At 46.2% G+C, this 72,089-nt stretch overlaps 2 protein-coding genes, 1 long non-coding RNA gene and 1 pseudogene across 4 annotated transcripts; 2 read left to right on the top strand and 2 right to left on the bottom strand.

Annotated features, from left to right (window-relative positions):
• Positions 1 to 5,772: 5,772 nt before the first annotated feature.
• Positions 5,773 to 7,994, bottom strand: LOC120706980. Of its 2 annotated transcripts, none has more exons than XM_039991734.1 (2): positions 7,475 to 7,994; positions 5,773 to 6,449 (listed from the first exon to the last, which is right to left on the bottom strand). In XM_039991734.1, exon 2 carries the CDS (start codon positions 6,421 to 6,423, stop codon positions 5,995 to 5,997), a length of 429 nt encoding a protein of 142 aa, XP_039847668.1. In that variant the 5' UTR covers positions 6,424 to 6,449; positions 7,475 to 7,994; the 3' UTR covers positions 5,773 to 5,994. The 2 variants fall into 2 exon arrangements, with proteins under 2 accessions (XP_039847668.1, XP_039847667.1); XM_039991733.1 differs by having other exon boundaries at positions 7,453 to 7,976.
• Positions 7,995 to 29,765: 21,771 nt separating this feature from the next.
• Positions 29,766 to 45,834, top strand: LOC120706979 (light-mediated development protein DET1-like). The gene is made up of 10 exons (XM_039991732.1): positions 29,766 to 30,211; positions 30,327 to 30,555; positions 41,332 to 41,427; positions 41,746 to 41,811; positions 42,085 to 42,141; positions 42,233 to 42,313; positions 42,396 to 42,560; positions 44,191 to 44,286; positions 44,688 to 44,787; positions 45,120 to 45,834. Exons 1-10 carry the CDS (start codon positions 30,090 to 30,092, stop codon positions 45,254 to 45,256), a joined length of 1,149 nt encoding a protein of 382 aa, XP_039847666.1. The 5' UTR covers positions 29,766 to 30,089; the 3' UTR covers positions 45,257 to 45,834.
• Positions 45,835 to 46,956: 1,122 nt separating this feature from the next.
• LOC120706978 lies at positions 46,957 to 48,874 on the bottom strand. The gene is made up of 2 exons (XR_005688616.1): positions 48,108 to 48,874; positions 46,957 to 47,915 (listed from the first exon to the last, which is right to left on the bottom strand). It is a non-coding gene; the product is annotated as an uncharacterized LOC120706978 (long non-coding RNA).
• Positions 48,875 to 65,002: 16,128 nt separating this feature from the next.
• Positions 65,003 to 68,612, top strand: LOC120706977 (annotated as a pseudogene).
• The last annotated feature ends 3,477 nt before the right edge of the window (positions 68,613 to 72,089 follow it).

Genomic DNA, 72,089 nt, shown 5'->3' with positions numbered 1-72,089 from the left:
TGAAAGCACCCGAACGTGGTGGACTACAAGGGACAGACAGGGCTGTCACCACATGCCGCCTACCACAATGGTACCGTGGGGTGGAACACACTTTCTAGCTAACACTAAGCGCAGACACCACGTCTGCACTCGGTGTTAGGATTTCTCTCGAGGCCCTCAACCTAGAGCACTAACTTGAGATACTCTAGTCCGGGCGAGAAAACCCATAAGATGAATTCCCGAATATCAGAGAGATAACTTAGCCTAAGCTAAAGGATACAACTTCCGCACTTGAGCTGAACACTCTGTCTCGAGAAAATAAAAGAAAATGGAAAGTAAAGCTGACTCAGAAAAGTAGATAAGATAACTTATATTAATAACTTCGAAAGAAGGATACAAGAGCTATACCAGACTTCCGAGGACTCCGGAATCCCGAGCAAGCTCGACTTGACTCTAACTCCCAAACTACTAATCCTACTCTTGAAAGTGAAGAGAGAATGAGCTCCAATTGTGTGTGTTACAAGTGATGGATGGGGGTCTATTTATAGCCTTCCAAGGTCAGTTCTGAGCAGGTGAAGTACATGGCGTCAGTTGTAAGCGGTTGAAGTCGGTGTGCTTGTCTTCCACGCGAAGCCAGAGCCTGAGTGGCTGCCAAGTGGGGTCGGCCGGCCTCCCCTAAGCTGGCTGGCTTGGGGATCCTGCCACGTGGCCACCGACCTTTGGACAGTGGCTCTGATTTTCTTCTGAAGTCGGTTGACATTTGCTTGAGTTGTACGCGGGCACGTGCAAGGCCGGTCGGCCTAGGGGAGGCTGACCGGCTTCCCTCTAGCTCCTCTCGGCCCTCCATTGCACCGACGTTACACTTGTATGCTTGTGATCTTCCCTGGTTGGTGGATTGATGACTTGGACATGACTATGCACTGAATTGTGGGTGCTTTGATCCTTGTGCAAGCCTTTCGGTTCATTCGATCAAACCGACATCCAATCCTCGGCTCAGAGACATTTGAGTGCATGATATTGCCCCTGGATTGAAGACGTGGCAGCATTTATAGAGGTGCCAGGCCGGCCGACCTAGGAGAGGGCGGTCAGCCTGGGTTTTTGCCCAATTTTGTCCCCTTTTGGCATGTGTTCTCCTGAAATCAAAACTCATTCAAAACTGATGGAACTTATTAGAATTAAATAAAATATGAATGAAACATACTATAAAGCTCAATTTATTCCTGAGAAGTTGACGGTCAGAATGTGAAATAATGGCCGTCAACACCATCCAAGGTTGAACCTGCACCTACATGCAAAGAAACGCAAAGAGAATCAATGCTAACCATTGGATGAAGCTTAAGACAAGTGGAGGGCTGGATGAGCTTATCACAAAGATTGAATGGCCCACATTCCATATGGATAATATCCAACCGACTTGAAACCGCCTTGGAAGAGCAACACCATATCGTCCATCACACAATGCCGGCCGGCCTCACTTTTCGGTCGTTTGGACCCAACCAGATTTATGGTTACTCCAACCAACGTTGCATGAAGTAATATTGGGCGTACGATCAAAAGTTGGTGCACCGAAAGGCCGGCCGAACTAAGAGAGGCCGGCCGGCCCCACATTTCGGCCTCTCATCTCCATCCTTCGCGTGGAAGTTAAGCAACTGATGTACCAGCGTACAAGCCACACATTGGCTCAAGCACCGCCTTGAAGCACTATAAAAGGCAGCCCCTACCTCCATTCCAAAGCATGATGAATTGGAGCTAGTCCAAGGCGAAGCGTAACGCTCCATATATCTTAGAAAATTGGGAGAGAGATGTGAGGTGAGAGTCCGGAGAGGAGTCGGAGTGTCAGCCCCTCCCCAACTTTGTACCTCCGAGGAATGAAGCTTCAGTTCGAGTAATTTCCTCCTCTTTCGTCGGTAACATTGCTTTCTCTCCTTTACTTTATTAGTACTTGAATACTTGGTCTCTTTAGTTGTGGGATCCATTGTCTGCGTGGGTAGCAAGTTCTATCCATTTGGGGTTTCTTCTAGCCTTAGCGTGAGGCGGAAGTCAGTAACTTAATAGCGTAGGCGCGGTGCCTAAGCTAGATAGTTACCTTGGGTTGTGTTCCACCCCACACCACCACAGTGGTAGGCGGCAGGTGGTGATAGCTCTATTCGTCCTTTGTAGTCCACCATATTCGGGTGTTTTTGTAGCAGTAGTTGCCGACTGTCGTTGGACTCCCTTCTCATCTTTGTTTTAGTCCTTCTCTGAGGCCGCCGAAGGAACTAGAGCATAAGTCAAGTATTCTTGTTAGGAGTTGTTAGCAAGATGATGTTAGACCAGCTCTACCTTTTTTTCTCTGTACCTCTTCACTCGGGTCATATCCCCTGGATAAACAAGATTCTCTACTAGTACACTTCTCGTTCCTCGTGGATACGATACTCTGGAATACTCCAAGGTGAAAGCTACATCGGTTTCCATACGCTTGTGGATTTATTCTATTAGGCTAAGGACTAACAACACTTGGTACGCAGATTGTATCTTCAATGAAGATCATTTTTCAACATTAGGTGGAGAATTCAAGTATCATACTGAATGCTAGGAAATAAATTGGGATGCCATAGACATCCTAAATGAGGATCCACGTAACAAAGAAACTGAGCTGCAAGTTCAGAGAATTATTGAGTTGCAACACATTGCAAACAATCTGTCAGATGCATTTACCAACACCAAAGGTGTCACAAAATCATCATTCCCAGCAAGGAATGCGCCGGAAAGAATAGAGTTACCAAATAAAACTATTCAGCTACCATCTCAACAAGAGAAAGGTAGAAGTACGGCTACTCCTAAGGCTCCGAATTCTCGTAAGCGCACTAGGAAATGGAGGAATGAACCCTCTGAAACAGTGAATGCAGCTCAACCTAAAGTTGAGAGACACCAAGTGGACAGACCAAATCCACATCCCACATCAACAGTGCACACAAATCATGATGATGGGACATCGGAACACCCCGATAATGTTGTATTGGGAAATACTAAACAGTCGGAGGAGGTCCAAGAAATTTCCACTAATTATGTTGAATCTGGATAATCAAATAATAGAAAGACTACAATTGTCGACGTATATTTCACGACATCAATTGCTGAAAACCTTCAAAATGATCCAGATCCTAAATCCATGGCAGAGTGCAAAACAATTGTACGATTGTAGCAAATGTCTGAGCGTGTTTGGCCCCCCTCACAAAAAGAGTGGTATTCTCATCAGTAATGTCTACACCTCCCAAAGCCTTTCCTGTGGGTTTTGAATGAGTTTTTGTCTGCAAACAGAATGAGAAAAATAAGTTGGTGAGATACAAGGCGAGGCTTGTAGCACAAGGGTTCGTGCAGAGACCCGACATTGATTTCAATGAAACTTACTCACCAGTATTCACTCTGTTCGCTGGGTTGGAGCTGGAGCTGGTGGCTGGAGTGGTATGAGAGAAAAATACTATTGGCTGGTTGGTGGCTGGATGCTGGTGCTGGAGCTGGGTGAGAGAAAAACACTGTTGGACTGGAGGCTGCTGAAGCTGCCGAACAGAGTGAATGAGTGGAATTACTTTCTGATACTAAATATCTATGGTAGTATAAAAACATCTATCTATGAAGTTGATGGATGTCGTGACCGCATATCTTTATGGGGCACCGCATTCAGACATTTACATGAAGGTTCCCAATGGAATCTCTATACCGAATTCAAGCTTAAAATATCAGTATTAGAAAGAATGTGGTACAACTGGCTGAGTGAGTACCTTATTCAAAAAGGTTATTCCAACATTGATGACTGCCCGTGCATCTTCATCAAAAGAACCCCTACGGGATTCTGCATCATGTATGTAGATGATTTGAACATCATTGGCAACACTCAGGATATTGATGAAGCCTGCAGTCACCTAAAGACGGAATTTGATATGAAGGATTTGGGTAAAACCAAATTTTGCTTAGGTTTGAAAATCGAGCACCTTCAATTTTGAATATCGGTGCATCAATCCATCTATGTCCACAAAGTATTAGAGAAATTCAATATGGACAAATCATATCCAACTAAAACTCCCGTGGCTTTTCGGTCATTGGACTTAGAGAAATATCCTTTTGGACCACGGGAGAAAGGAGAAGAGGTACCTGGTTCTGAATACCCTTACCTCAGTCTTATTGGAGCGCTAATGTTTCTTGCAAATAGAACCAGACCTGACAATGCTTCCGCAGCGAACCTATTGGAAAGACATAGTGCTGCTCCAACAAAACGCCATTGGATGGGAGGCAAACAGATCCTTAGGTATCTAAATGGTACAAAGGACCTTGGATTATTCTTTCAGAAAGCCCAAGATTCCAGTCTGGTTGGATATACAGATGATAGCTACATATCTGGTCCCCACAATGCCAGATCACAAACAGGGTTCGTTTTCCTTCATGGAGCAACGGCCATTCACAAACACTTGTGGCTACATCCACAAATCATTTTGAGATCATGGCACTATATGAAGCCACGTGAATGCATTTGGCTCCATAGGATGACAAACCACATTGAACAATCATGTGGAATTGGTTCCATGAAAACACACACTATTATCTATGAAGATAATACAACTTGTGTTACACAGATGCAGATAGGTTATATCAAGAGTAACATGACCAAACACATCGCTCCCAAGTTATTCTTTCCACATGAGCTTCAGCAAAGTGGGGAAATAAATGTCTTACAAACAAAATCTTGTGACAACCTCACCGATCTTTTCACCAAATCTCTACCAGCCTCCTTATTTAAAAAATGTGCTTGAGGGATTGGTATGAGACGGCTTCAAGAGTTGCAAGATTTAGGGGGGAGTATCTCTTGAGAAATAGCTCTATTCACATCACATTGAACTCTTTTCTTTTATGAGTTTCTTCCCATAAAGGTTTTCTCATATAAAGTTTTTAATGAGGCAATGTTAACATAAGTATATTACTTATGTCTTATCTCTTGTTTTCCCCACCAGAGTTTTTCTGGAGATAATAGAAGGGTATAAAATACTCCTTAAACTGTATGAGTTTATGATAGAGTATTCATCTCAATTTTTTCCCATAGGGTTTTTATGCTAAACGCAGATTCATCTAATTTCAAAATTTGGATTCGATCAAGGGGTGGTCTCACCCGTTCAAATAAACACAAGACCAAAATTCCCACCTCATGACGCACAGTCAAGCCTCACGCTTGTCCCTGCGATGTGGGCGACGACCGACAAGCCACGATCTTGCATTCGTGGAGCATGAGGCCTTTGAGCGGGAAAAGGAGAAGACTTTGAAGTCTGTTTGTAATCTATAAATAGACCCCAATGATCAATGAAAATGACGGCCAATTCACTCTACATTGATTCTTGAGTCACAACAATGAGAACCGTGAATTGCCTGCAGAACTGATGATTGGAAAACATTCATTAGAGCTTTCCATCTGGAACATATATGGAATTAAACAACCATTATAAACATTCATTAGATTAAACATCAAGAACTGCTTAATTTGAGGAACAATAGAGCATGAGATTGTTTCTCAATTCTGTTTGCTTGACTCAAGACATTTCCCGTAACCACTGATAGTGCTTGTTCTTTGTGCCCGCCCTAATCATCTCATTCCCTAAAAAACAAATTATCCCGTGATGATCCATCTAAAATTTTCACTAATTCACTGTAACTCAGATTGTGACAGTAGTATCAAAACCATAATATTTCCCTGTAGTCACCACCCAGATATTCCTGTTCTGCATCATGAGTTCAACTTCAGCCAAGCAGGCTTCATAAGCACTGAAATACCCTTGCAACCAAATTTTCATCTGATTGTAATACCCTATCATGTTACACAAAACACAAGTAGCTGACCCTGCTAGGATTAATCTAAGGGGTTTTCGATTCATAACAGGTTTATGCTATTTCAACCACAATGTTTACATCCAGAACGTATTAACAGGTACCGGTTACTGAATTGCACTAAACGACAGCAATCACAGAAAGTCAGAAACCAAAATACTACACTCATGGCCTACGGTGAGACTGCAGCTGCGATGGCTCAACAAGGCCTTCCAAGACAACGAGCTCATCAAGAAGGGCAAGCTTTTCCTCCTCAAGTGCCTTGATTTCCTCATCTTCCATGTTCAGTTCTTGGTCCAGGGCAAAGTTCTCTTCCTCCAGCATCATGTATTTCCTCCGCAGCGCACGATATTCATCGGTAGGACCAGAGTCCGGCAGGGAATCAGGAGTCCCTCTGTCAGATGGAGGTGTGGCAGGGCGCTCACTCTTCAAGCTTCTTTTGGGCAGCTTATGGACCATGCCTGATGAATGCGGAACCTCTCTACGCAGCAGTTCAGGTTCACCCTTCAGCATGCCTGATGGAAGCGGCCGGTATACAACCTTCTTCTTGTGCAACTTTGGGGCAGAGAAATCGTCGCCATTAGGATCTTGCATTCTCTCAGGCCAAACCCCGGCCTCTCCTGTTGAAATGAAATTAAAGCAGTGAACACAACTACCATATATGTGCAGATAGGCCTGCAGTAACATGGCATGCTAAATAATAAAATAGGTCCGGATAGACTGATTCTGCGAATGCCTAGCCCCAGTGCTGCAGACCCAACATAATCAATCAGCAAACACAACTGCACAATTACTTGATATGTGGCAGATAATCCTGCATCCTGTTTCTATCATCAGCAGTTATAAGATATTGTCAGATGCACAAACTAGGCGTTCTATAAACATGCCAAGGAGAAAAAGGCACCAAGTATCACATTATGGCTCTATGACTCTTTATATCAAGTATTGAAAATAATCACTAGTTCACTGTCACAGAGAAGTACACCTACAGTATCAAAGCCTAAAGGTCCGCTTTGCATCATGTCTGCAAAGCGCAAAAGAAATGCTGTAAGTATACGTAGGAGGAGACCATACATAAATTCTGCACAGCCTAAAAGTATTAAATTGTCATCTTAAATTATGGCAAGCTTCTATGTATCTTAAATTACATAACAAGATAAGTTTGTTGATCCTACGGAACCTTGTACTTAGCTTAAAAAATGTACAAGTATATATTCAGGTACCTGAAATGATTCAGAATAACACACAAGGTTTCAGAGATAACACACAAGTTTTCAGATATAACACACAAGTTATGCATTTGTCCAAAAAAAACAATGATCAGCACAGAATTCACCAAGCTGAAAAAAGAGAGATGACTACTAGCCATCACAAATGAACTATATACTAGCGTTATAAGCTGGCACATCTGAACCTCTACTACTATCTGAACATCTGAACTAGATTAAAAAAAAACCTAACTAGCACATATGAACAATTTGCACCTCTACTAATATCTGTACCATACATTGGAGAGCAAGTACCTGCTACTGCTACAACTCTATTACTATCTCTCAAACATTATTGGACATGGAAGAATCGTTCACATGCAGAAAAAAAGATTCAGGCAGCAGGGTTTCTGACGTTGTGGAAACGAAGCTGAGACCGTGCGGTTGAGGGAGGTCGTCGATGGGACGTCGGGGCACCGATCTTGCTGTTTCAGTGACGCTCACACCGGAACGGGAAGGAGGCGCAGACGGTGTCGAATCCCTGGTGGGGAGTGAAGCTGCGGACGGGAACGGCCCCTATTCGCTGATGCCCGACGGAGAGGGAAGTCGCCGATGGGGAGGAGGGTGCCAATCTGCTCGCCGCTGCCCAGGAGCAGGTGCGGTGCTGATCTGCTCGCTCCTTGTCTCCTCGCGCACGCCTAGAGATCCAAATGTGATTTGACTTGGAGAAGACTCGATCTACCGTCCGGGTGGAGCGGAGCGCTGAGCGAAGGCGGCGATGGAGGGAAGCGGCACTAGGAAACCCTAGCCCCCATCGCAGCTTCACAAATGTCTTCGGGAGAGGCGACCCGAGAGGGTCGGGGATGAGGAGCGGGGAGTCGGAGGGGAAGTGGAATCGCTTTCCGTTTCTTGCTGCAGCCAAACAGGTCGGCCTGGAAACCATTCCAATTCTGCCCGTTTCTAACCATCCAAACACGCCTGACCGCAACTAAATCCACAAATCCACAACTAAGGCGAGCTCCAGCGGCTGGTTCGAATTGTTCTCACAGCACGAGTCAAACAAAACCAGCATCCGGTGTCCACTATGTTCGCGTCGTTCATGTAGAACCATCTACGAAAAAAACAAAACCACCCGGCGGCCTCCCTCTCCCGCGGACGGCCATACGGGCAGTGCAATATTTAATTCAACTCATCAGCTCCACGAGTCGAATCGACTGCAGAGGTCGATTTTTACTCTGACACCTACGATTCTCATGCCACAGTGGTCACAGTTCGACTGGAGCTACTCACGATTCGTTTTTGGCATACACTGGAGCTGGCCTAACCAAACTGAACATGAGCATAGAGGAGGAAATTCTCCCGTGACTGAGAGCAAAACGCCAAAACCAACTCTCAGATGAGAAGAACCAAACCGCGTGATCTCTAATCCACTCGATGGAAGTGAGGGACAATGGTTGGGTGGATCCCCAATCCACTCGATGGAGGTAAGGGCATCGCGGTGGACCAGTTGCTACTTGAGACCGCCTTCTAACTGAATGAGATCCTTTGTAGTCATCTCCCATACAGTCAGCGACATCGCACCGTCCGCTACAAATCCAACGGCAATCTCGTTGAACCCATCTCACAGGCCGCATATAGCAGCAGGTCAAGTGGCCCATCACGGCCCACACCACCACGGAGCTCCTTCCCCCTAGCCGTTTTTTTCTTTTTAATATTTTTAAAAAATAAAAATTTCAAAAAATATATGCCCATTTTGAAATATTTCAAAAATATCCCCCGGTCGCCCCCCCATAGGGCGACAGACCCTAAGTGTAATTTTTTTCTTCAAATTCGCAACGAGGTCCCTGGCAAAAAAAAGAGGGCCTGTCGCCCACCCCCAGGGGCGACAAGCCCCTGTCGCCCGTTGGGGGGCGACAGGGTCCCCTCTCCCTATATAAGCCCTGGCCGCCATATGCCGCCATCCCTTTTGTCATTTGAGCCTAAAAATTCAGGAAAAAAGAGAGGGGTGATGAGAAGAAAAGCGGCGAAGCTCTGCCGAATTGCGTACTTGTGATCTACCGGTAACTTCCGTATGAATCCATTGATATTGTATAAAAATTTAATTTAATTAGCGGATTAGCTGAATTAGATTTGGTGCTTTAGAACACTCGTTTAGTATTACAATTTCAGTACTATTACAGACTTGTTTTTAAATTAATTATGAATTAGAATAGAATTATGAAAGTACCTTATTGATATTGCAGCATAAGGAAATGACTGCCTCCAATTGTGGAGGATTTTCATGGACCGAAGAAAAATCTAGTATAATACTTTATATCATGGCCCATCTTGTTATCAGTAAGAAGTTGGATCCGTTAGCGGATGGTACGATAGTGATGGTGTTGTCAAAAGTAGTAGAATTTAAAGATATCACATTATTTTGAGGTATTACAACGCAAAATGTAAAGGGACACCTGTTAAAACGTCGGAAGATATACATGAGAGTATGTGAACTAGCGAATCATCCTAATATTATTGGATTCTTACAAAGTTCTTGTAAGATATGGATGCGGCCAGAGGTGTATGAGATGCACATTAAGGTAACTCTCATTCAGTTGTAATCATGTCCGTCATTTCGAATCCATATTTATGAAACAGTAACATTGTTTTTTAATTATATGCTAGGATTACCCCGAGGACACGGAGTTGATTAACAAAACGATACCAAATTTTCGTAAATTGGTATGTATCTTCGGTGGAGGACTTATGCCGCAAACTAGACGAAGGAGGCGGATAAGATCTTCGGGTGATAGTACTTGGCCTGCACAAGAACAGATGTCCGGAGGTTCGTCAAGTCATGTTGCACCACCTGCAGCACAAACTTGTGTTAACTGGGATGACGACATGGATGACTTCATACCCCCAAACCATGACCTCCAACACATGATGTTCCTCCCCCTGTACATGAACCTAGAATCAGAAAGGAGACAAAGGGAAAGGCAAGAGGTTCGTCAAGTTATGTTGCACCACCTGCAGCATAAACTTGTGTTAACTGGGATGACGACATGGATGACTTCATGCCCCCCAAACCATGGCCTCCAACACATGATGTTCCTCCCCCTGTACATGAACGTAGATCCAGAAAAGAGAGAAAGGGAAAGCCAAGAGGTTCGTCGAGCCATACTACACCATCTGCAGCACCACTATCTGTCAACTGAGATGACGACCTAGATGATTTCATGCCATGATCTATAACATATGATGTTCATCGGTTTAAGATGTATTCGCATTTAGTATTGTTAATGTTGTATTATGCTTCTATGTATGTCTCGTACCTAACTTGCATTCACTGGACATGTACATAATGTCGAGTTTGAATCGTACTTAGTCGTAATGGAGCATCGAAGTATAAACATGTCACTAGAATACTAAAAAGCACACATTTAATTAATATAACGATAAGAAATAAGAACTAAGAAATGCATTACATAATGTGAACCATCAAATTTTACATCATAATACAACGATAATGAAACACACATCACACATGCAGTGGCATGGAAGAACCCGTTGCAAACTACGGTAAACAGATTCCGGACTAACCTAACATGCCTTAGGTAAATTTAAAAAAACAGAACAAACACAACGATGCAGCATGTCACTACCACTAGGGTAGTCCTAGTAGCCGTACCCCCATGTAGCAAACTGCGTTAAGCCTTCTCCGCAGTATCCACCCATTGCAGGTGGTGCAGGCGGTGGTGCCGGAGGCGCAGGGCCCTTCTTCTTGTGACAAGGGCAGTTGCAGTAAGAAATAGTGCATGGTTCATCCTGTGAACCGGCAGCATTGCTGGTATCATCAACTTCGTCGTCTTTGTTACCCTCGCTCACTTCCTCATAATGGTTCACCTTGCATTCCAGATCAAAGATCTTTATCTAGAGGTACTCGATGAACTCCTGAACAGAATCAATTGGTGCAGGATCCACCCACCTAGTAAAACCACAGTTTTCTGGAGAATCGGAAGACTGCAAAATAAATTTTATTTAAGGTGTCTCATTGAAGATAAAGAAATGAAAGAACCGAGTATTACCCATGCGTGTGGACATTTAAAGAAACACCGACCGCCATCCATCCCGTCGGTGCACATCTGCACTAAGCAGTCCTCACCATGTTTGCATTTTGGCCACGGTTCTCTACGGTTATCGTATTGTCGAAGAGGAGTTTCATTGGTAAATTCACTCTTGTGCTGTGGCGGAAACTCAAACACTGGTTCCGGAAAGGAATCAGGTCCAAGAGGCCCCTCCCATATTATGGGGGTCTCCCTTTCTTCCACCTTTTTCTTTCCCAAAACCGTAGTAATTCTTCCCGCTAGACCCACCTCCAGACATTGGGTATACAATGAGCTTTGGTGTTTAAGTGCTGCTGGGAGTTCACAAACTTCGGAGTATTTATAGGCGCACAAAGGTCTGATACCCAGAGTGTGGAGTGTAAATGCACCTAAAAAGCCTACATGACAACACAGTGAAGAGGCTAGCTGACCTAACACTGAAAAGGCTGGATTCGATTCTCGAAATGACTACTCGATGCATCTCTATGCATGCAGACTCACAGCGCTGCATTGATGCCGCTCGGTCGATCGCACCTAGATGCCGCCCTCCCCACTACACGCCACAGACCTGCGCTGTAGAATGACAGGTTCATCGTCCTCACCAGAGAGACTGCTTTGAAGGTGAGCTGGATTGGTTGCCGTGTTGTCACATCTTTTTGAAATGGTGGAATGGCACTGCTAAACATGTCACGTATGTCTGGGCAAAGAATGCGACATTTGGGAAACCCGTGATCGCCGTGCTGAGCAGTGGCAACCTGTGATCTCGTACTCGCAGTTAGATACATTATGGTTCCTATTTTGAGCTATTCGAGCGTGTAGTCGTCATCATCGTCGGCAGGATCTCGGCCGCTAACTGCTACCGCACCTAACTTGTTCTTCATTAAATCACAGAAAAAATTCGCAAGAACTTTCTTTATTTCACGAGCATTATGGAACCCACAAACATAACAAGTTCACATCAATAGTATGTATAGAAACAAATGACAAGTAAACTAGCACAATCATAAACATCGGATACAAATAAGCGGTCCACATCTATCTCATTACAAATAAACATCAGATATATCTAACCACCCCTAGGGCGTCGGACCCTCTTAGCCCTCTGCTGGGCACGGACATGGCCCTCGGAGTAGGTGAGAACATCCGGAGACCTCACATGTCGCTCAGGACGCGCAAGGGGCTACGGTGTCTGCTGCTGAGAGATCCCAAGTGGTGCTCCTCCTAACTGTGAATACCCCAAGACATCGGGGTCACCTTACGCGGCAGGCTCTTCTGGAGTCAAGCTGTCGAGGTCGTCTAAGGTGAAGGCCTCGTTATCTGGTCGAAAGGAGGAAGAAGAAGGTTCGGCGCCCGCATCCGGGTAGAATCCTACGCATAAAATGTGGATGTTAGCGTACGCCTGTGTATTTCGTCATGACATGTAGAAACTGAAATACGAAACATAAACTAACCTGTGTAGACCGGTATCTGTGGCCCCGGTGTCATCCCTGGATACGGTCCGCCAACTGGTGCTGTCCCTCTAAACATTCCAGTATGGCCGAACGTAGTAGCTGGATCGTATCCTGTATGTGATATTAGTAAATATGTAGGAACACTTGACCTAATTTTAAAGAGATATGTACGTTACCTGCACTTGGGAAGAACTGCGACGTCGGCCCGTGCACGTTCGACGGACAAGGGAACGACGAGGAGGCCTGAGACGACCCATGGCTGTCTTCGTACTACACACGGCTTCCCAAGTTGTGCACTACCTGACGCAACTGATCACGCTGCCTCGACCATGCCTCTGTCTGCTCAAACTGGGTCATTGGGGATCCGGCACGTACCCTCGTCAGGTAAGTCGAGCAGTCTGTCTCCATCATGTTGCAAAGGCGAAACTGCATCCATTCAGTAAAGGTACAGTTAGAAACACATGAATTATCTTACGAATATGAATATATATATATATATATATATATATATATATATATATATATATATATATATATATATATATATATGCAAATATGATCAAGAGACTCACCGCGACGGCTAGTGCCTCCACGTGGTGCCGGGCATAGCCATCCTGAGGCCTCGCCTGGTGTGGCTGCGGGTGAGTGTCAACATAAATCAGACGAGCCCGAGTCCGGGGTAAGTACCAGGTGAGGTAAGCTCTAAAGGAGCTGTCTATGTGTGGTCCTGTTGGATGGACCAAGTGCTCGTCTGCCTGTTCCCATTGGTCCACCCACGGCTGCATCTTGGTGAGCCAATCATCAGAGCACGGCAAGCCACTCCTTGACAACCTACAAAAGTGGACCACGAAGAATCGTTAGATTCGACACGAATGTATGAGCCAAGTTCATTCATAATTACCTGTGGTCCTGGCGACTGACACGCTCCAACGCGGTGGGCACCGGAAACTCCTGGCGCTGCCCAAACTGTCTCCTGACTCTCCAGGGGCAATATGCCTCAACCGCGATGTCATAAACCAGGACGGCGGTAGTAAGCCATAGGCTCGCATTCGCAGAGCAGTGCGAAGACAGGCCTGCTGGTGCACGGGTAGCCACAGCCTCTGGGCTGTAAGGCTCCCAAACAACGTCCTCGGGCGTCAGCATGTCGAGCTCCGAAACAAACTCAGGATATGCGCGTCTAACATGTGCATGCGCCCAGGACCTCTGCATTCCGAATAAGTAAAATTAAAAGTGCGCTAATACATCATGTAACAATGAATAACAAAATTAGATTTGTTGCGAACGTACCTGACGCCAGATCCAGATAGTTCCCATAGTGGGCCTCTCGTCCTCCTCGTCGCCGTACATGCCCCCGTGGTAAGGCTCGTCGCTGACCATGGGCCGACCAACGGCTAGCCTCTCGTACGACCAAAGCTGTAGCAGTAGTGGGCACCCTGCCAGGATAGTGTTCCCATGTGTCTTCATGCAGCCGTCGCAGAGTCCACGGTAAGTGGCTGCAAGTACCGCCTCACCCCAGCTGTAGGGCGGTACGTCCTCGTCCCCATCCACAATCTCCCATGCATACGGAAGGAGAATCCTATCGACCGAGTTGCCATGAGTGTTGTTGAATATGATGTAACCAAACAACCAAAGTAGGTACACCTCTAGCGATCTGGTCACACTGTACTCGTCGGCATCCGCAGCCAACAGGGCAGGCTGCATAAACAATTAAGATTAATGGTTTCAACTGTCAATGGAACATGTGAATTGTAACAATTAAATTTATATATGGAATGAATACGTACTGTAAACTGTAGGAACCAGGTCTTCGAAGGACCTGCTGCTCGCGGGTGCGGGTTGATCGGACCTGCTTCTTCCACGCGGTCAACCAGGGCAAAACGGGCCTGCAGCTCATCCTTCCACGAGGCCGCCACCACACGCGGACCTACAGCCTCCCCGACGATAGGGAGACCGAGGAGGTAGGCCACGTCCTGCAGCGTAGGAGTCATCTCCCCAAACGGGAGGTGGAACGTGTGTGTCTCCGGCCTCCATCTGTCAACGAGCGCCGTCAGGAGAGATCGGTCGAGCTGAATAGGCCCAACCTCGACAAGACGGCTCAGAGTCAGTAGACCGGCCTCACGTAACCTGCAAAAAAACAAAATTGTCGAAACAAAGGAATACCGACGAATACATAAGTGATAAACAATAATATTTCATTAAATACCAGTCACACCAATCGTGGTGTATAGAGATCGCCTCCCCGGGTGGACGAGGACGTAGAACCTCTAGGGCTCGGTGCTCAACAGCTGCAAAGTAAGACCTGTGGCTCGAGTCGATCACTGGGTCTAGCAAGGAGTCCATCTCCATACCTGCATTCAAAAATATATGAGAACACATAGGTAAATATATATTTCATACAAACTGGACACATAGGTACAATAATACTTCATTACATACCTGGAATATTTCATTACTACATATTACAAATAATGAAATACAATTGTGGATCATGACATCGAATGCCTTCCACGAGCAATTCTCGCCGATGCTCGTCTGAACGTAGGAGGTGCTCCATCTCTGGGATTTTCGGAAGGACCGACGTTAGCAGCATCGTGAAGTGCATTCTGAGCTCCACATTGGCTGCAACGCTTTTGTGCCTTGCTTGCTTCCAACTCGTCCATACCATTCCGAATACGACGTGTCTGACGGCGGCCTTTGCCTTTCTTAGTGGCTGGATCAGGAATAAACATCTTATTCTCATTATCCTGAGTGAAAGGCCCCACAATTCCAATCCCGTATACCTCATGTCCCCAGGTGGATACAGCTGCTTCCTTGCTGAAGTAAGGTGAAACAAATACTCCTGGCTGCAACGCAGACTCTGCACATGCCGCAATGAGATGGGAGCATGGCAAATGCAATAACTTAGGCTTCATGCAGGAGCAGAAGGCTTTGCCATCTACTGTAATCAAACTCTCCTGTACCACCCTATCTCTACGAATACCACGACCACTTCTATCCTTGCATAGAACATCAAATCTATGCTCCATTGTACCTGTCGATATGACGCGGTGCAGTTTGGCCTTTTCAATCTTCTCTTGCATATATTGTGTCACTCTTTTGCAAAACTGAATTTGGGGGTTGCTGATGTTTATGCTTGCAGCTGTGTAACGCTCTCTGAAATACTTCATGCACCCATACATGATGAACTCAACAATTCCCACAAGAGGAAAGGCACGACAAGAACGCATAACTATATTGAAACACTTTGCATGGTTCGTTGTCTAAATACCATACCATATTCCGTTGGTATCATAAAGGAATGACCATTTCTCCTTAGGTGCACCTCGAAACCAGTGTGAAAATGGCTTCTCAATTGAATCCGTAGCCTCTGCAGCCTGACTCGTGCCTGCTCCTGATGCCCTTACCTTCACTAGCTCTGCAGTCAACTGATCAAGCATCTGCCATAATGCATTGAATTTTCTCTATTGATTTTGGGTACACAACCTCTTAAACAGGTTCTTAAGATCTTTGTTCTTGAAGTGGTCATAGAAGTTTGCACCCATATGCCTAATGCACCACCTGTTTTGGACATCGGGCCACAATGGAGGTGTTGTCGCAGTTCCACGTTGCAATTTCAGTATTGATTGCAGCAGACCTGCATGCCTATCACTAATAAGGCACACATCTGGGCGTGCAGCAACAACATGAATCTTCACTCGTTCAAGGAAATAATACCAACTGTCTATGTTCTCATTCTCAACAAATGCAAATGCGAGCGGAACTATTTGGTTGTTGCAATCTACACCGATTGCGGTGAGTATCTGACCTTTATACCTTCCAGTCAAAAATGTGCCATCAATGCAGATCACCGGAAGACAAAACTGAAATGCTCTAACACAAGCACCTATGCAAAAGAAGGCTCGTTGCATAATTCTTTGTCCCCTAGTCACGGCTGGTATGAGGTATGTGTCATAAAAGCTTCCATGATTTCTAGCAGCAACCTAGGATAACATACGAGGTAGGTTATCATATGATGCCTCGTATGTGCCGAACCGCATCTCGAACACCCTTTGTTTAGCCCTCCACGCCTTCAAATAACTGATGGTGTACTGGTAAGTCTGTTCAATGTGTCGAACAATCATTTTTGGCTCATAATTAAGGTTGTCCATAATAAACCCATACATTTGCTTTGCAACAAAGTCGCATGATATATTGCGATGCGAGGGAAGAACTTCTGACAGCAAACAAGTGTGTTCTATCACAATGGAACATTTCCAGTTGGACTTCCATTTTCCCTTGAATGCATGTACTCGCCATGGACATCCATCATTCACACACTTCACCTCATATTCTTTACTGCCAGACTTTACGATTCTGAATTCTCGTTTCAATGATATTGCCCATAGTCTCACAGCATCTTTTACGACTTCAATGTTTGGATATGTTGCACCTTGCACTACCTCATTCCCTCTGTACTCCCACTCCTGATTTCATACATCTTCTGCGACATGACTGATTTCATACCTTATCCATTTTTTCTTTCTTTTTGCTTAATATACTAAAAAAGAATTCAAAAAGGGAAAATTTTCGTCATGTCACGAAGAATTCTATCTCTCGCATAGGAATAACTAGAATGAAAAAAAGGGAATGACAAAGCATCTGGGAATAAACGATTGATTTCTATCAATAAACCTGCTAAAGCCCCAAACCATAGAGTACTTAGCACGGGTGCTACAGAGAGATATGTTTTTATATCCCGCATTGAAAATCCTCCTTCCGTATTGGAATACATATATGATCAGATACTCTTGCCCAAGATCCTTTGTATTTCTTTTGTTTAGGCAAAATTCCTAACTAAAAAAACAAAATCAATATTCTATATATATAGAATGAATCAGAATAGACGAGATTTTCCTATCCCTAAAAAAGATGACCCCTTCTTCCTATACATTACTAAGGAATAGGAATCCTTCTTTTCTAGGTGAAATTCGACTGGATTTTAGATGTATACCCTTCCTTGATTATATGAGACCAAAAACAAGAAATGACAAGATCCTTCTACTCTTTTGGCAAGGAGTACTGCTCGTCATCAGATGAGCCCTCATATTCTTCCATCTATATTGCGGTTTGGTCTTCTGCCTCCATCTCGTCCACAATGCTATGTATCATCTCTCCCTCATCAGCAAGGCCCTGTGGTCCCATGTTTTGGTTCTCTGTCTCTTCTGACTCATCTTGCTCAACATAATTGGTATCTCTTCGAATACTCGGAGTTCCTTGATCTGCACAATGTTGGATTTCATTTTGTGTCTTCTCCCGGATTTGAACAAGAATGGCCAGAGGCCACCCACGCTCTAGAGCTGCTTGCATGTACTTCTGCCAGTCATCAGTGCTTTGTATCATCATCAATTCCCATAATTCACTTTCTACCTCCCAATTAACAAGAGACTGGACGGTGATCACATGTGTCAACGGATCAACACGGAACCCACGCTGCAGCCACTTACATATGGAACCAAAACTCCTTTCCAGAGGTTTATCTATGACGCTAGATGTGCACTTAAAGGCAGAAAGATCTACTCCATTTGGCCCATATATAACATTGTAGTCACCATAAAATACTTGAAACTGCATCTTGCTCGACATATCTGTATATCACATAATACTTATCGAGTTATACTCTTTACTTCACTACCTTATTCAATAATCCATAAAAACTAAGTATGAAATTCAACTACAACGTATAAGTATTCATAAGTACGTGATGACACTCAAATTCTATACTGCATATGCCAAATTCTATTCTAAATCATAATTAATTTATAAACACGTCTCTAATAATATTGCAATTGTAATAATAAATGCGTAGTACTAATTTTCTAAACTAATTTACTACTACGTAACTACAAACTAAAGTATCATTAAACTTCTACTTAAATGGTTCTACTATAGCAATAATTAAATTAAATTACTCACCCTTACTTAAATTACTCCTACTTAAATGCGTAGTACTTAAATAGAAAAATATATAAACTAAATGTACTAACCTGCAGATCACAAGTGCTGAATCCGGCAGGGCTTCGCCGCTTCCCTTCTCCTCACCCCTCTCTTTTTTTCTGGATTTTTGGTGGAATTTTCGGGCTCAAATGAGGAAGGAAGGGGGTTGGATCTTATATAGGGGTGGTTACCCCGGTCGCCGGGGGGGCCTACAGGCCCCCCTGTCGCCCGTTAGGGGGGCGACCGACCCCCTTTTTTTCCAGGGACCTCGTTGCAAATTTGAAGAAAAAAATTACACTTAGGGCCTGTCGCCCTATGGGGGGGCGACCAGGGGGTATTTTTGAAATATTTCAAAACAGACATATATTTTTGAAATTTTTTTTAAAAAAAATATAAAGAAGAAAAAAGCGCTTCCCCCTCCTTCCCCTACGTATCTTTGCTGCCGTTCTATAAATCTATGCTACGAATGGCATGATATTGTTGACTGCAAAGGAGAGTCACGGAGCCTGACCGCAGAAGATCACATTCCCTTCTACCACGCCGCTGCCATCAATTTGTCACCGGCGGCATGCTGCCTGGTCGCGTTGTAGAAAAGTTTCGTATGGACCACGAAGCCCAGAGCTAGGGATTACTAAGCAGAAGCAGAAGAGTGCTAGTCCCATCAGCAGGTTCTCTTCTGATTTTGTTTCTATTTTTGTTTTTATCATTTTTCAAAATTAATCCTTTTTCATTAACTTATTATCATTAAAATTCATAAGTCTATGAATTTAATATGAACTCCATGATTTTAAATGAACTAATTATTACACCTAATTCATCAGTTAGTGTGCTTATGTTGTATAATTTGTTCAAACACGTTTCATATACACCATGGTCCAAACACGTTTTCACTAACATATGTTGATTCAATAATTTATGAAACATGATTAGAACATTTAAAAAAGCAAATTTAAAAATTAGAAAATAAATTTTCAAATGTGTTAAATATCGAAGTAGTATATTTAAAAGGTAGACATTGCTGGAAACATGGGCAGATTGGATCTCATTTTCTTGCATTAGTTCAAAATATCACCACAGTTTAAAAGAGTTCTAAATAAACCTATACTTTCATAGAAATTTTTTTAAGTTTGCCACTCTCGTAACATAGCTCTTCAACTCCACTCGCCGTAACAGCTTCCAACGTGTGACACTACTATAAAAATGATTTATATGAGCGACTTATTTTTTCTAGAAATGGCTCAAAAGATAACCCGCTAACAAATAGAGCGGGATTACTATAGCAATTCACCCGGCCCCAGAAATATAGTTTTAGGGGCGGGTGATGGTGTTACCCATCTCTAAAAATGGTCACCACTTTTAGGGGTTGGTGACGCAGTCACCCGCCCCTAGATATGCACGGGGTGGGTGATGCCAACACCCGTCCTTAAAAATGGCCACTATGTTCCCACATAAAAAATTTATAATATAACTTTTTCGTATGATCTCAAATGGAGTCAAATTTTATACTAAAATTGTAGAGCTGACAAGATCTAAAATTTTATAGTAAATAACCTTTTCATTGAAGGTCATTCAATCTCAGATGTAGAGAAGTTCTATAATTTTAAAATTTTGAAATTTTGATTTTTTTTCAAACAATCTCAGATGTAGAGAAGTTTCATATCAAAGTTATAGTGGGAAGATCTAAAATTTATAGTTTGTACATTATTCATTTAGGACTATTTAGGATCACATGATCATTTACTAGTTGTGCGCCACACATGGCTATGACTGTATAGTATCTCATACAACTCAAGGTATACCTCAAGGTATACTTTGAGGTTCCACTGTCTTAATCTTTATATATAATAAAATATATTTATCATATTATTCTATATCTAAAATTTACAATAGCTATAATGTAGAAGTTTCAATTTTTTAATTTGTTTTGTTATATTTAATGATTTAAATGAATTTTTAGAATAAAATAGAAAACCATTTTTAGGGTCGGTTATGGCATCACCCGCCCTTGGAAATAGATTTCTAGGGGCGGGTGCTAGCGTCACTGTTGACACAGTTTTCTGGCACGTGTCAATCTGGTAAAAGGCAGCCGTTGAGGAAACGAGACGACGCTAGAACAGAAGAGGAAAAGGAGCATATTGGGCCTATGGGTCAGAAAAGCGTCGTGGCTGATGGAGCTAAGAAGGAGCTGACAAAACTACATCGGCAAGTTATGTCTTCGATTTCGTATCATTTGTTTAGGAAAGTTTGTTTTCTTTATTTGCAAGTCATGTAAATAATATCGCCAAATGGGTCTAGAATTTAGTCTATAAATAGCATACCTTAATTTTGATCAACCACATCCAAAAAAAAACTTTTACATTCATTGCACCTACTTTTCATGTCGGTGGCTTTGCCAAAACCCTATTTGCAGTAGATTTTTCTTTTATGAGTTCTTCTCAGCAAGTAAGGTTGCATCATCTTCGACCTCTGGTTTGCAGGTAAGTTTCGAGTCGAGTTGCGTGAATAGGCCCAAGGTTGATGGTGCATCACTTCTTCCTCTATCTATAACGCTCAAGTCATCGAGTACGTGTTGACGACCATTATTTCATGTTTTGATTGTCAACTTCTCGAAATAAATTGAGCTCTACACTTTGTTTCATTCATATTTTATTTATTTCTAATGAGTTCCACAAGTTTTGGGTGAGTTTTAATTTTAGGCGAACATGTGCCAAAAATTTAGGCGAACACCGGCTGAGATGGTTTGGACATGTCCAATGGAGACCGCCAGAGATACTAGTGCATAGTGGTATCCTAAAGCACGACGGTAATATGAGGAGAGGCAGGGGCCGGCCGAAGTTGACATGGGAAGAAACAATTAGAAGAGACTTGAAAGACTGGAGTATACCTAGAGATTTTTCCTTGGATAGGAGTGCTTGGAAAGTCGCGATTCACGTGCCAGAACCATGAATAATGGTTTTTGTTGGGTTTCAACTCTAGCCTACCCCAACTTGTTTGGGATTAAAAGGCTTTGTTGATGTTGATGTGCCAAAAATGGACAAATCTGGGTGCAAACCCAGGCCTAGGCCAGTCGGTCTGGCACCCACAAGAACGTCGCCACGTCTTCAATCCAAGAGCCGGTTTAGTTGTTTCATGTCAACATGAGCAAGTCTTCTATGCCACAACCAATCCATAGATGATTTTGAGAATAAACATGTAGTCAACTTTGCATCATCGGAACAGAAATCCACAAGATAAATAGTGTCATGTCTAAAACCCTCGAATATTTGATCTTTACCATCCAAACTAGTCACTTCTACACTATCACTAGTAAAAGATCACTTGTACCGATAATCACAAAGTTGAGTAACCGACAAGATATTGAACTTGAGTGAATCAACTAGCAACACATTTGAGAGAGAGTGATCATTTGAGATAGCAATTTTACCAACTCCTTCAACCTTGCCTCGGCTATTATCTCCAAAAATTATGTCACTATAGCCAACAACATCTTCTTCAAGAGAGGAGAACATATTTGGATCACCAGTCATGTGTTGAGTGCATCCACTATCAAGCACCCAATGTCTTCCACCGGCCTTGCAGTTCACCTATAAAAGAAAATCATCCCCGTTTAGGTACCCAATCTTTTTTGGGTCCTTGAATGTTAGAGACCAAAGGTTTAGGCACCCAAATGGCATTCTTTTTCGCACCATTTATAGGTATCCCAACAAATTTAGCACTAACACAATTTTTTTAATTTTTGAAAAGAACATATCTAGGATCAAAAGATATAGCTTTCTTGTTTGTGCAGTTTTTCTCATCATGATCAAGAATTTTACAATTTTCACAAAAAAGACTACCACTATAGCCTTTACAAAAGTAGTCCTTGTTTCAACAAAGGCTGCTCTTCCCTTCTTCGGAATGTATCCAAAACCTTCTTTGTTTATTGAGAATTTTTTATTTCCCCAACAATGATTGAATTTAGCCATTTGACTGTAGCATTTTCTCAAATCATTTGTCAAGAAAATGACTTCATTCTTCAACAATTCATTTTCCACAATGAGTGACTCATCACAAGAAAATTTGTCGCTTGAGCTACAAGATGGGTTAGTTGAACTAGAAGCACAATATTTATCATTAAATAAATCACAACTAACACCAATACTCAATTTTTCCTTGTTTTCATGAGCAAGTAAGGTGTTGTGAGGTTCCTCGAGCTTCTCATGAGTTTCTTTAATATTCTCGTAAGAGGTCTTTAGCTCCTCATAGGATGCTTGAAGTGAAGTGAATTTCAACTTCAAGTCCTTCCACTTTGCCTTTTCTTTACTTATGAATTCATCAGCATCATTGAGCATTTGAACTAGATCATCATAAGTGAGTTCATCAAGTTCACCATCTTATAATACCTTATCACCATCTTTTTCATAAGACAATGCGGTGTGGAGAAGAGTGAAGGAGCCTCCTTGATGGTGATTCTGGCAACACCCTTGATGACTTGTCATCATCATCATCGGAGCTTGCATTGAAATCCCACTCAGCAAAATAGGCTTGGTCATTCCTCTTCTTATTGATGAATCTCTTCTTTTTCCTGTTATCATCTTTCTTGCCCTTCTTGTTCTTGTCATTTTTCTTATTTGGACAATTGATGATAATGTGACCTTTTTCACTACACTCAAAACACTTCTTGTTGAGAAAAGGATTTTTTCTTTGAGAATTGACCTTTCTTGCATAGCTCTTCTTGCTCATGAATTTGTTGAATCTTCTTACAAAGAGAATCATTTCTTCATCCGACTCATCCTCATTGCACTCTTCATCTTTTTCACTCTTGGAACTTTGTGCCTTGAAAGCCACACTCTTCTTTTTCTCATCATTTGTTGCCCCATCAACTTTATCTTGTGACTTCTTGAACATGTTATTAGTGAGCACTTCTCCCAAAATTTTGTGAGTGGTGGTCTTCAAATCTGATCTCACAAGTAAATTCACATCCAAGACCTTTCTGGAAGGCATCTAAGAAATTTGTGAGAGAAATCCACATCTGGCACCTCAAATCCAAGACCTTTCAGATAATTCACAATGTCATTCAACCGGTTAAACATCTCGGGCATACTTTCTTCTTTCTTCATAGCCAATTCAAAAAAAATTTCCTTTGAGCGCATACAATTTTGCCTCTTTCACACTTGATGTACCCTCATGAATTTCCATGAGCTTCTTCCATATTTCATTTGCGTTGGTAAGATCTTTGACCCAGTTGAACTCACTAACATCAAGAGAACTAAACAACACATTCACGGCTTGATCATTGAGTAAATCATTCTCTTCATCAAGAGCTGTCAAGTTTTTCTCATCAAGAATGACATATCCATCATTTATAATCCTGCATAATTTTCTACTCAATGTCTTGAGATAAGATGTCATTCTAACTTTTCAATAATCATAATTGTTCCCATCAAATTGAAAAGGCTTCCCAACATGAATCCCATTTTCACTAGTCATTATCCTTACTCTGGGATGATTAAATCTTTGTTAATGGAGTACTTAGCTTTGGTACCACTTGTAGGATCAAGGACACCAACTAGAGGGGGTGAATAGGCAGTTTTAAACTTCAAACACAAACACTAGGTAAATTTAATTAGTAAAATAAAAAAGTTCCTACTCCTAGCAAAACCTATCACTAGTTGGGTTTGCAACCTAGGGTGACAAGAGACAATTCAAGCACTAGGAAAGTAAATTGCTCAAAGTAAATTGCAAGAAATGAAATGAGCAAAGAAATAATCGAGCTTGACACAAGAATTTTTCCCGTAGCGTCGATGACTTGCCGGTCACCCCTAATCCACGTTGAGGTGGATTCAAAGAATCAACCGCTCTTCTATCAAGGCTCCTCTTGATCTTGAGCCGGCTTGAGTCAATGAACCTCTCCAAACCTCGACTCCACTAGAGTTGCTCTTCACCATGTGACATCCCGACTCATGGCTTAATAGGATTAATAGGATACTCATACCAACAAGTTGCAACTTATTTTCCGGAAGACGATCTCCAAAGAACTTCGAGGTTAAGCGTGCTTGGCCCAGAACAATTTGGGGATGGGTGATCGACCAGGAAGTTCTTCCCGGGTGCGCACGAGTGAGGACAAAGTGTGCAGAAAAGACATGTGTTGATTTGTGAGGGCAGACAATGTCCTAGAAAGCTGCCAGATGTAAGTAGGCCCGACTCAGGGAGGCGGGACGTTACACACCACTCTGGCAAGGTGAGCACAAAGACCTCTCACAACTAATTTCGGGGCTCCGCCACCATCTTCTCGAAGGGCTCCACAAAATCACCTTTTCCAAGGTGTCTAGGGAGTGGCAACTCCCAAGAGTAACAAGTCAAGGACGCTTGCTTGAAGACTCACTAGTGCCACAAAACTCAAACTCTTGATGCAATGCACTAGAATGCTCTCACACTCACAAGAATGCAATATCTAAGCAAAGAGTGTGTGAGAGAGGAGAGGACAAGCTCTAATATGTCAAGAATGCTTTTCAAGAGGCCAAGAGAGCTCCCCCACAGCTGGTTATGTGATATATATATATAGTGTACCCCTTGGGATCTAACCATTACACTCAAATTGCGTGTAAACAGAGGATTCGCAGACTGTCCGCCTTAGACAAACTGGACTGTCCGCCATTCAAAACCAATGGCTAGAAATGCAACCATTACATGTCAGAGTCAACCATTACAGCACTTCGCGGACTGTCCGCACCCTAGGGGCGGACCGTCCACCGTTCAAAAACCAAACGACTCAGAGAAGACAATGTTTCTGGGCAACTTGAGAAATGATGGGCGGACCATCCGCACCCTCTGGGCGGACAATCCTCCCTACACCTTGTGCAACTTACCAGAAACATCAAGTTTCTGTCCGAGCTGAAATGTTAGTGGGCGGACCGTCCACCCCTGAGGGCCGGACCGTCTGCCCTACATTTTTTGTAACACAGAATGACTTGTATTATGTCCAGATTCTTTTAAGAAGGGGTGGACCGTCCACCCCTTGGGGCCGGACCGTACGCCCCTAGCAGTCAGCTCCCATTTTTTCAAACTTGGTAGTCATTTTCTCAAAACAATGTTAGTCCTCATGCATGCAATGCAAGTGTTTGAGCAAAATGGCACTATGGAATAGTCAAGCAAAGGTACAACGACCCCTCTTGATAGTATGGCTATTTATCCTATTAATCCGGTCATAAATCATCCTCCAATCGCCTCATAATCGGCAAAAACAGAAAAGCCCTATCATATACCTTTGCCTTGAGCTTCTCCTTTGAATCATTATCTCCAATTTCTTTCATGGCATCGACTCATGCATATATTCTCATGGACCAACCTTACATGCAAATTCCCTCAAGAAATTGTTACTCCATAAATGTTGTCATTAATTACCAAAACACAAATTAGGGGCCTATATACTTTCAGGGGCTCCCTTGCTGCTTTTATAGCTTGGATAGGTTGGTTCTCGTGGAAGTTTTACATGGAAACCTTGTGAACCGCCTTGGGGAGTTCTGGAGGGAATGACACGTGGAAGATCGGCCCGAGTGGGCATAGTCCAAATTCAACCAACCCCAAGTAGTGCCTCCCTGTCACCGCCTTCCTCTGGGTAACTGCTAGGTGAGCCTTGGTGTTGATCCTTAGTGATTCTCATGTCTTTGAATTGGTTTATTGCTCTTATTTGTGAACCCTTGAATTCGTGTTTTAGCCTCTGATTGGTCGGAGGTGCGTTTCTTGGCCTCTAGGATTGATTTGCTCTGGAATGTGAGCCCTTCAATCCTTTTGCTCGTACAAAATTGATAGATCCGGCCCAGGTGGGGTTGGCCGAGGTCCAACAAACTAAGATTGCCCGGACCCCAATAGTTCTTAGGTGAAAGCAATGAAGATTGCGTGGAAAGATTGATTGATTGATTAGGGTAAACAAGTATTACATATATAAGCTGTGATCCCCCTAGCTTGACCTAATCAATCTAGGGCTCGGCAGGCTCGGCACATGGCACACCCGGCCCAAGCCCAGGCGCACAACACGCCTGGGCCCTCTCACACACAAACACATATACATGTCTAACATTAGGCACACCCACTCGGGGAAAGGCCCAATCTCCCTAAAAGACTAGTCCAATAGGGAAGGGTGGCTCTCTTTTTTAAGGTGGCTTCCTCCTCCCAAACTAAGCAAGGTGAGATTATTCAGAGACTTGCATAGTCGCCGCCTGGCTATAATTGGGCCACATACGATCGTCGCCTGACTACAACTAGGCCACTTAGCCTTTTTTTGTTGCGTCTTTGCCAGTGGTTAATTTTTTTGTTGCGTCTTTGCCAACGGTTTGTAGTGGAGGGTGAATACAACCAACTATTACGAAGGATTTCATCTCTGCACCAGAAGCAAGAGGGGGAATACCACAAAGAGAAAGTGTACCATATAAAAAAGTAGTTCTTGTAATTGGAATGTATGTTTTTAAACCACCCATAACATCATCATTCCCACCCCTTAAACAAGGGTCTAGCTCTGATACCATGATAGATCCGGCCGAGGTGGGGTTGACTGAGGCTCAACAAATTAAGATTGCCGGGACCCCAATAGTTTTTAGGTACACTCACTCGGGGAAAGGCCTAATCTTTTTAAAAGACTAGTCGAATAGAGAAGGATGACTCTCCCTTTTAAGGCGGCTTCCCCTCCCAAGCTAAGCAAGATGAGATTATTCAGAGCCTCTCACGGTCGTTGCTCGACTACGACTGGGCCACTTAGTCCTTTTTTTGTTGCGTCTTTGTCAGTGATTAATAGTGAATGATGTCCTCATCAAGAATGCTTGTATTCTTTTCCTTTGTACGAGCACAATTTTCCTCCATATGTAGACGCAGTCACCTTTAAATAATGACTTACCAAAACTCGTGAAAATGATTAGCACTGTTCTTTACAAGACTTGACAATCAGATTTGGTGTTTAATGATTATCAACCCCCATTATTTAAGATCCGATCCCTATCAAATCTGAATAATCACATATGTATATTTTATATTGATATTAGATGTATATCATGATCCAATCTATATCCGACACATTTCGGAGGATGTTTGGATTCATGTGCTAATACTCTAAACTGCTAAAGTTTAGTATCATCCTATCCAAACCAAAGTGCTAATGGTATGGCTAAACTTTTTAGTCAAGACTCAACAATTTTAGCAAAAGTATAAGTGCGAAAATTTAGCATTCAAATTTAGCCAAAAAAACATAATTATATGTATCCGTACCATCAGATAAAAGATATTAAAATTTAACCTAGATAATCTATAAGTCAGATTTTAATTTTATATAAAAATATTCGAGTTAAATTGATCACTTTTTTGACGACAGGCGAGACCGCCGAATGCCAACCATCCTTCGGCCCCTCCCGCTGGTTGGCGCCGGGGCCACCACCTCGGCGCCAGCCAGGCAGCCACCCCTAAGAATGGCAACGGGTCGGGTTCGGATCGGGTGGAGTCTCCGTGCACCCAAAACCGAAACCCGAAATCGAAACCCGAACCCGAACCCGAAACCGATTCGGGTAGAAATCCATCACCAAAACCAAACCCGCGGATACCCGAAACCCGAATGGATACCCGAAACCCGAATGGATACCCGAAATCCGCGGATAAATATACACATATTCGCATGTATAAACAAGAGGCAACAAATAATAAATATTTTCATGACTCAACTTTCAATAAATTTAATAGTCTAAGTAAATAAATTATCATTAACATATTATAAAACATGAGTTTTAATTCCAAATAATTTATTTCGGATATCCATTGGATATCCACGGGTGAAAACCAAAACCCGAAACCGAACCCGAAACCAAACCCGAACCCGAACCCGAACCCGAACCTGAAAACCGTGGGCGAAAAACCAACACCAAACCCGAAACCCGAAAAACCGAAACCCGCAGATACCCACACCGAACCCGATCCGCTGCCATCCTAGCCACCCCTCGTGTTCCCCCACCGGCCTCACGTCCCAACTCCCGGCTGGGAGCCTGGGACCCCCCACTGTCTCCCCACACACGCTCCCATTCCGTCCGCTTCCCAAAATTTCACCACCGCCACAAGCAAAGACCTCCCCTTCCTCTCCGATTCTCCCGTCCCCACCCTTCCTCTGCTCCTTGTTCAGTTCCCTGTAGTGTCTTGTAGGTTCGTGTGGCGGGTCTCGAGGACGGCCAAAGTGTGGCTGGCTTCCTTCATTGGAGCCGGGGAACCACTGCTTTGGTCTGGAGAGGGTTAGGTGTGGTTGGTATTTGGGGTTCGCCTCAAGATTGTGTGATTAGCTTTTGCTCTGCCTTTGTGGTCTTGCTAGGGTTGCTGCGTCAATGTCAATGCAGTAGGGCACGGAAGCCAGAGTTGATTAGACATACCTAATGATTTAGTGAACTATGATCGTCATGGTTGCAAAGATCACTGAACTGCAGGAAATAACAAAAGCTAAATCAGGCTTTCTGAATGCTATCGCTAGGCCATGCTCCAAATTAGTGTGGGTTAGGTTCGATAATGTTCTCTTTAATCTATGCTAGTTCATGATTACTCAGATGATACATTTATGGACCAATTATTATACGAGAGTACCTTGTCAGTAGATATGGTCATGTATTTCTGTTAGCTGCATAGTTTATGTTAGGAAATGTACAAGGTTTAAAATCGCGGGCTACAGAATTTAGCGGAAGCTTGGCCAAAACGCTATTTTACCGCTATAGCAGCGCTATTTGGCGCTATAGCGCGCTAATGAGCATCGCGACAGCTATTTCTGGCCGCTATAGCGGCGCTATAGCGTGCTATTTTTTACACTGTTGTATATGAATGTAATATAGTGTCCAACTTGACACAGGAAGTCGAAACAATGATGTAACATTCCACAATGAGTTCTTCTGCTAACTTCTTTTTAAATATAGCATATAGAAACCAGAGAATTTTATGCTCTGGAACAGATAACTGAAGAACAGATAACCAGAGAACATTTGTGGTCTTCTATATTTAGGCTAGATGATGAAAAGTGAAAGAGCGAGAATCTGTACCAATGTGATTTATCTCATATGATTTCATTATATATGCACAGCTCCGCATATTACGGTATATTCTGTTGCCTTTTGCCTTGGTGAATGTTGTAGCAACACATAATTAGGGGCGGTAGCATGCTCTTTAATGTTCAAATTAAATTTCAATTGTTCTTCTGATCATGCAAGTAGATCTAAGCTCTTTTGTTGTTCTTTCCATACCGCTGACAGGTTAATACTATTAGACAGTTCTATGAGAATTTGGTTCCAAGCTACACAGTATATGACATAGATTGTCCGGACTATTCATTTCGCAAGTTCACTGATGATGGGAAATATCTTGTGGCTTTTAGCCGAAACCACCAAGATTTGATTATATACCGCCCCATCTGGTTGACATATTCATGCACTGAAGAATGTGATTCTCATGATCTTCCACCAAAAGCAAAGAAGTTTGATAGCTTCTTTAAGCAGCTCTACTCAATTCCACTTGCATCCAGCAATGAATACATTTGCAAGGACTTTTTCCTGTACATGGAATGCCATCAATTTGGCTTATTCGCAACATCAACCGCACAAAGTAATGATTCAACTGCCGCTGAGGGTGCAATACATGGCGTGCCATCAATTGAGAAAATAACTTTCTATCTTGTGAGGTATAGTTCATGTCTCAGGAGGAATGCAGTTTTGGGGGGTCTAAGTTACAATATATTTTGTAACCATTGTTTTCATCGTTTGGGTGGATTAGGACATCTGTATTTGTGTTACCAGGCTAGAAGATGGCGTCGTACTGGATGAAAAGGCTTTCTGCAATGATTTTATCAATCTGGCACATAGTATTGGTGCTTACTTGTATGAAGACCTGCTTTGTATTGTTTCGCTGAGATATCAAACAATACATATCCTACAGATCCGAGATTCAGGCAACCTTGTTGAGGTACGCAGAATTGGCGCTTTCTGCCGAGAAGATGATGAGCTATTTCTTCACTCACATGTTCAGGTATCTGCAAATGGTGGGACCACAGCTTTGTTGGATTTTACTTTGCATTATGTTTTCTTCTTTTTAGGTAAACACTTGTAAAGTGCACATGTTAAATGGTCTGTACATATTATCACTAATATATCAATTAGGACATGCCTACGGCGTTTTGCATGGTCATCACTCATCAAACATTCCCTAATCTATATGAAAGTATCATTGTAATATTGACCACATTATCATTGTACTTGCTCTGTTTCAAAATTGAGGTTTTAGTTTTGTCCTAAGTCAAACTTATGTAACTTTGACCAAGTTTATTTGAAAAATGTTAAACATTTACAATACCAAATAAATGTACTATCAAGACATATTTAATGAAACTAACTTGATGTTGCAGATGTTGGTGATTTTTTTCATGAACTTGGTCAATGAAGAAGTTTGACTTAGGACAAAGCTAGAACCTCTTACATTTTGGAATGGAGGGAGTAGATTACGAGGTGGTCTGTCTGTTGGTACCTGCCCTAGTCTATACCAAATAGATAGTGATTGCCTGTGAATTTTGTCTGTTGGTAGTATTTTATTGTCTCTTGAGTATTGCAAGAATGTTAAATTAGGATCCTTTATTCATATTAGACGTACATTGAAATAAAAATGATGCTAGAAACATTTTTTCCTTTATGTTAGCAATTCAGAATCATTTGTTATTCGATACATATTAGAAAGGATGCAAAGTATGCTTTAATTTGTAGTAACAATTTGATGGGACAGTAGGTGTGTATACGTTTATGTTGACTTCAAAGCAATGTTCGAAAAAACGTCATTAATCGTATGCCTAGGCGCGCTTAATCGTGAAACGGACCCCAAGCGTTTCGTTTAGGCCATAAACGCCCAATTAAACGCTGGGTGAACAGAGGAACCCATGGATGGTGAACGAAGCAAGAGCAGAGATGAGATTAGGATCGCAAAATGGGTTGTCGGGGGTGTGATTCCATCTATGCTTACTTCATGATGTCCATATTGCTCGATTTCACCCCTCAGCTTGATTTTGCCGCTGGGTCGTACGCCATGGAAGAGGAGCGGACAGAGCAGGGGTGGTGCGCGAGGAGAGTGGATGGAGCAGGGGTGACGCGCAGTGGAGGGAGAGCGGAAGGAGCAGGGGTGATGCGCCGTGGAGGGGAGGCGGGCTGCTGTGCACACCACTGCCGAGGATAAAGCCAGCGCCGGAGAGATTCAGCGTGCAGAGGAAGAGATTGGGGGAGATACGACTGGCGGCGGCTACACGTCTGTGTTGAGTGTCCTCTGTCATGGAGGTGCTAGGGCATATGAGATGCACATGGGCTGTAATTTGGCCCATGTAGGTTAGTTGGCATATTGGCCTTTCATCGTATTATGGGCCGAGATCGGTAAGAAAATAGCCCAAATATTCTTTGTTATTATTTTATTGATATATATATGTAACGTTTAATCACGATTAATCAACATTTAATCTTCCTAGGCGCTAGGCGTGACCTAGCGCCTAGCGTTTTCTTGAACCTTGCTTCAAAGTTAACAGATTAGAAAAAATTACTATAAGTGCCACTGGTCTAAGTACTGGTTTGTCCTATTATGGACTGCAATGTGTGAGAAATGTAGTTGTTGCTAGACGATATGATTGATTGCAGGAAGAAAGCAGATGCCAAGATTTATGTGCAGTCTGTCTAGTTTTGATGGATCATGAGATATAGAATATAGTTGAATAACTTCCACGGAAAAAAAAATGCAATTTTCGGTTCTGACTGGAAAGCTTGTATTCTGTAACACTGTTTGAAATGACTTTCCTTTGAAGAATATAAATATGGCTGCATTATTCAGATGTGCCTTTGTGCTGGAATATTTGATTATTTATTTCCTAGCGTTGAACTCATACATGATAAATTGGATGAGAAAAATTATCTATTGATGGAGAGAATAAATCGGATGAGAAAAATTATCTGTTGATGGAGAGAATAATCACTTGTATTCCTCCAAACCCTAGAAGGGTGGGATATATCGATCCTATACATGGGCCTCTAGATGTGCCTCTATATATGGGCTCACATATACACTAACACCCCCCGCAGTCTGAACTACCGGCGCAGTGGTGTTCAAGACTGGACAAGAAGAGAGTACAAAGGGCAAATACCCCCCCCCCAGCCACAACTAGCCACCTGCTACGTTGAGGCTGGAGCGAAACTCCGAGAAGGTCGAGGAGGGTAGTCCCTTGGTGAAGATGTCAGCAAACTGGGAGGTAGTCGGGACATGGAGTACCCGAACATCGCCGATGGCGACTCTGTCGCGCATGAAGTGCAGATCGATCTCCACATGCTTCGTCCGCTGGTGCTGGACGGGGTTGGGGGAGAGAAACACGGCGCTGACGTTGTCGCAGTAGACGAGCGTGCTCTTGGCGAGCGGGCTGTGGAGCTCCGCCAAGAGCTGTTGTAGCCAGGACGCCTCCGCCACGTCGTTAGCGACAGCTCGGTACTCTGCCTCAGCACTGGAGCGGGAGACGACCGGCTGCCGCTTGGACGACCAAGAGATCAGGTTGCCGCCCAGGAAGACGGCGTAGCCGGAAGTGGAGCAACGAGTGTCCGGACAGCCAGCCCAGTCAGCGTCGGTGTAGACAACCAGCTCAGCAGAGGACGAGCGGTGAAGCACAAGGCCGAGGTCCACAGTGCCACGGACGTAGCGGAGGAGACGCTTCAGCGCAGCAAGGTGTGACTCCCGGGGATCATGCATGTGGAGACAGACTTGCTGAACCGCGTAGGTGAGGTCCGGCCTGGTGAAGGTGAGGTACTACAAAGCGCCGGCCAGACTCCGGTAGGCAGTAGGATCAGCCACCGGATCACCTAGATCAACACAGCTTCGCCTGAGTGTCGACAGGAGTGGGGCAGGGCTTGCAATCAGTCATCCCAGCCCGCTCCAGAATATCAAGTGCGTACTGCCGCTGGTGAAGGAGAAGACTAGACGGGCGAGGCTCAACAGTGACGCCCAAGAAGTGGTGGAGCTGACCAAGATCCTTCATAGCAAACTCTTGCTGCAGAGAGGAGATGACACTGAAGCAACCGCTGACTGGAGGCAGTGAGCACAATGTCATCGACATAGAGTAGCAGATAGGTAGTCTCATCCCCACGGTGGCAGATGAAGAGAGACGTGTCAGACTTGGCCTCGGTGAACCCCAATGTCAGCAAGAACGTGGCGAACCGAGAGTACCAAGCCCGAGGAGCCTGCTTCAGACCATAGAGAGATTTGTTGAGCCGGCAGACCATATCCGGATGAATCGAGTCCACAAATCCCGCTGGCTGAGAGCAGTAGACAGTCTCTGACAAAGTGACGTGAAGAAACGTATTCTTCACGTCCAACTGGTGCACAGGCCAAGAGCGCGAGAGCGCAAGCGAGAGGACCGTGCACACCGTAGCGGGCCTCACGACTAGATTGAAGGTCTCATCATAGTCCACACCAGGTCGCTGAGTGAACCCCTGGAGAACCTAGTGAGCCTTGTAGCGCTCCAGTGTGCCATCAGCTCGACGCTTATGCGTCCAGATCCACTTGCCAGTCACCACATTGCAACCAGACGGACGCGGTACGAGGTCCCACGTCTAGTTGGCAAGAAGAGCCGCGTACTCCTCTTCCATCGCGCGACGCCAGTGAGGATCCGCCAACGCGTCGCGGACAGAGGAGGGTACTGGAGAGACCTGCGGCTCTCCCTCGGTGGCGGAGAGAGTCGCGGCCTGAGACGCCATCCGCCGAGTCACCATGGGATGGATATGCCGAAGGTCCCGATGGATGACTGGCGGGTGGTACACCTCCGGCTCGGCTCGAGAGGGAGCTGGAGGCGGCGGCGGCGGCGACGGCTCCGGTGTAGGCGTCGTAGGAGCCTCCGGAGCTGGAGGCGGCGCCGGTGTCGGCGCCGAACGATGCCGGTACACCTGCACCGGCTGAGCGTACCGCGCAGGTGTCACAGAACAGTCCAAATAATACCAATCAAGTGCAATAATTAACACTTAAACTTAATCCAGAATTACTGCACTCAACCAGTACACTCGGAATGCCTGTTGTAACCAGGATCGATTACACAGGATCTCTCGCCAAAAGACGAGCACAGATGATTACCAGCAACAAAAGTGTTCAAAATCCTTTACAACCAGAGGTTATAACAGAAGTACCAAATTAATTTACAATAAGAGCTTACAAACCAGTTTTACAATTCAAACCTCAGAGTTCAAACGCAGCGGAAAGTAATTTAGAGTTTAAAACCTGATCCCAAAATACAATACGATAGATAGCATCGACGACAAAGTACGAGCTTCACATCTTGCCCACTGATGTGAGGCTTACCTGCCCGAACTTCACGGAGAAGACGGGACCCACTCGACCGACCAACCCGGAGGAAGTGGTTGACCGATCCACGAGGCGCAGACCTCCTCGAAGTCCTCCGGAACGCATCCTGCTAAAATATATTACAACAAGTCTGAGTATTCTAATACTCAGCAAGCCTTACCCGACTATTGGTATATACTTAGCCGACTCCTATACATGCAAGGCTCTTTGGCTCTGTAGTTCTTTTGCTGAAAAGCCGCTATTATTGGGTCCTTACTTTCATTCTTTTAGCACAAGTTTGAGTTGACAGCTACAACTAGGTTTGCCTGAATTTCTAAAGCAAACATGGTCGAGCATATCATCTTATCAAGGAATCATAGCCACATGTCCAACTTCCATTTTTCTGTCTTTCCGATCTTTACTACGATGCGACTCATTGACCAAGGCTCTCATATCCGCGAGTCACGGCGAATCGATCCGATTTAACCTTGCAAGGTAGACCTAACTCACACGCCTAGTGCAACCCCGTCGAGTCACACCGAGCAACTGTTCCCATAATTACCTCGAAATCTGACGCGCGGCCGCAAACACTCGGATGATGAGTCCCACACGTGCGAACACCCGGTGAACCCGTGGACGACTACATCATCCGGCCTCGCACCACGCCAGTGTAGCGGATGGAGAGTCAGATTCCGTCGCAATTAGGTAATTAGCTTACCAGTTTCGACTACCTCCTACTTCCGGCGTGTGTTTAGTACTGTTCAATCCTCAGTCAAAGGGCCAACAACGGCACGGTCCTCAATCGACACAGGCGGAGGCTCGTAACTCCTTTATTCCATAATCATGCCCAACTTTCCTCCACCCGGTCTCAAATTTCATTCTTACAGGACTCTTTCTCAAAATAACCTTCTGAAGTAACAAAAACTTATATCTCGCGGGTGACAGGAAATCACCCGTCTTCTACCGGATCTTAATTAAGCGTAGCAGTTCTATCGATCCAACATACTAGTAAGACACTGGGTAAAAGAGATTATGCATCTATGGTTCCAATCAATTCCTTGAACGTAAATGCACAATACTTTAGATATAACATGGAGTACTTAAAATAAGGGATATGCTCCGGGGCTTGCTTTGCAAGTCAGCTGGGTTAACGACGTCTTCCGGAGCTTGCTCAACGGCCTCCTCGGTTTGCTGCTTTCCTGCTGGTGGCTCCTGAATCGGCTCGGCAATCAGCTCGTAGGCGACTTCGGTGTTAGTGGCTACACGAGTAAAATATGTCATGCATGAGATGCATATAGATGCAAGGCAATGCAATGCAACACTAATACAAAATGAAAGAATAAAACTGATAAACAACAGCCTTCGCTATGGTTCAAGGATAGTTTAGTGCTGAGATGGAATTTTAGTCTTTAATTACTTTTAGCCTGAAGTGTCTCCAACAAGAAAACTGGAGGGTACACTTGATCAAAACAGGCTCAGCTCTAAGGCCGAAAGGATGTGTTCTAGGTTTTAGCTATGGATAAACAAGTGCAAGCAAAACCATCTAGCAAAAGTGACTAAACTAATCATTTCCTAGCTCCATCAGATAGAACATAAAATCAGGAAGCTACTGGAACTGGTTTTGCATTTTTAGGATTTTTCTACGAATTTCTACGAATTTTGGAAGATCAGAACACAAAACTGAAATTGGAATTTAATTGGAACCCGGAACCTCTGGTTTTCCAAACCCAGAACTTCCGGTTTCCAAACCCGGAAGTTCCGGTTTTTGGACAAAAAACAGGGGACAGCCAGGTCAAGGCCATGGCCGGCGCGTGGCGGCACGGCGGTGGCGGCGTTCCCGCCAGTGAGGCTCGAGACGGCGGCAAAGGAAGGGCGGGGAGGGTCCAGCAGGGTTAGGTGGCCTCCGTGCGTGCGGAAGCGGCACAAGAGCTCGGCCTAGAGCGCGGGGCGACGAGCGAGCGGCGGCGCACGACGGCGACGCGCGTTCCCGGCGAGGGTAGCGCATGAACCCGAGGAAAAAGAGGTCGGGGATGTGGATTAGGGTATGGGGAAGCTCATGGCTACCTTTAACCGGCTCGAGGAGGGGTGGAAACGGGACGTCGGCGAGGAGGGGCGGAGCTCTGGTTTTAGGGTTACGATGACCGACAGCGGCGGCCTCGATTCCGGCCAGGGGAGGGCGAAATCGAGCTCGGGATTTGGCTTTGGAGGTGCGGGGTGAGGTGAGGTGGCTCGGGGAGGGCTCAGGCTTGAAGAACGACGGCGAGACGGCCGGCGCGACGAGCGGCGGCGAGCTGCAGCAAGCGGCTGCTCCACTCCGCCTACCGGCTTCGCGCGGGCACGGGAAGGGAGAAGGAGGAGAAGCGAAACGGGGTTTCGCTCGTGACGTGGCTGCGCCGCTTAAGCGGTGAGGACTTCACCGGCGCGGCGACGCGTGGCGTCGCCGGCGGTACAGTCGCCGGTATGGGCGCCGGAGTAAATGAAACAGAGCAAAACCGGTTCAATTTTTGGAACGACCAAAACTAAAATTTTCGAACAACAAGTTGAAATTTGGCCAAAATAGAAGTTGTAGAGGACAAGATAATCTACAACTTTGGTTTTGGGTGGAAGTTGATTCAGAGCTTGGGTTAAGGAGAAAAACATACTCGAACTCAGCTAAGTTGAGAATTACTATGCAAACTCGATTAGCTCTAATGACCTTGATTAACCCTAATTAGCGACTAAACACAAGATTAGCACCATAATTTAATCCTAGGGTGTTACAGTAGGTGCAGGGGAAGGCACCAGCGCCGCGCGTGGCGCAGCGGGAGACACCGGGTCCGCGCGCGGCACGACCGGAGGTCCGGGGACCGCGCGACCGCGGGTACCGGGGCCGCTCTCGGCGCAGCAGGGATCACCGGAAGCGGTGCCGGTGCGCCGGAGAAACCTGCAGGGAAAGGACAAACATGTAACGGTGGCTGAACCACTGGTCAGTCGGAAACAGAGACTCCAGCGCGGGGTCAGGAGGATTGGAGGAGGTGGAGTAGGGGAAATCCGACTCGTCAAAGACGACGTGTCGGGAGATTAGGACGCGACGAGAGGTGAGGTCAAAGCATCGGTACCCCTTGTAGTCAGGGGAGTAACCGAGGAACACACAACGAGTCGAGCGGGGTGCCAGCTTGTGAGAAGCGGTGGCGGAGGTGTTAGGGTAACACGCACACCCGAAGACCCGAAGGTGGTCGTAGCGAGGAGGGGTATCGAAGAGAGCGTGATGTGGAGTGGGAGCAGGAGAAGCAGTGGACGGAAGGCGGTTGAGCAGGTAGGTGGCGGTGTGGAGGCTCTCAGCCCAGAAGCGTGGGGGCAAAGAGGCCTGGATCAGAAGGGTGCGCACGACGTCGTTCGTCGTGCGAATCATCCGCTCAGCCTTGCTGTTCTGAGGAGAGGTATACGGACAAGACATACGCAGCTGAACACTCCGAGAGAGGAAGAAGGAACGGGAGGTGGAGTTATCGAACTCCCGCCCGTTGTCACACTGAACGGCCTTAACGGTGAGGCCGAACTGAGTGGACACTCAGGCAAAGAAGTGGAGGAGAGTGGGGAAGGTCTCAGACTTGGCGCGCAAAGGGAAAGTCCAAGAGTAATGAGAAAAATCATCAACAATGACCAGATAATATTTATAGCCAGACATGCTGAGTACAGAAGATGTCCACAGGTCACAGTGAATAAGATCAAAAACATGCGCAACATGCGAAGAAGAAGAAGAAAACGGAAGTCTAACATGACGACCTAACTGGCACGCATGACAGAGGTGCTCAGCAGGAGCCCTAGTACATGGAACATCGGTACTACGACTGAGCTGAGCCAAAACGTCGCGGCTGGGGTGACCAAGCCGGCAGTGCCAGGTGGTGGAAGAAGGCGTCACGGCAAAAGCAGTAGACGAAGAAGAAGTCGAAGACGGAGCAGCGGAAACAGGAAGCCGGAGAGTGTAAAGGGGCCCCGGGCTGTCACATCGGAAGAGCGGAAGCCGGGAAGCCGAATCCTTCACAGTAAGACCAGAAGAGTCAAATTCGATAGAACAGAAGTTGTCAGCAGTAAACTGGCGAATGGAAAGAAGGTTGTGAACCATTTGAGGAGCAACAAGAACATTAGTAAGACGAGGAGCAGAACCCACGGCGGTGACAGAAAGTCAAGACCCATCACCAACCATGATAGAAGAAGGACAAGAGGGGTGTGGGGGTCGGACAGAAGAGAGGATACCGGCATCAGGAGTGGTGTGGAAGGAGGCACCCGAGTCGGCGATCCACTCGGTGCTGAAGTACTGCGCCAGAGCGGCCTGGTCCCACCCCCCAGGCCAGGTCGGCTGCTAGCTGGGCTGAGCGGGCGGGGTCCAGTACGGCGCGGAGAGGGGAGCAGCACCGGTGAACATAGCCGCTGGTTGGAGCTGGGGACGAGGCCCCCCTCCCGGACCCTGGAACGGCCACATCGAGATGCGCCCTGACCATGGGTTGCTGAAGGATGGCCAGGACGTACCTTCAGGGGCAGGGGCAGAAGCGGGAGTCGGAGCCGGAGGAGTCGGCGCGCCCCGACGGCCCCCTCTGGTACCGGTACCACCAGAAGCAGGGCCACCAGTGCCACCACCACCACCACGTCTCCCCCGCCGACGACGTCCACGGCCCCCCCCACCTCCGGTCTGCCCGGCGGGAGCAGCACCAAGGAGAGGTGGCAGGGGTGTAGGAGGAAGCCGGTGGAGCTGCGACGAGCGCGGTGGAGGTGGACGAGGGCGATCCGGGCGCGAGACCCCTAGTTATCTCCTCGAGGGCGAGGTCATCTCGGACCTGCAGGAAGGAGGGAATGGCCTCTGGCGGGCGATCCAGCTCTTCAGGTGGTCATAGGTGCTACTCAGGCCTCGCAGGACATTGAGCATCAAGACTCGATCGGACACCGGATCCCCGAGGTCGTGAAGAGCATCGGCCATGCCCTTCATCCGCCCGCAGTACTCACCAACGGAGAGGTCCCCCTGCACGAAGGTGCGGAAGGTGGCGTCGAGCTGGAGGGCGCGGTACTCGGCGTTGCCGAGGAACTGCCCCTCGAGCGCCACCCAGGCCTGCCGCGCGGTGCCTCCGTGGGTCTTGACGAGGTCCTGAAGATCTAGGGAGATGGTCTTGAAGATCCAGGACATGGCGACGCTGTCGAGGCGCAGTCACGCTACGTCCTGCGCCTCATCGGCGTGTCGAGGAGGACGTGGTCGTCGAGGGCGTATCGGCGGAGGGCGAGCAGGACCTGGTCCCGCCAGCGTCCGTAGGAGGACGTCGGGTAGAGGAGGGCGGTGACTAGGGCCCTGATTTTCCTTTACGCCAGCGGCCTGGAGGTGGAGCTGGGCGACCATGGGGTCGGTCGGGTCGTATCGGACTTCAGATCCAGCGGGCGGGGCCTAGTGGGAGGAAGAGGCGCCGGGCTAGGGGACGACGGGCCGGTCGGAGGAGACGCAGAGGAAGTGCTCCGCCTCGGCGACCCGGAGAGCGGAGGCTTCGGCCGCGGCGTGCTCGCGCTCCCAGGCGAGGGCAGCCACGCGGACCCGTTCCTGGGCCGCCGAAGCCTCCGACTTGGCGGCGAGGAGGGCGTCGGCCTGGTGCCCGCGGAGGGCGGCGGCGGAGAGCGGCGCATCTGCCGGCGACATCCCGAGCTCAGTCCACGCGGGATCGGGCGCGGCATATGCGGCGGGCTGCTTGCCCGCGGCGACGGCGGCGCGGTGGGCTGCAGCTGCTGCGGGATCGGCGGCCGGCGGCATCCGTGGCAGCCGCAGGGCGGCGAGATCGGCGGCCGCACCCCCTGGAGCAGCGCCCGCGGCCTGCAGCAGCTGCGCTGCGGCCTGCAGGACCGCCGGATCGGTTGGATCGGCGCCCGTGGCGGCGGCGGCGGCCTGCACGGGCGGCTCCACGACGGGCGGCGGGTGCACGAGCGCGGTCTCCGCGGCGGCAGCACCCGCCCCGGCGTCCGGCGCAGGCGCGATGGCGGTCAGCGCGACGGCCGGGGCGCGCCAGGCTTGAGGAGGCCAGGCGGCGGCGCCAGCAGGGAAGATGTCCGGAGCAGAGGAAGAAGAGGGCGCATGGGCGGCAGCCGGAGCAGAGGAGGAAGAGGAACCCGCGCCAGCTGCTGCAGCGGCGGCCCAGGCAGAATAGGCGTGCGGCGCTGGGAGCAGCGCCGGCAGCAGAGGAAGATGTGGGTAGGGAAGGACGAGGTGGGGGTGGGGGGGGGGGCGCCGGCGGCCGGCCATGGCTGCGGCGGCGGCTGGGAGGGAAGGGAGGAGAGGAACCCTAACCCTAGGCTATTGATACCATGATTGAGAGAATAATCACTTGTATTCCTCCAAATCCTAGAAGGGTGGGATATATAGATCCTATACATGGGCCTTTAGATGGGCCTCTATATATGGGCTCACATATACACCAACATCTATGACCTTTATAATGAATTTGATTCATGCAGAGTGGTTATGGGGGTTCTTTTCTTCCTGGCATCAAGCAACGGTTGTTGTCGTATATTTTTCGCAAGACATGGAACGAAGTTCCAGATCAGACTTTGGTTAGCTACTTCACCTCATTTGAATAACTTTCCAGCAGTTTTTGTACATATACTCTTGGATTGATCTCATCATTTTAAACTGTTAAGGAAAGCTACATCTTATTTAATTTAACCCATATTTGTTATTTGCAAAGGTGACTACTTCATCTATCTTTGTTGTCATAGTTATTGTTGTTTCCTTTGGAATGTTGCGATGATAACATTCTTATTGCTAATTTACTTCCTCCATTTGTGACATTACTGCCTTTGTAACATGTTTTGTTAATGTGAAAATATTCTCTTTTTGTTTGAACTTTGAAGTATTGAATTTGTTTGCAGAAGGTCCAGCATCTCAAGAAGTTCTATTTTCACTTCCAAGACTATGTTGATCTTATCATATGGAAGGTACTACCAGTGGCATACTCTTTTCTGTTTTCTGTTTTCTATTTTCACATTCACATTGTTTTCTTATCATATGGAAGGTACTTCCCTTTTTCTGCTTGGCCAAAAAGTTTTTTAATTGTTTACTGGCACTTACTGATGTTCTTTTTTAGCTAGCGAGCTAGCTCTCAGCAATAGCATGTGCTTGATGTCAGGGCCTGTGTCGTTAGCTTAACAGACTATTTTCTCTTAACAAATTATTTGCCAAAGGTGCTTACAGCATGATAGTTTGATCAGGTACAGTTTTTGGATCGCCATCACCTATTTATCAAGTTCGGTAGTGTGGATGGAGGGGTAAGTCTTCTTTTCTGTCATCCTGCCAGTAGACGTTGCATACCTTAATGTCTTCTAACTGTAACTGCAAACACTTTTTGGATATCCCCAGGTTTCTCGAAGCACCGATCAAAACTTAGCATTCTTTGCCGTGTATAACATGGAGACAACTGATATCGTTTCGCTTTACCAGGTATTTATGACCATGGAAACAGATTTACACATTGCACCATATCTTCTTATTGTGCTGAGTTTATTTTATATATTGTCAACAGAATTCATCGGAGGAGCTCTATTCCTTGTTTGAACAATTTTATGACCATTTTCATGCCAATCCACAAGATTCATCGCATGGAAAATTTATCTCGTCGCACTCCAATGATATTCATGCTTTTGATCAACTTTGCACAATAAAAAATAAAGCAAGCAGCTCCTCACAGGTAATATTGATAGATCAAGTGTGGTCCAAATTTCAAAGACCATTTAGCTTTTGGTTCGACAAGATATGACGTGATCTTCCATTGGTGTTACCTCATATTTCAAACTCGTGCAAACATGTACACTGAACAAAAATACTAAACTATGTTGATATATTATACAGCAACACTTGATCTCCAGTGTATCTGTTTATGTTTTTAAATGCAGCATATGATATTTAACAACACATTTCATTATAACAATTTTATTGATGAAGTATGGCTTTCCTTAATTGTTAATTGAATGCAAATATCTCTGGTCTCATCAACTGAAGGGTCCATTAACCTTGCACTTAATATGTTAAGGACATGCTTGTTGTATTATACCAGACAAAACAGTTGAATCTTGTTTTTCAGATTTGAGTGTGCCTTCCAGTATATATGAAACCTAGCCTGTCGTGTTTCCTTGTTAATACTAAAACATATCCCATCTTTCTGCAGAAAAGTAGAGAAATGAACTATTAGTTTATGCACATTTTTTTTACTACTTTGATGAGTGCTAAACTTTGCGGCTGTTAGAAAGACTCGGTAATTCAGGTCCTTGAGCTTAGTTGCTGGGATCGGCCTATGCCCTGCCTTTGGCTTTACCATGGTGCCTAGCTGAGCTTTATCCTTGCCCACCACACCTCTGCCATTTTGCTTGGCCTAAATATACCCTCAACTCCACTGCTGTATGGGCATGTACTCATCTGGCCTTGGACTGCCATCATGACTCATATCTCATAGCTTTCAGCTAGATTGAGAACTGCCTATGCTGTGAGAGGTGGCCTTGCGTGATGGCAAGAAAGAGGGTGATGGGTGTGGGGTCACCTACCACCTTGTTCATTGGTAGTGACAGGGAAATTTTAGATGATGAGTGAAGGCGAAAACGAGGAAGGAAAGCAAGTCTTGACGGAGGGAGAAATTTGTTGGGTTATGAACGAAATGCATTAAAAAAATATTGTTTGATCGGTGGTTTTATTTATTTATTTTATTACCTGTTTTGTTATTTGAGTTTATTTATATATGTGTTTCTGTTAGCTGTTTGTTTAGGAGGTTCAAGATGTAGGGGTGAGGTAAAGGATCCACTGCCACTGTCACCACTCAAAAAAACATAACTCGAAAGTAGTAATTGTAATATATATTTTGATTGTTACTCCATTGGTGCTTATGGGCAATTAAGTTTTTTATTTCTCTTTCTTATTGTTTGTTCAGTGTTGAAGTATAAGTGAATTGCTCGCCTCTCCCCATCAGCTTAAGTTTTTGAGTTGAATTGGTTGGTGCATGCAACTCAATATGGTATCAGGGCTAGAGGTTTTGAGTTCGAATCTTAACTGGCGCAATTAAATGAAATAGTTGCTACTGACTCCTATTTTCCACATTTGAGGCCTGGCAGAGCCTGCACATGAGGGGGAGTGTTGATGCATAAGTTAGTTCCCCACCTCTCCCCATCAGCTTAAGCTTTTGGGTTGATTTGTTGGTGCATACAACTCAATATTCAGGCACTTAATCTCTTAATAGATGTTTTTTCTGATTAGTTAACTTGTTCTTTTTGAAGTTATTATGCAGAAGCTTCTAGTAAATGACTAAACACTTCTTTTTTTGTGTTTGGCAGTTTGTGAAAAAGATGATGGCATCGTTGCCTTACACATGCCAATCACAGAGTCCTTCACCATACTTTGATCTATCCCTTTTTAGGTATGATGAGAAGGTATGCTCGGTGACTCGTTTGAAATATACACTATGCAATGTATATAATGTCTTGTATACCCTGAGTATATGGCTGTGTATATGTAGGTGTTTCCCTGAAATTTAGTAGCCATAATCCTACAAAATGCTAGCCATGAGAAAAATTACCTTGCTAATTCTATTTATATATTTATGCAGTATCACATGTATTAATAAATGCTGTACATGGGGTTACTTGGTAGGCATGCTAGCAACGAGCATTAGAAATTTCACAGTTTCCACCATTTTGTTGTTCTATGTAGTTCCATGTGCCCCGTAATCATCTTGGCTTCCATATAAGTTAAAAGTGTATGATATATTGATACGATTATTTTTCCTTCTCTGCTGACTTGTGGTAATTTTCCTCCCCTTTTTCCCTTCCAGCTGATTTCAGCAATTGATCGGCATCGGCATTGCACGGAGCATCCAATAAAATTTATATCAGTGAGGTCACCAAATGTTGTCAAATTTAAGATCAAGCCAGGTACTGGTCAATTGGTGTGGTCATCTGCTAAGATTTTAGAGCTAGCTTATGTGGCAACATATCAACATTGCCTGTATCAAGTGCAATTACAGTTAAGCCAACACAACAGCAGTGCAATCATGAATCGTGTACCTATACCGAGCTGTAGATTACCTTACCTCTGACAAGAGAAACGTACCATTTGTTCAAAAAAGAAAAAGAAACATACCACCATTTTTAGGGTACCACAAGAAAGAAAATATTACTTATTTCTGCAAGTGGCAAAAACATGAGTTTTCCTAGTATTTATTTTTTTACTTCACATTATCATATCCTTTTCTTTTACTCTGTAGGTTCGGATTCTGGTGCTGCTGACAGCAGAGCGAAAAGAATCTCATCCTTCTTGTTTCACCCATTTTTCCCACTTGCACTTTCAATTCAGCAGACTTATATGCAGCCAACTGTTGTCAATATCCATTTCAGGAGATAGAAAAAGCATAGGTGTGTACCATCAGTGTGCATGCAGCACTGCTTGCTGCAAAATTTTGGCCATCTGTAGGGATGTTTAGCTGACAGATGTTATAATGGTGGTTGGGTAACAAGAGATCTGTTATTGGAAACTGAGAATGACTAGTTTGGTTTCCCTTCCAAACAAGTACAAAATGTATAGAGACTCGTCATTCATCTTGGTCAATGTGGCTTCACAATGTTGACCTTGTTATGCTGTCAGTTTGCCAAGAGCTCAGAGCGTCAATGTGCTTGCTGCTGGATATAAGGGCATGTATGGTTGTATGGCTTAAGAGGCTGGTTACATAAAATTGTTCTTGGGCAAGTTGAAGTTTGCAAGAGAGCTGGATATCAAATGCTTAAGATGGGGGTGACCTAAGTTGTGATATTGTTTTGGGTTGTCCAAGTATGCTGAGGTAATTCTCATTGAGCCATTGTGTCGTGCCAACATAATATCTACAATTATCTCCATTTGATACGGACCCCATGATCAATTCAAGTAGGAAAAGAATGCATGTTGCCCTTTTCTATTACTTAATGCAAGTTATTTTGATCTGGTTATAGCAAAACTCTCAATGGATTAGTGATTGCGTCGAGCCATGCAAAGAAAGGATGCATTGGCCATTGGGATCCAGCTGTGGCGTGGGAATTGGATTCAAGACAAGCGGTCATGGAAATTGGATTATTGCTTGCGTAGATGGTTGCTTAATATTGGACCGTTCACCATTGTTCTTCGAGTTTTATTTGTGAACTAGGCTACAGGCCTTTTTGCGGAAACAAAACAAATCAAGCCCCGTCATTAGCTCGTGCATGTTCCGGTTGTGTGTATGTTTTGAAAGGTATGTGCGGGTAGAAGAGGTGTGTATGTTAAAATTTTTGGTGTAAAAAAACAAGTCTTTTGGGTGGAAATATTTTTCTTCTATCAAAAAATGGGATTCAACCCCCTTTAGTCAAACCTTTTGGTTTGACATGTGGGATCTCCGTGAGGAGTAAGGTGGATCTAATTTTAGTGAGAAAAGATTTCAATTGTTTCAATTTTTATATATTTGTAAATAACTAAAAGATCTCCCAAAAACTAAAATGTTACTTGCCTTGGGTTTTACACTAAATTTTTATTCAAGTTACTTTTCTCTTTTATTAAGGGCTCGTTTGTTTTTTTCAGTTTAAGTTATAAGTCCCGTCACATCACATGTTTACGCACCAATCAGGAGTATTAAATATAGATTTATTATAAAATTAATTTTATAAGTCGTGACTTTATCACGAGACGAATCTATTAAACTTAATTATTCCATAATTTGACCATAACATCCATTAATCGTGCATTAATTATATTTAATAGATTTATTTAGAACTCTAATGATAACTTATGCAATTAATTTTATATTAAGTTGGCATCTGAATATTCGAATTGACATTAGGGGGTGTCAAACAAAGGCAGTTTATAAAATCAACTTCAGAACCTCTGTGCTAGAAACTCACAAATCTAATAAAGTCTTTGACCGTATGATTAGAGGATGGTACTGTAGCATCACTGTACGAAATCCTCGATCAACTACTATCATTAGATTCGTCGCGAAAAGTTATATCCATCTCTGAAAATTTTTTGCAAGTAGACTTCATTTAGTATTTCATGCATGTGAATTTTTTTTTGGAAAACATGCATTCTAGGATTGTAGCGTGAACCAAACAGGCCGATATATAGTAGTAAGTTACATATTGTACAAATGGGTCAATAATCAACTAAAGTTTTTTTTTGTTTGGTAATTTACCTGTATTAATATTAATATGATAGGCTAGATGGACAGATGTGGACAGATGTCCAGTCAACTTTGCATAGAAGACCCTAAAAAATAGAAATTACAATCTGCTCCTTTGGATCCTCCATGCTTGCCGTGGCTACTGCCGGACGCCAAACTCCATCGTCGGCAAGACCAACACCAGAGCAAGGGGTCACGGCAGGATACACACCGAAGCCAGGTATATGGTTACGGTGGTGGCGGGGTGGTGCAGATTGGAGGTTGTTGGCATTGTGGTTGTGTGGAGGTTGAATCTGCTTTTCTTCCTAGTTAGCTTCGAGCCACCGGGTGGATCCATGACCAGAGAGGCACGGGATGTAGCCCCGGCCGATGTGGCTCCATATGGTGTTTCAGTTCACATCCTCCAGGATGGGATGTTTCTGCTGCTCGTTTCAAAGCGTGTGTGCAATGGTGTTTGCACCTGTGCTAGATTGAACAAATTGAAACATGATTAATTCGTTACCATCATGTCATTCAATGCCAAAGGATCCACCTGCAGTCAGCTTATCTGCTAACCCATTAGCATATGAAATCAGGATGGAATTCCCCCATGAATTCAAGATTCAGGGGCCTAGCAGATCAAACTGACATACTAATACATGCCAAAAATTGTTGCATTACCAATTTACAAGATGTACTACAGGCAATAAGGTATACAAAACAAATAGCTGGAGTTATAGAAGCTAACAGGAATAGCTGGAGTTATAGAAGCTAACAGGAATGTGCAATCAAGATCAGAAGTAAAATGGAAACAAACACAAAATCACCCGGCGTACCTTCGATCTGCTTGGTGTCCTGCACCGTGACAACAGCGATGCCAGAGCAGGCGAGCAGCACCTGATTCTGAAGAAACAAATCGAAGGGGATCAAAATCCTAAGGAAATCCACTATCATAAGCATTTTGATTAATGTTCCCTAGGCATTTTAATGCTATCAGTCAAGCATTTCATAAGATTTTGCCAAGTCGGAGGCCATGGATAGCTAAACCCTTTTTGCTCATCTCATAAATAGTGGTACACTGTTAAATAACCTAACCTTGAGGCTCCTTGCTTGCCGAGGCCGGGGCATTGACGTCCATGGACTCTAAGGAGGAGACCAGCTTCAGCGAGGCCTCAAGATCGATGGGCAAAAAGTTGCTTAATGAATTGTACTATTATGCCTAGGTAGAACAATATTATTGCCAACTGGGAGAATCCTAAGATACTTAATAAAATTGCTTAATAAATTGTACCGTTATACCTAGACAGAATAACATGTTGCTTACCACTGTCAATGAAATGCGTCACCATCCTGTGCGACCGCCGGCTGCTCCGCGCCGCCGTCCCACATCGCCCTTAGCCCTTCGCACTGCCATCTCGCGCTGCATCCCGGGCACCGTAGTGGCCCCAGATGTGCCGCGTGCAGCAGGGGAGGGGAGGGCCCGCGCCACCCGCAGCCCCATTGGACTGCGCCACCACATCTGCCTGCGCGGGCTTGCGCCGGAGCTGGAAAGAGGTGGGGCCACGCCGGGCCGCCACAGAGGGAGGAGCGGGGAGATGTGGGGCCGCGTCTCTGCATCTCCGTGCGCGAGCTTGAGCTCTGTGTTGCGCGGCGCTAACACAGTGGGAGGAGGCGGTGGAGGAGGGGAGCAGACTGCGACGTGGTGTATGGGAGGAGGAAAGAGGCTATGACGGTAATGGATCGAGGAGGCAGCGACGACAAGGGAGGTGGCAAGGCGGGGTGGTGGGGGGAGGAGGATGGATCCGACCGTTCGCGGGGATGGGGTGAGCAGCGCCACAGCTGTGCGATTGGCCGAGCGTACGAGTGGCCTCTAACAAAGTCATTAGAACAACTCCAACAATAACCTCTATTTAAAACTCTTAAATTGTCAAGTAGGGACTCATCTTATTTTCAGAGACCTTTAATTTTACACTCAACTCGAGCAGTAGCCCCTACTTCTCACCTCCTACTTCTCAATGACATATAAGACCCACATGTCATTGTCTTATCTTTTACTTTTCTCTTATTTTTTTTAATTCTTGCACACTTCTCTCTCCCGCACTGCTCACTCGTCAGTCTTCACTGCTAAAATGCTGTGCACAGTGGTGTGCTCGGCACCACGCGGCTCCTCCGCAGGCAAAGCTTCCAGGCTCGGACGGGATGCCCTTTCACCGCCTAGCTTTGGCTAGCACAGGCCGCTACCAGCCTGGTTGCGCCATGCGCCCCGGGGAAGGGGAGGTCGGGATTGATGGGAGGGGCTGGACAGCACGCCTCCATGCCTGCCGCAGTAAAAGCTCGAGCGCCGGGGCGGCGGAGGAAAGCGGTGCGGCAAATCAAGCTTGGCGCGCAGCGAATCAAGATCGGGGAACGATGAATCGAGCTTGGGGCTTGCCTGCCTGCAAGCTTGGGGACAGAGTGTATCAAGCTCGAAATGGATCCAGGAGGAACCAAGAACCGCAGGATGACCCGCGCGGCGATGTGGACGAGAGCAGGGGCAGCGCTGCCGTCCCGGCCCGCGGCAGCGGCATGGAGGAGCGAGGGCGTCGCTGCCGGCCTGGCCCGCGGCGGTGGCGCGGTGGTGCTGGGGCGGCACTGATGGCCCCGATTGCGGCCATGGCGCAAGGAGCCGGGGTGGCGGTGGCGGCGTGGGCGAGCAGAGGAGGCGCTGCGAGCCCGGACTGCGGCGGCAGCGTGGAGCAGCAGGGACGATGCAGACGAGCAGGGGCGACACAGCGAGCCTGGCCTGCGTCCGGCACGGAGGAGCGTGGACGGCGTTGCAAGCCCGCTCGGCAGCGCCGGCGTGGAGTAGCCAGGATGGCGCTGCCGGCCCAGCCCGCAGCGGCGCGCAGGAGCCGAGTAGAGTGGCCTCCCTAGGCACCCGTGGCAGATGGGCCTAGAAGGGGAAATTTTGGTGCCTCCGTACTCTATGGACTCAAGCAAGGGTCTATTGGAGATGTTTTTTTATTCGTAGTCCTTATTTTAAAAGTAGAAATCTAAATAGAAACTCTGCTGGAGTTGTTCTTACCTAATAAAATTATTGTTGGTTTAGAAAATTTTAGACACAATACTAGTAATGAAAATTAACTATGTTACTTCTAATTAACTATAATAGTTATAATTGAAAATGGCGTTATTTATTTTGTTTCCTGGATACATAATAAATGCAAATGTAGCGAGCCAGAAAAATAACATCTACTTAAGTATTTGATCGGTCCATACCCTTCTCTGTATAAATTTTCTCTTAGTATTAAATATTATTTCAATTAGATGTTCTTTACTACAATATAAAAGAACACTTTTTATGGGATAAAATTTAAAAGCTAAACGAACATTTATTTTAGGATGAAGAGAGTATTCTTTATTGTTAAGCTTTGGTATATATGCTGGTTAATAGGCATTCAATCTGCACATTTGAGTAAGTTTTTCACTATACTAATCTATTTTTGAAGAGACGATGCAATTGGCATGTTTGGAGAACTAGCTCTTGGCTATTTCGGAGCTATTTAGCCCAAACAAATAGTCCCTAATGAAATAGCCCTTCACATTTTTGGAACCAAGGGCAATTTGACTCGTAAAGTACTTTTTTCAATTATTTAGCTGTCACTTTTTCAAGAGAGAACCAGTGGGATCCATCCAAAATATCTCAAATAATCACCATTTGAGTATGACAGCAAGTTTGGATGTCTGTATTGGGGCTCAGAATCAGGCATTGGCATTGGGTACCCTCCAATTCCATTGTTTGGATGTCATCGGCATTGGCAGGTGGAAACGCATCACAATACCAACCGGTATTCACCGCACCTACAGCCTGTCGCCCGCAATACCGACCCCTGCCCCTCGTTTTTGCGTGGAATTTGCCTCGCCCTCGAAAAGAAGCAGTTGTACCTCCTCCGCTCTCCTGACGAAGCTCGCCGGCAGCGGCGCCCCTTCGCTTCTTCCTCACCAGCGGCATCACCCCCTTCCCCTTCTTCCTTGCCAGCAACGACGCCTCTTCTCTTCTTCCTTGCCGGCGGCGGCGCCCACTTCCCCTTCTCTTCCTTGCCAACGGCGTCGCCGCCCTTCCCTTCTTCCTCGTGCGGATCCGGTAGGGGCGAGGCGCGGCGCCCCCTCCCATATGCCTCCCTCCTCCGGCGAGCCACGCACGCTCCTCTCCCTGCCTCCATCCTCCGGCGAGCCGAGCCGAGCAGCGACGCACCTCCAATGCCTCTATGCACCGGTAGGACGCGCCGCCCCTCTGTTTCCCTCGGCGCATGGGCGAGGCGAGGGAGGCCATGGTGGCGGTGAGGAGGAGGCAAGGGAGGCCGTGGCGGCGGCGAGGAGGAGGCGTGCGACGGCGAGCGCGTGCTGTTGGAGGTCGGAGGCCAGGAACGAAGTGGCGACTCCTCCTCACGCCGGCCACCCCCACCCTCCTCCTCAATCTGGCAGCGCCGGAGCTCGATTCGGTGCCGGTGAATCGAGCTCCAGGGGTAGCAGAGGTTGCGAGCTCCGGTGGCCATGGCCTGTGTCGCCTGTGAAGGAAGGGCCGGAGCCGTGGAGCTCGTGCGTGGGGGGAGAGAAGAGAAGATGGTCAATTCCGAATTCCACGATATGCACATCCAAACACGAATTAGTATTGGCCACCTCATTTGATTCCAACTAGCAATTTCATCTACATCCAAACAACAGAATTGGTATTTGTTATCGCCATAAATTAATAGGATTAATTTATGGGCTGAAAGCAAGATGGGCTTAAAGCAGAAGATTAAGAAGGCTTGTAAATCGGCTCCTACGTGAGCATTTGGGCCACATGGGCCATGTATTTTTAGATTTAGTTCAAGATTAGAGATAGAGTCCGATCGGGACAAGATTAGTTTAGATTGTTTCCCAAGTCTCCGGACTATAAATATGTACCCTATGTTATTCATGAGGAAGAACGTCATCATGTCTCGCAAACAACAACTCTCGGCGCATCGCCACCCCTAATTCTAGGGTTTCATCCAAGTAAGCGGCCATGCTGCCCTGATCGCGTCTCGCGATCAGGGTAGCGTTGTTCTTGCTTTTACCTTGGTATTACTCGTACTGAAGTGTTTTTTATGGCGAGTAGTACTAGTTATCTCGATGTTCGTAGCATGACTTTTAGTAGATCTATTGTGCTTTGTTGCTTATCATCTACGAATATCATGTTGTTTCTGTGCAGTCACGTTTCAATCTTATGCTAGTTCTTGTCGCATAGAATTAGCTGCACAGAGACAACACTCTGCTTCTTTTATGTCTAGTAGGTCTAATCTGTTATGGTTTGCTCTTATCTCTAAGAATTGGCATAATATCTGCTAGGTTAGGCCTTGCAAACGGGTTGGATGATCCGGTGGTGTAGCAGATGCTTTATCTTAGCCTTGATAGGGATTGTTCCGGGAATCGGCTCTTGCTAGTTCTTAGGCCTCTGTTTTGGGTTATGATTTAGTTATCTGTTACGTTCATTAGGCCCAGTCACGTGTAGTATGTTCCGATCTAGCAGTGAAGCTTTTACCATCGTGGATTAGATTAATTAGCTTTAATTGAAGCAGCTTTACAGTTATTTGCTTTATTCATCAACATCCGGATGCAAACAGATCCAATCTGACACCGGGACTCGATTGGCTCTTTAAAGCCGATGCAAGAGTCGTCCCGGGGAGCCGACCACGGCTCGGACTTATGTTTACACGTGTCTTTGTACGCAGGAAATAGTTTGGAGCACGTTCGCACCCTCCTGATCGGGTATAGGTCAAGTGGCACGCCCGGCTTTCCACGGAATCTCTGGGCGCGTGACGGAATTGCGGGCCGTCGACGAGGGAGCAGTGCCTGCCAGCGCCCCGGACGACCTCCCGGCTCTTCGTGTTGCCTGTCGCTGCTCGCCGGTGGGTTTCGACCGACAACACATTCTGGCACACCCGGTGGGACCTTCATCAACAACAACGCCCACCGCAGAGATGACAGGAGCTCAAGATCAAGAACCCGCTCCCAAGCCCATCACGTATGAAGAGCTCCCTCCTGAACACAAGAAGAAGTATGATGAGATCAAAGCTCTGTTGGAAGCCGATCTCATCGGCTCTTTTGAGAGGACCCGCAACCACGAAGTGGAAGGGGTTCTCACCTGAAGGTGCTCTTGACAATGTATATTTGTCTGTACCATCAGAGGAGAGCACCAGGGCCCTGCGTCAGGATATGAACTACATGGTGGCCCATACGCTTCATCGGCACTCTCAGAGCCTGATGAACGAGCTCGAGCGCGTGGCACATCTCGTCATCCAGGAGATAACCAAGAACCAGTACTCTCCATCGGGACCAACCCTGGGGAGTCACACAGAGGAAGCTGCACTGCATTCTAGGCCGCTATTGCCGTTCTCATTTGCGGCTCCAAAACCACAAAATTCGTCGATCTACGTCGTCCACAAGATCGGCGGTGATCCTGGAGAAGGCCAATTCCTCACCGAGCCACCCAAGGAGATCCCGCACGGCTACACGTGCGCCTACATCCCTGACAGCGTCAATCCAACACACTCAGTGCAGATGGTAAACCCAGGAGCTTCTGGAGCAGACGCGGAGAAACAAGCGTGGCTGGCAAAGTACGCTACTGGGCCGAGTGCTGAGCCATCGGCCCCAGGAGTTCTTACTGTGGAGCAGGTCAGCGCAATACTGAGAGACCAGTTCGGCATCCTGCCCAAGAGGAAAGCGATTGGCTATTCCAAGCCGTATCCAAGTGACTACGACTTGATCCCGTTGCCTCCCAAGTATCGGCTTCCTGAGTTCACCAAGTTCAACGGGTCAGAAGGAGCCAGCTCCATAGAGCATGTGAGCCGATACTTAACGCAGCTTGGGATGATCTCAGTATCGGATCCTCTGAGGGTCCAGTTCTTCGGCCAGTCCCTTACAGGCCCAGCTTTTGGATGGTACGTGTCATTGGCTCCAGATTCGATTCGAACTTGGAGGCAGCTCGAAGATCAATTCCATACCCAGTACCACTCAGAGGCTGCTGAAGCTGGAATTGCCGACCTCGCCCAAGTCAGGCAGAAGCGTGGGGAAACTGTCTCCGAGTACGTACAACGCTTCAGAGAAGTCAATAACCGATGCTACTCATCGCGCATCACAGAGAAGGAGGCAGTCGATCTGGCTGTTTTGGGACTCGCTAAGCCGATCAAGGATCTGGCTTTCCAGTTGGAGTTCACGTCTCTGGCACACCTGGTGCAGAAGCATACGGCGTATGAGCTTTACCATCCTGAGCTGTACCAGGACAAGTTCAAGCGCCATGTAAACATGGCCCAGGCGGATGAATCTGATGACTCTGGCGAGGAGCAAGAAGTGGCCGTGGCAGAGTGGACTCGGGGGGCAAACCCTGTCCCGTGCAAGTGGATCAAACAGCAGGGGCTTGTGAAGGGCTTCGACTTCGACGTAACCAAAGCAGAGCAGATATTTGATCTGCTCCTCAAAGAAAAACAGCTGAAGCTCCCAGAGAATCACAAGCTACCGATGGCACAAGAGCTGCAGGGAAGACTGTACTGCAAATGGCACCACTCGTTCACCCATGCCACGGGTGAATGCAAGGAGCTGCGTCGACAGATCCAATCGGCTATCGAGCAAGGTTGATTAATCCTGGCTCAACACACCATGAAGGTTGACACGAATCCCTTCCCACAAGCTAACGTGGTGGAGCTATCAGGTTTCGGATCCGAGGGCCAGAATTTGGCATTCCAGATCAACATGGTGGGACCCATGCGCCGCCATGACAAGCAGAGGAGAGAGGCCGCTTCTGGCAAGCGGCCGCAGGATGAACACAAGCTGGAACAACAACATGTGACTGAAGAGCAAGTGCGTCACATCCGCAACCAGCTTCCAGCTTCTAATCGGCTTCTGGAAAAGTACCAGTACCAGTACAAGTTGCGCCGCTGATATGAATCGGAAGAAGATGAGTACGAGCACCGCATAGGAAGGACACTGGGGAGACACCAGGCTATACGCGACCACTGGCATTGCCCGTTCTTCAGGTACTGTTGGAATTCCGGCTTGAGCCGATTGCCTACTATTGATGATTGCTTGGAGTGCAGGCCTCGAGGACGCCAGCAGGACGAGACATCGGTGTTCCAGCGCTTAGGGCCCAGAACACGTCATGATGTCCGTGTGAGGCGGCCATCCAAGGGTGATTCCAAGCCAGAAGAAGAAGACAGGTACCATCGCCCACGGTGGTGTCCTGACGGGCTTAATCGCTCGCAGAAGCGCAGAGTGCAGCGCTTGCACAATCTGGAAGAGGCAGAAGCAAAGTACCTCGACGTGCTGAGGAAGGTGCGTCCGGATCTTGCCGAGCAAGTCAGGCGACCGCGAAGGGAGGAAAGGCGCCCTCCAAGAAAAGAGTGGCGCCCCAAGCAGACAAAAGCCGATGAGAAGCCATCGGCTGATGTGAACATGGTGTTCGTGCTCGCATCGGAGTTTCGGGCACCCCAACCGGAGGACTTGCCTGTTGCACAGCTGGATCTGGGCCCACAGCCGATCATCTTCGAGAAGCCCGAGGAGAAAAGCTACAAGCACCTGAAGGGATTGTATCTCAAGTGCTTCATCGATGGCGAGCCTGTGAACAGGATGTTGGTTGACACCGGTGCTGCAGTCAATCTGATGACGTACTCAGTGCTGTGCCGATTGGGTCGTTCTTCTGCCGACCTAATCAAGACCAATGTGATGCTCAACGACTTCAACGGACAACCATCAGAGGCAATGGGGGTTCTTAATGTGGAGTTGACAGTGGGCCGCAAGACGATCCCGACTTCGTTCTTCATCATCAACAGCAAAAGTACATACACGGTATTGCTTGGGAGGGATTGGATTCACGCCAACTGTTGTATCCCTTCCATAATGCATCAGTATCTCGTCCAATGGGATGGCGATGAAGTGGAGGTGGTCCATGCAGATGACTCTAGCGAGGTCTCGCTCGCAGACATGAACGCCTGGGATGCGGAAGGGCAAGAGCCGATCTCAGGGATCGCCCTGGAAGATTGTGATCGGATCGAAGCGACAAAAAACGGACTGAGACTGGTCTTATCCACTGGCCTCACAGAGTAGGTGCATCCTGGCATGCCACGGGATGTAATAGAGATAGAGAGGCCGGTCCCAGCGACCGGCCCCAAAAGATAGAAAAATCCTGCTTGGGTTCGGAATTGTTACATCATGTACACACGATGGCCTGCTCTGGTAGTTGGCCACTCATCGACTATTTGGTTTCGAATGATAATGGAATTATAGAATCGGCCAGCCCGTGCGGCTACACTGAGATGCCCGGTCTGGATAGAAGCATCGTCGAGCATCGGCTCCTGCTCAAGAAAGGGTTTCGGCCGTTTCAGCAACGAGCACGTCAGATGAAGGCCGAAGTCCTAGAAGAAGTCAAGAAAGAGGTGGAGAAGATGCTGGATGCTGGCTTCATCAGGCCGTGCCGGTATGCAGAATGGATCTCTAGCGTGGTACCGGTACAAAAGAAGGATGACCGATGGCGTGTCTGCGTCAATTTTAGAGATCTCAACAGAGCGACGCCGAAGGACGAATACCCGATGCCTGTTGCAGAGACATTGATCAACGTAGCTGCTGGCCACAAAATGATGAATTTTATGGACGGTAATGCCGGCTACAACCAGATCTTCATGGCCCCAGAAGACGTGAACAAGACCGCGTTTAGAGTACCAGGCGCAGTCGGCTTGTTCGAATATTTGGTTATGACCTTTGGACTGAAAAATGCCGGTGCAACGTACCAACGTGCCATGAACTACATTTTTCATGATCTCATCGGCAAACTGGTAGAAATTTATATTGATGATGTCGTGGTCAAATCCAAATCAGCTGGGGGGCATCTAGAAGATCTGCGTCAAGTTTTGGAGCGGACTTGAAGGTTTGGGCTCAAGATGAACCCAAAGAAGTGTGCTTTTGGCGTATCGGCTGGTCAATTTTTGGGATTCCTGGTGCATGAATGGGGAATCGAGATCGACCTGAAGAGTCAAGAAGCTGTGAAGACGATGAAGCCACCTACTACAAAGAAAGAGTTGCAGAAGCTCATCGGTAAAATTAACTTTGTCAGACGATTTATTTCTAATATGTCTGGGCGCATCGAACCATTCATGGGTTTAGTCAAGATCAAATCCAATGATGAGTTTCGCTGGGGGGAAGAACAGTAGCAAGCTTTCGATGAAATCAAAGAATATTTATCAAAGCCTCCAGTGTTGGTTCCTCCTCAGCAAGATAGGCCGTTCTACGTGTACCTATCCGTGGGTGACACTTCTATTGCTTCGGTGTTAGTCCAGAAGCACGACGGCCAGGAGAGGGTGGTTTTCTACCTCAGCAGTCGCATGTTAGACCCCGAGATCAGGTATCCTGAAATCGAGAAGCTTTGCCTTTGCTTATACTTTACATGTACAAAGCTTCGTCATATTTTGCTCTCGGCGGAAACAATTGTCATATGCAAATCGGATGTCATAAAGCACATGCTGTCGGCTCCTGTCCTGAAAGGCCGGCTTGGAAAATGGATGTTTGCATTGTCAGAGTTCGATATTCGATATCAGCCTGCGAAAGCAGTCAAAGGACAAGCACTGGCGGATCTTGTTGCAGACAGGATCAGTACTGATATTACTGCACTATTTATTCGTGCTTGGGCTATGTTTTTTGACGGATCGGCTTGTGATGATGGGTGCGGTGTGGGAATTCTGTTGGTATCGCCTCGAGAGGCGACTTACTCTTTTTCCATCAGGATGACTGCCCCATGCACCAATAATTTGGTGGAATATGAAGCCGTTCGCAAAGGGATGGAACTGCTTCTCGAAGCTGGTGCAGAAGCGGTGGAAATTTTTGGGGACTCAAAACTGGTGATTTCTCAGCTCACGGAAGAGTATAGATGCGAGAGCGAGGCTCTTTTTCCGATATGGATGCAGTGCCGTGAGTTGATGTCACGATTCAGGTATATCAATTTCCACTGGATACGCAGAACTCTGAATAATGAAGCCAATGATTTGGCACAGATGGCTTCTGGGTACAAGGAAACAGCCGATGGAGTCGATGTGGAGGTTTAGTTTCTGGAACCCGGAGACTGGAGAGTCGATATCTTCAATTATTTGAAGGATTCGGCTCGAGGGGCACCTAGGAGGATAAGACTCAAGGCTATGAAGTATGTTCTGATAGGGGATGACATGTTATACAGGACCTTGGAAGGACTACTGCTCAAATGTCTGGGACCTTCAGAGTCGAATCGGCTCTTGCATGAGGTTCATGAAGGAGCCTGCGGTACTCATCAATCGGCTCATAAGATGAAATGACTGATTAGGCGATCGGGTTATTACTGGTCCACTATGCTTGAGGATTGTTTTAAATATTACAAAGGATGTCAGGCATGTCAGAGGTTTGGTAAAATTCAGATAGTGCCAGCATCAGTAATGAATCCTATCATCAAACCGTGGACATTCAGAGGCTGGGCCATGGACATGATTGGTCAGATCAACCCGTCATCTAGCAAGGGTCACCAATGGGTCTTAGCTGCTACAGATTATTTCACAAAGTGGGTAGAGGCAGTGCCCATGAGGTCAGTAGCGTCAAAAGATGTGATCAGCTTTGTCAAAGAACATATCATTCATAGATTCGGGATTCCTCAGACCATTACAACTGATGGAGGATCGGTCTTTATATCAGAGGAATTCAGGAAGTTTGCCGATGACATGGGGATTAAGCTGATCAGATCGTCTCCATATTATGCCCAGGCTAATGGACAAGCTGAAGCATCCAACCAGAGCCTCATCAAGCTCATAAAGAGGAAGATTGATGAATATCCTAGGCGCTGGCATGAGGTTTTGTCAGAAACTTTGTGGGCATATCGTATTTCATGTCACGGATCCACCAAGACATCGCCGTACCATTTAGTTTACGGCCAAGACACTGTGCTACCATGGGAAATTACGACTGGATCAAGGCGTGTCGAGTTCGAGAATGATCTGACAACTGAACAATATGCAGCCTTGATGAATGATAATGTGGAAGATCTGACAGAGCTAAGGCTTTGGTCGCTGGAGAAGATCAAGGAAAATAAGGCTGAAGTTGCTCGTGCGTACAACAAGAAAGTCAACCCAAAGAATTTCCAGGTTGGAGACTTGGTTTGGGAGGCAGTTTTACCATTGGGGACTAAAGAGAAAAAGTATGGCAAATGGTCTCCAACTAGGCATGGGCCATACAAGGTTGATCAGGTTCTGCCTGGGAATGCGTACATGCTCGAGGAATTGGACGACGTCAAGTTTCCTGTTGCTGTCAATGGTCAACACCTCAAGAAGTATTTCCCGAGCATGTGGGAAGGTGAGTGACAAGAGACGATGAGATCCATCCGGCTATACTGAGATGGGCCAACACGTTGAGTTGACCAGTAAAAAAAAAGAAAGAAAGAGGCCAACACGTTGAGTTGGCCAGTAAAAAAAAGAGAGAGAAAGAGGCCAACACGTTGAGTTGGCCAGTAAAAAAAAGAAAAAAAAGAGAGAGAAAAAGAGAGAAGGGGCCAACACGTTGAGTTGGCTAGTAAAAATACATATGAGAAGCTAGACAGCCGATGTGTAACCATCGACTTAAGGTGTTTTTAAATGAGTACAAGTTTCAGGTTTTACAGGCAACATCAAATGTTCTGAATGGTTCTACTAGTTCAGAAATCTTTCTATGGCATGGATGGCGTCTACATGTACAGCATCAGCTCTTGTAATGATCTCTTCATCGTCCTTGTCATCGCCTGATATTATCTGCCGACTCAAGGTGCTTATCTCTGCAAACTCTGCCCGTATCTGTTCAGTCATTTCTTGGGCTTTCTGCTTAGAGTTTGCGATCGAAGCTTTCTCCTCTTGGATTAGTCTTTGGGTATTGCGGACCTTTTCTTCAAGTTCCATCAGTTCCTTTTCCAAGAGGTTGAGTCGTTTTGTGCTCTCGGAGATATCAGCTTTAGCATCCAGAGTTGCTTTCTTTTGGTTGAGGGCTTTGCACTTTTGAGCTATGTCAGTCTTCAGAGAAGCTTGAGAACGACGTGCTTCTATTCTTTGTTGAGCTGCCTTCACCTCTGCTCGGAAGAAAAGGATATGGCCAGCTGGCCAAAGTTTGGCTTGAAGTGATTCTGGAAGCTGGGTTTCTATCTGCTCGAGAATTTCTTTTATCTTGCTGGAATCATCAACCAGAGCAGTGATCGGAGCAGATAGAAGATCCTTGATGAGTTGAAGCTGATGTGCCAAATTAGCCGATTGCTGCAAGGATGGTGTTTCTGCTCCAGGGATAGTTAGACCCATTGATGCCGGGTCAAAGGAAAGCAAACCTGAAATATCAAAGCTCTATGGGCATATCTGAAGTTAGAGCAAGGTGCGTTTATGAAGCTATCGGCTGATTCAGAATTGGTTTTGTAATGTTACCTGTTCTGAAGAAAAAGAGTTGGGTGGTTCAAGAGCGATCGTCCTGTTAGAGCTTGTGTTGACATCAAGAGCATCGACAGTATCGGCTTGTTCCTCGTTTGCCTCTGTCAGAGTTGCAGTCGTCTCATGTTGTACTGGGCTTTCTGCGTTGGAGATGTCTTCAGTTGCATCCTGAAAGTAGAATTATAGTCAACCAGGGTACATGTGTATGCAATAAAGAAAAGTTTTAGAGAGACGAGTTACCTGGTTAGTGTTGGACTCTGATGGACTCGGGGAAACTGGCACTAGTTTCTTGATGACATGCCTCGTGATCATCTTCCTTTTCTTGGTCATGACTCGGCGGGCAACAATTGCAGAAGCTTGTCTTCGTTTGGAAGCCGACTGAAGTAAGTCTGGCTGAATAGTCATTATCACTTTCTTCATTGACGGTGATCCTTTGCAGAAGAGTACATCAGGGGTAATTGGAAGAAAGTGGAATGGCTCCCCATTACTGGTCATAGGTTCTGGACCATCTTGTTGCTACAAACAGGGTGAGTAAGAATTAGACAAGTGGAAGGATGGATGATCTAGAAAGAGTAAAATGCATAAATTCAGTACCTCTTCCTCGGAGATTATATATTCAGGATTAATTTGCTGCAGTCGAGGGCCTAGAGCTTTCTTGAATACATGTGTTTTCCACATTCCCCACCATGTGCTAAAATTGATCAATGAGGGATTAAAGGACAGATCGGCTAGTATTGGAATGTGGAGATCATCAAACATGCCGTAGCATCTTGAACTGGTGAGACCATCAGGCAGATCGGCTCTACTCTCCACCAAGTGGTGAATATGGAAGTGGGGAGGGACCTGTCCTAGGCCAAATTTCCGAGCTGCTATGACTGGTTGGTAAGATTCATAACCTGGCTTGATAATTCTATTAGAGGTGCTAATGCCAACAGGAAGGAAGCCAGGTCGGATCATTAAAGAGTATAGATGCCGAGTGCTGTCGTCATCGGCAAAATTGTCTAATCTGAAGGCAGTTGGGTTCTCAAAGGATTCAGATTCAGTAAATGGGAAATAGAGTGGATTATCTAGTCCTTTGTAGAAGACTCTGAACCAGTTTGCTGCATCTGCTGAATTCAGTTTACTGCCAGGGAGACTAAATAAAGCTTGGCCATAGCTAGTACATCTAATTGATTTGCCACTCTCATCAGGAAAAGAGTTCTTGGTCAGGCCTTGGAAGTTGGGGATATGGTGCTGAAAGTACAGTTGTGCCCACAACTGAATAAACCACCAAGGGCCTCCAGTTCTCAGTTTCTTTTGGTTAAGCAAGTTAGTTGTCATCAAATGGAGATATCTGTAGGTTTCTCCAAGGAAAAGTTTGCCTAGGCCGGTGTGATTGCCATGGGCCAGGTGATAGCCCAAGGGAAGATAGTTCTTAGTTGGAGCTAAAGAGGGACAACAGAAGATGAAGTGCTCTAGCCAAAGATTTAAGAAGGCTGTGTGTTCCTTCTCAGTCACTGGACCTTTTGTTTTCATGTGCTGATTCATGTAAGTGCCCCAGTTTGTGCAGTTAGCCTTGGAAGAAAGTTTGAAGGGGACTTCTGCCATTTTGTGAGCAGCAGAATTAGGAGAACTAATGTCTAGGCCAGTGATCATGGTGACATCCAGCAGAGTAGGGGTCATAGGTCCATGATCAAAGAAGAAACAGTTCAGAACATCAGACCAAAAATAGCCGATGGTTTTCAGAAGATTTTCATCTTTGTCAAGTGGAGAGAATGATAAACTAAGTGCATTGGCTATGTTCAAATCCTGCCACAAGGGCATGTAACTTTTTGCTACGCTGCTGTACCATGTAATCCAGCTCTCAGAGGGATTAGGCCAGGCTCTTAAGCAGTCGGCCCAGAGGTTCAGATTGATGTTTTGACTAAAAAAAAATTCTATTTGCTTCACAAGAGATCAAATCTATGGGGTTTTCATGGGTTCGTGGGCCAAGACAGAAAGATTTTGGATTGAAAGGATGTGGCAGAAGAATTTTGGGTTGTCAAGTTCGGTTCAAGGTGGAAGTGATACTCTACTCTTGTGCGGGTTGCTTCTATTTTGAATTTTGTCGGCTCTTGGATATTTATAGAAGCCTGATGCATTGCCATCGGCTTTTCGGAAAGTAAGCGGATATACACGAAATTGAAGGAAATTCGATTTCATTAAAAAGAAAGATCATTACAAGGAAAGCCGATTGTTACAAAGGAATTAATCCTTCGGCTTTGTGATCCTACCCCTGCGATGCTACCTACATCTACCAATCGTAGGTATTTGAGTGCCTACGGCGCTTGGGGCTTCGCGTCGGTGTGTCTCCGTTGTCGTCATCATCGTCGTCGGCACTGCTGCTGCTGCTTTGTCCGCCGCCGCTGCTGCTTCCTTCTTCGCTTCCCTCTGTGGGAGCTTTGAGGAATTGGTGGGGGTTTCCTCCTGCCGCCGTGTCATCGCTGGAGGGGGAGTCGATCTCTTCGGAGGGGTCGGCTCCCTCCCAAGAGAAGCCGTCATCTTCGCTGCTCTCCAGTTCCTCCTGGAATAGGAACCGGAGGTCTTCCTCTCCCTCAGTCGTGGGCTCGTCCTCTTCCGAAGCGACCCCGAAGTCGAACTCCTCTGCATCCCAATGCAGAGGAGCTAGTGCCTCGTAGGCTGCTGTTGGGTCCCATTCGGGGGTCGGCTCTCGGCTCTCTGAGATAGGATCAATGGAGGAGGCGGAAAGGGAAGAAGAGGAAGAGGGAGAAGGGGAAGAAGAGGAATCTCCAAAGGAGTTGGAGCCAGAGGAAGAAGATATCGCCATTGCTGGAGGATTGGGGTTTTCTGCGCTACTGGCTTTGGGAAGAAGAAGGAGTTTTGCTGTAAAGAAGAGCCGATTCGGGGTGAGATTAAATAGTGAAAAGTTGGAAGGCGGATCGGTAGTTTCACATCCTATGAGGAGCCAGTTGCAGAGACGTTGCGTCTTCCTTGGTGGTTGCAGTGTGTTTAATGAGCATTAACGGGAAGATGAAGCGACGGAGTGGTTTTGGAACTATCATTGCCAAAACCAGGGGGACATGTGTTATCGCCATAAATTAACAGGATTAATTTATGGGCTGAAAGCAAGATGGGCTTAAAGCAGAAGATTAAGAAGGCTTGTAAATCGGCTCCTGCGTGAGCATTTGGGCCACATGGGCCATGTATCTTTAGATTTAGTTCAAGATTAGAGATAGAGTCCGATCGGGACAAGATTAGTTTAGATTATTTCCCAAGTCTCCGGACTATAAATATGTACCCTATGTTATTCATGAGGAAGAACGTCATCACGTCTCGCAAACAACAACTCTCGGCGCATCGCCACCCCTAATTCTAGGGTTTCATCCAAGTAAGCGCCATGCTGCCCTGATCGCGTCTCGCGATCAGGGCAGTGTTGTTCTTGCTTTTACCTTGGTATTACTCGTACTGAAGCATTTTTGATGGCGAGTAGTACTAGTTATCTCGATGTTCGTAACATGGCTTTTAGTAGATCTATTGTGCTTTGTTGCTTATCATCTACGAATATCATGTTGTTTCTGTGCAGTCATGTTTCAATCTTATGCTAGTTTTTGTCGCATAGAATTAGCTGCACAGAGACAACACTCTGCTTCTTTTATGTCTAGTAGATCTAATCTGTTATGGTTTGCTCTTATCTCTAAGAGTTGGCAAAATATCTGCTAGGTTAGGCCTTGCAAACGGGTTTGATGATCCGGTGGTGTAGCAGATGCTTTATCTTAGCCTTGATAGGGATTGTTCCGGGAATCGGCTCTTGCTAGTTCTTAGGCCTCTGTTTTGGGTTATGATTTAGTTATCTGTTACGTTCATTAGGCCCAGTCACGTGTAGGATGTTCCGATCTAGCAGTGAAGCTTTTACCATCGTGGATTAGATTAATTAGCTTTAATTGAAGCAGCTTTACAGTTATTTGCTTTATTCATCAACATCCGGATGCAAACAGATCCAATCTGACACTGTGACTCGATCGACCCTTTAAAGCCGATGCAAGAGTCGTCCCGGGGAGCCGACCACGGCTCGGACTTATGTTTACACGTGTCTTTCTACGTAGGAAACTGTTTGAAGCACGTTCGCACCCTCCTGATCGGGTACAAGTCAGGTGGCACGCCCGGCTTTCCACGGAATCTCCAGGCGCGTGACGGAATTGCGGGCCGTCGACGAGGGAGCAGTGCCTGCCAGCGCCCCGGCGACCTCCCGGCTCTTCGTGTTGCCTGTCGCTGCTCGCCGGTGGGTTTCGACCGACAACAATATTGTAATCCATTTCCAATAATAGTCCGATTTGGTATTGATGCCCAATTCAATTCCGAGAGCTCAATATCTACATCCAAACAGAGCCTGATAGTTTTTGAGGTATATTATTTATAAATAGCTAAGAACTAGCCCTAATATTCGGGAATTTTGAATTATTTTGAACTAAAAAGAAGTGGTTAGAAATAATCCCAAAGATCCAAACATACCCATGTCAGCAAAGCAATATGGGCCGTTTGCCCAGACTGACTGACTGGTAAAATCACCAGCGCTCGTTGTGACGTCTGTCGCGGAGCTATGGGAATGGGAGCACCTGGTTCAGCAGACGAAAATCAAGCGCGCCGCTGCTGCTCCCCCTCTCGCCGCCATAGCCCGTATGATCCGCCGCCTCCTCCACTCTACCGTCTATCAACCCAGTGGCCCGCCCCGCCGCGACCTAGCCACCAACGCGGCGCTGCAGTGGCTGGACGACGAGCTCGCCTCGCTCGCGCTCCCCAAGCTCGATTCCTACGCGTGCGCAAGGCTCCTGCAGCGCTGCATCGCGCGTGGCGACGCCCGCACTGGCCGCGCCGTGCACGCGCGCGTCGTGCAGCGCGGCGGGGTCGTACGGCTGGATACCTTTTGCGCTAACGTCCTTCTCAACCTCTACGCGAAGCTCGGACCCCTTGCCGCCGCGCGCAGCATGTTCGACGGAATGCCCAAGCGGAACATGGTGTCCTTCGTCACGCTCGCGCAGGGACACGCGATGCGTGGGGAGTTCGAGGAGGCCGCGAAGCTGTTTCTGAGGCTGCGGAGGGAGGGTCACGAGGTGAACCAGTTCGTGCTCACCACAATGCTGAAGCTGCTGGTTGCCATGGATGCTGCAGGGCTTGTCTGCAGCGTGCACGCCTGCGCATGCCTTTGTGGGGTCAGCGCTTATTGATGCGTATTCTCTTTGTGGGTCTGTCCATGATGCGAGGCTTGTGTTCGATGGGATCATTGGGAAGGATGTTGTCACTTGGACAGCGATGGTTTCTTGCTATTCTGAGAATGACAGTCCTGAGGATGCGATTAACGTTTTCTCCAAGATGTGGATGGCAGGTTCCATGCCTAATCCTTTTGCGCTTACCAGTGTGCTCAAGGCTGCAGTTTGCTTGTCGTCTCCTTTGCTAGGCAAGGGCATCCATGGTTGCTCAGTCAAAACCCTTTGTGATACCGAGCCTCATGTTGGTGGCGCTTTGCTTGACATGTATGCCAAATGTGGAGACATTGAGGATGCCCGCACTATTTTTGAGATGATTCCGCATGAATACGTCATACTCTAGAGCTTTATGATCTCTCGGTATGCTCAGAACTATCAAAATCAGCATGCATTTGAGATGTTCCTAAGAATGATGCGGTCTTCTGTGATGCCTAATGAATTTAGTTTGTCTGGTGTTCTGCAAGCTTGTACTAATGTTGCATTCTTGGATCTGGGCGAGCAAATTCATAACCTTGTTATAAAGTTAGGCTATGAGTCCGAACTGTTTGTTGGAAATGCACTAATGGATCTGTATGCCAAGTGCAGAAACATGGAAAATTCACTTGAGATTTTCTCATCACTACAGGATGCCAACGAAGTGAGCTGGAACACAGTTATTGTCGGCTACTGCCAGTCTGGTTTTGGGGAAGAGGCTTCGAGAGTGTTCCGACAGATGCGTGTTGCACAGATGCTTTCGACTCAAGTTACATACTCCAGTGTGCTCCGGGCTTGTGCGAATACAGCATCCATCAAACATGCTGTCCAAATTCACAGCATGGTTGAGAAATCCACATTCAGTAGTGACACTATTGTTTGCAACTCTCTGATCGATACATATGCCAAGTGCGGATGCATTAAGGATGCTCTAAAGGTATTTGAAGCTATCAAACAATGTGATGTAATCTCATGGAATGCCATAATCTCAGGATATGCTCTCCATGGACGAGGCATGGATGCTTTGGAACTTTTCGACAGGATGAAGAAAACCAGTATAAAAGCAAATGATGTCACCTTTGTTGCTCTCCTATCTGTTTGTGGTAGCACAGGCTTAGTCAACCAAGGGCTCTCCCTGTTTAACTCTATGAGGATGGATCATGGAATCAAACCGTCTATGGAGCATTATACTTGTATTGTTAGGCTTCGGGGACGTGCTGGCCATCTTAATGATGCTCTAAATTTTATTGGGGATATCCCTTCAGCACCATCTGCTATGGTTTGGCGGGCCTTGCTTAGCTCATGTGTAGTCCATAAGAATGTAGCTCTGGGAAGATTTTCCGCAGAGAAGGTACTTGAGATTGAACCACAAGATGAGACAACCTATGCCTTACTGTCAAATATGTATGCTGCAGCTGGGATTTTGGATCAAGTTGCACTTTTAAGGAAATCAATGAGGAACATAGGTGTAAAAAAAGAGGCTGGCCTTAGTTGGGTTGAAATCAAGGGGGAAGTTCATGCCTTTTCAGTGGGATCAGTTGACCATCCAGATATGCGAGTAATCAATGCAATGCTAGAATGGCTAAGCCTGAAGGCCATCAGAAAAGGTTATGTTCCAGACATTAACGTAGTGTTGCATGATGTGGACGATGAAGAAAAAGCTCGCATGCTATGGGTGCATAGTGAAAGGCTGGCTTTAGCATATGGCCTTGCTATGACACCTCCTGGCCATCCAATACGGATTATGAAAAATTTACGTTCCTGCTTGGACTGCCATACCGTATTTAAAGTGATATCTAAAATTGTTCCACGGGAAATCATCGTTAGAGATATCAATCGTTTTCATCATTTTGAGCAAGGGATATGCTCCTGTGGTGATTATTGGTGATGTGCTGTTCATGATTTACTTCGGCAGAATGTAGCATATTCCATATGGTGCTGTCGGTATGATTTTTGTGGGAAAGCCTTTTGTCCATGAAAAAACTCCAAAAATACATATGCATGCTCAATGTTGTGGATGTGAATGAGGATGATATGTTGCTAGATTGAAAGAGTACTACTGATGGTTCTACAGGTTGTTGAGCTCAACTTACTAGGTAGACAAAAATTGAATCATTGTTCTTCTCTCATAGGCATCCATTTCCATTCTCATTTTAGCGAGTATAAAAGATTTGTTTCATTAAGGGCAAGAATACATGTGCGCATCAGTGTCACCTTCAGTTGTTTTTTGGCATTATAGATTGCTAACAACATGGGTTAGAAATATAGAATGTTAGGCTCTTCACTGCTGGCTTTTTGATGCGCGAGTCTCACACCTGTAAGATTCCACTGCAACATCAGTAACCGTTCTAAGATATGTTTCTCATATGCATAAACGCCTGGAACAACTTGTTTGTTCATGCGCAGCTTGTGTTTGATATGGTTGATAGCAGAGGATATTTGTTTTGCAGATTGGTGAGGTGTTACAAGAGATTGCAATACGGTCAGAGATTTTCTTGTCTTCAAATTGGTGGATTTTTCATCTAGTTCAATAGTTTTTTTTTGTGTTTTTGCAATTTTTTACATGTTTGGAAGGAAACACTCAGAACTTAATTCTATTGCATCTCGTTCTGTTTTTGCAGAGAACGGAGAGGAAAAAAATTGAACCTAGCTGGAATTTTAGATAACCGGGAGTTATAAAAGGGGCGGATCGAGGCTAGGGCTCTGGGCAAGGGTTGGACGCTAGAGGGAGCTACAAAGTGGGCATAGGAAAAAGACTTGTATTTTCCACGGACTTGGGCAGTGTCGTGGCGAAGTTGAGACTTGAGGACCTTCTCAGGCTGCTGTAGCATGCGGCCGTGCTGGATTGGAGGCAATGTTGGTGGTGAACAGGGGCGGAGCTCAGTAGAGGCGAAACTGGGCTCCGGCCCCTGCTTGCCCAAAGGAATTTTTCTAATGTCCCATTAACGCATAGCCTCTGGTGTATTATTGTACATTCAAAGTCCACAGCTAGTAGCCACGTGCTGCAATTTACGCCCCCCCCTTGCTCTTGGGTCACGTTCCGTCACTGGTGGTGAAGATGGTGTGACGTGTAACGGCTTGAGAACTCCTACATGAAACACATCATGAAGCGTGCACCTGCTGGAAGTTTCAAGCGATATGCCACCTCTCCAATGCATTCAATGATTTGAAATGGTCCTGCATATTTTGGGGCGAGCTTGCCGCCTATGCCTAGAACCAAAGAACGTGTGTGGCGATGGAGAAGGCGTAGCCACACCCAGTCGTTGACCTGGAACTCCAAGGGGCGGTGATGAGCGTCATAATTGCGCTTTGCATATTCTTGTGCTTGGAGAAGGTGTTCACGGACATCAGCGATGAACACGTCCCGGTCTTGGAGGAGGGAGTCGACTGTTGCTGTTGCGGCTGTGGATGCGGAGTATGGCAGCAGCATAGGAGGCTGGTGTCCATAAACAACCTGAAATGATATGCTGTGTTGTAAACATATTTAGCCCAAGGTAACCAATCCAACCACTCTCTAGGGCGATCTCCAGAGTTGCAACGTAGGTACACTGAGATGGTTTTGTTGACCGCTTCCGATTGGCCATCAGTTTGACGATGGAATGTTGTACTCATCTTGAGTTGTACACCAGCATGTTTGAAAAGATCGCACCAAACATGGCCTGTGAATACTGGGTCCCGATCACTGATGATGGACCGAGGAAATCCATGCAACCGAACAATGTCATTGAAGAAAGCTCGGGCCATGTATGGGTGTCCCAGGGCAATGAAGTGAGCAAATTTGGAAAAACAATCAACCACAGTCAAAATCACGCTCTTGCCGTGAACTTTAGGGAGGCCCTCAATGAAGTCCATAGATATATCTGACCATACTTGACTAGGAACATCCAGGGGTTGGAGAAGACCGGCTGGATGAAGGGCTTCTGTTTTGTTTCTTTGGCATGTTGTACAAGAACGAACGAAGTCTCGGACAATGGCACGGTTAGAGTCAATGATGAAATCTTTTTGAAGACGTAAAGTTTTCTGGGTGCCCTCATGAGCTGCAAGTATGCGACATTTGTAGCATAGTTGGTATGTTAGCAGATTGTGGTGGGAGATAAACACGTGAACCCTTGAGGATCAGACCCTGGTCTGAATGCCACTGGTCACCACGAATGGCCGTGATGTTGTCCCTCAAGTGTTGCAGGGAAGGGTCTGCATTGATTTCACTTCGAAGCTCCGCAAAGAGGCCAAAGGAGGGCATGGACAAGGTGTTAGATTGAAGTTCCTGCTGATCACAAGGAGAGAGGGCATCGGCCACTATGTTGAGGCAACCAGGGCGATACTCCATGGAGAAATCAAAGCCAAAAAGTTTACTTATCCACTGAAGTTGAGGAACGGTGGATAGCCGTTGATCGAGCATGAACTTGAGGGCATAGTGGTCGGTGCGGACAACAAATTTTCTTCCCCATAAATAAGGGCGCCAATGGCACACTGCTTGCACTAAACCGATCAGCTCTCATTCATATGCTGCCAGCTTGAGGTGACGAGCAGCAAAAGGTCTGCTGAAAAATGCTAATGGTCCTTCACCTTGGTGGAGCACAGCACCAAAACCTGATCCTGAGGTATCACAGTCAACGAAGAAGGGTTTTGTAAAATTTGGGAAATGTAAGACAGGAGCAGATGACAGAGCATTCTTTAGGGCGTTGAAGGAATCATCTGCAGCACTGGACCAATGGAACTGATCCTTCTTGAGTAATTGGGTGAGAGGTGCTGCTAGGAGGCCATAGTCCTTGATAAATCTTCTATAATAACCTGCAAGGCCTAGGAATCCTCGGAGAGCGCGAACTGAGTTTGGTTGTGGCCAAGCGCGAACTGCCTGTACCTTGTCCACATCCATTGACACCCCAGCAGCAGAGATCTCATGACTAAGGTAATGGACAGAAGGTGCTGCAAAGGAGCGCTTGGATTTCTTCAATTATAATTTATGCTGCCGTAGAACAGTGAAAACAGCTCTCAAATGCTTCAAATGTTCAGACCAAGATGCACTATAAATCAAAATGTCATCAAAGAAAACCAGTACACACTTGCGAAGGAATGGATGGAGGACTGAATTCATTAGGCTTTGGAAGGTAGCTGGCGCATTGGTTAGGCCAAAGGGCATAACTAAGAATTCAAAATGGCCATGGTGGGTGCGAAATGCTGTTTTTTTTTCAATGTCATCGGGATGCACTCGAACCTGATGATAACCAGCCCTTGAATCCAATTTAGTAAAGAAGCGTGCACCATGCAACTCATCAATCAGTTCCTCCACTATAGGAATAGGGAATTTGTCCTTGACTGTCGGTGCGTTGAGAGGTCTATAATCAACACAGAAATGCCAAGAGCCATCTTGTTTTTGACCAGCAGTACGGGAGCTGAGAAAGGCGAGGTACTGGGGCGAATGATGCCTTGTTCCAGCATTGTTTTGCATTGGCTCTCTAACTCATCCTTCTGTAGGAGGGGGTAACGGTATGGTCGAACAACTACAGGAGCTGTTTGTGGAAGTAGATGGATACGATGATCACACTCACGTGCTGGGGTAATCCTGTGGGGGGATCGAAGACATCTTGAAAAGAGTCCAGGAGGGTATCCAGGAGTGGCTGCTCTGATGTGGTCATGGCATGAAGCCGATCTGAAGGTGGACGATCCTTTTGAGGAGATCCAATGCCCCTCCATAGGACACGATGACCATGATGCCAGAACGACATGCACAATTCATCAAAATTCTAGAGTATGGGCCCCAAAGTTTTGAGGAAGGAAATGCCAAGGACCATATCAAAGCAATCGAGTGGAATGGTATAACATTCAATTGCAAAAAATTCAGACCCAATGCGAGTGGCAACATCACGAGCAAGTCCACGACATGCTACTCGGTCACCATTGGCAACAATAACACTAGCCCGCCTCCAGGCTAATGAAGTTGGACGAAGAACCAGAATCCAGCAATGCAATCAGTTCAGATTCTCCAATTTTCATAGACACTTTCATGGTGTCGTTTGTTGTGAGTCCAGCAATGGCATGTAAGGAAGTGAGAGGAGGCTAGGCTGATCATCATGTTCCTCCTTGTTTGTTGGGTCAGTGTCTTCGGCCTCATCAAAATCAGTGACCTCCAGGTAAAAAAGCTTGGGGCATTTGTGGCCGCGAACATACGGCTCATCGCAGTTATAACAGAGTCCTGGTGTCGCCGCTCAGCCATCTCTTGCGGTGACATCTTCTTGAAAGGTCGAGGCGGCTGCACCGGCGCGTGACCAAGTGGCAAGGGCGACGGCGAGGGTGAAGCTGAAAGGGGGCTCTGGGCTGCACAAGGTGGAGTCCGCGATGGCCGTGTGGGCACGACCTGGAGGGCTGCGACAAGATGTTCATATGCACGTGCCAGAGACATGGCACGGTGTAGGCCAGCC

The sequence above is a fragment of the Panicum virgatum genome, chromosome 5K (genome assembly GCF_016808335.1).
Source record: "Panicum virgatum strain AP13 chromosome 5K, P.virgatum_v5, whole genome shotgun sequence".
Lineage (NCBI taxonomy): Eukaryota > Viridiplantae > Streptophyta > Magnoliopsida > Poales > Poaceae > Panicum > Panicum virgatum.
The sequence above is the reverse complement of the archived record's forward strand: the minus strand, read 5'-3'. Positions and strand labels throughout refer to the sequence as shown.

Bases quoted from the DNA above. Each gene is read 5' to 3' on its own strand.
- LOC120706980 (XM_039991734.1), bottom strand. From the start codon at position 6,423: ATGCAAGATCCTAATGGCGACGATTTCTCTGCCCCAAAGTTGCACAAG.
- LOC120706979 (XM_039991732.1), top strand. From the start codon at position 30,090: ATGGAATGCCATCAATTTGGCTTATTCGCAACATCAACCGCACAAAGT. The intron at 30,212-30,326 runs GTATAGTTCATG...TTGTGTTACCAG, and splicing joins ATAACTTTCTATCTTGTGAG to GCTAGAAGATGGCGTCGTAC. The intron at 30,556-41,331 runs GTATCTGCAAAT...TGATTCATGCAG, and splicing joins TTCTTCACTCACATGTTCAG to AGTGGTTATGGGGGTTCTTT.